General features: G+C 39.1%; 2 protein-coding genes across 2 annotated transcripts; one reads left to right on the forward strand and one right to left on the reverse strand.

Annotated features, from left to right (window-relative positions):
- Positions 1-1061: 1061 nt before the first annotated feature.
- LOC139727083 (MOB kinase activator 1A-like) lies at positions 1062-37810 on the reverse strand. The gene is made up of 3 exons (XM_071638064.1): positions 37555-37810; positions 11354-11520; positions 1062-1199 (listed from the first exon to the last, which is right to left on the reverse strand). The coding sequence occupies exons 1-3, from the start codon at positions 37563-37565 to the stop codon at positions 1102-1104; spliced, it is 276 nt and encodes a 91-aa protein (XP_071494165.1). The 5' UTR covers positions 37566-37810; the 3' UTR covers positions 1062-1101.
- A 3764-nt stretch (positions 37811-41574) lies between these two features.
- Positions 41575-50079, forward strand: LOC139727084 (uncharacterized). The gene is made up of 4 exons (XM_071638065.1): positions 41575-41903; positions 45460-45644; positions 46657-46722; positions 49371-50079. The coding sequence occupies exons 2-4, from the start codon at positions 45521-45523 to the stop codon at positions 49475-49477; spliced, it is 297 nt and encodes a 98-aa protein (XP_071494166.1). The 5' UTR covers positions 41575-41903; positions 45460-45520; the 3' UTR covers positions 49478-50079.
- Positions 50080-72089: the final 22010 nt, after the last annotated feature.

The following is a 72089-nucleotide window of genomic DNA, read 5'->3' on the forward strand; positions in this document are numbered from 1 at the left end:
CACACAATCCCTACCATGTAAACTAAATCCTTCCCCCCCCCCCCCCCCCTAAAGCCAAGCCAGGAAATGCATTAATCATAGTTTATGTTGCTCATCTCTCGGCACTGCCCATGCTATCCAGGGATGTGGATTCCAAGGGACTCTGGGGGTCACAACATATCACTGATACACACAGGTTGCATTACCTGTTCCTGCCTGTCACAAAATTAGAGATTTATGCATTTCATTTTCCCATTCTTCCAATGCAAAAGTCACGGCGTTATCAAATCTAACAATGTGATGTGTTTACAAAACAAACTGATAGCTTAGAGTTTACTTGAACCTAACTTTTGGTATATCATTACTGTAGGTCACTACATGATTTTCTGACCAATCATTATGCTAATTAATTCTATAAGACTTGATGAAGAAGACAGAAAGACAACACTAATTGTAATGGAGTAACACATGTGCACTGTGTGTCTAACGAACAGTAGACGGTGGAGGGAAGGAAGAGGTTTCAACGATAAACATGTATCTTTAGCATCGAATATATTGAATACTGCAAGAGAAGATCTATCAAAGCGATCGATATGTTTTTATTAAAGAAAAGTCGAACAGAATTATCATGCGCTCAAAGGAGATAACAGAAGATGAGAACACCATTTTCTTAATATATCTCCGCAGCAAAAACGAGACACTTTTTCTTAACTTTCACATGTTACCTTGGTGCCAGGTGTCAATCACAAAATAAATTTCACATAATCTCAAAGGGGCTGCAAAATATGGAACCATCTAAAGCATTGCTAAGATTGAATGAGCACTACATGGGTGTGCAAAAAACAAAAACAAATGAAGAAAAAAGCAAAAATTTTCAGAAGAAATGTTTCAAAAGTTTCAAAAGGGGTACCAATAGATCACAGAAAGAGTAGATCTGGAGACTGAAGTTCAGTGAAAGGCATCTGGGGGGCATTTCATGAAGCGTTTTGGTCAAATATTTTTATACAAACTGTTACAAGCTACTGAAATCCTTTCATTTGATTGGCTGAGAGCAAATTTGTCGGACAACTTTGTCGGACAAAATGTTTCATGAAATGCCCCCCAGGTTGCACTGATTAAAACTCACTTGGGCCCTGCTGACATGACGTGACACTTTTCCGTTGTGCAGAACTCTGTGATGGTACCGTACAGCATGTTGATCTGGTTGAAGAAATCCACAGCTGCAAGGTGAGATAGAGAGAAAGCAGACAGATGAATATTATGTACACATTTAAAGGACAAGAGATTAAAGCAGGTGCATTCTGCCCCTCTGCTTTTTTTTTTTAAATGACTAGGTGTTCTTTTTTTCTACATGCAAGTCTAATCTTAGAAGAATGTCACAATGGTTTACCATCGGAGGCAGAGAATATCTGAGGGACTTACTGTAAAGCAAGAAATATTCACAGTCATTGAATTTTCGCGAATGGGGAGCCAATGGACTTTTCCGTGGCATGACATTTTCGCCAATTGTCACTGGCATCCAACACATTATTGTGCAGGATAAGAGCTTTTGCATGCATTTTACTTACATGAATCTTGGCTCTCACAAAATTTGCAAAACTAAAATGCATGTGAAAATTTCTGATTTTACAGTATTTCTGAATTTATTCATGTGATGTCCTATTGTTGAGGACTGTACATCAACTGATGTATCACTGCTCGCTTTTTGCATTCATGCACAAATGATGATGCAGGTAAATGGTGATTCGGGCATCTAAACCCCAAGTGCAGCATTGGTAACAGCAAGATCTTGCAGCTCTTGCAGCGAGCTTTAACGCCTTGCTTTGGGGGGGGGGGGCAACAAGAGCAAAGTGATGAATCGTAAGTTCTCATTCTCTTGTAATATCTAAAAAAAGACATCGAGACAGACATACCGGTGCTAGGGGAACTTTACATCAAAGTTTATGGGGGACCTTTGACTTCAGATTATTTTTTCCCTGAGCTTGGTGGTAGCTGTTACCAGCGACAACTGTGCACATACTGAGCCTTGGGAGGATTCTTCCTCCGGGGGCAAGATTGCAGGCAGCCACTGGGAGCAGCTGCTGATGACCCAGTGAATGATTTATGAGGGCAGACACATGGCCCATCAATGAGGACACAGCTAAACCCACAACACCATCACTGCCATCCAAAGGTTGGTGCTGCATACACACCGGTCTAATATTCGGAGCATACTTTCACATCTCAGGAAGATATTGCAACAACCACCACCCAAGTAGTCTGTGAAGATGGATGGTAAAGAATGTGAATCTATTTTTAAGGAGAATGTACTCAATATGGTTTTAAGAGATAGTCTGTAGGATTTGGCCATTATGCGTGTGTATCTTAATGCTTCATCCCTATACTACACAACAACAATAAATAGTAGACTCCACTGCAGTAGTTCACCTAAACGAAAATATATATATATATTATATAATAAAAATTACATGTACCTGCTGAAGCTCAACTATACATGATCCCAACATTTCACCCTGAGATTCCAACTTCTGGGGCATGTTTGAGTTAAATATATTCACTTTCTCATTACTTGTTCTTGTAACTCTCCTACACATGGAGAATTATTGGAGGAAAAAAATGACATCATTTATTGTGACCTGTCGATATTGACTCGTAAATGAGTGAGATTTGGGCTCTCTAACACCTGCAACAAAAGACATTATAAGGTTAGTGTCCTGTATGTAATAATACGTCTACTCTCGGCTTCTATCAGTGCCTCTGTGATACTATTATGCTGTCTCAAAGGTCAATGCAAATTAACCCATGGCTCTAAGACATGTATACATATTTGGCATCAGATTTCTATAAAGTGGCAGAAACCTGAATGCTCAATCTCTCTCTCACACACACACAAACATACAAGAAATGCTATAGACACCTCTTTAATTGTCAACTCTCATCTGAACTTCTAACAATGCCATACAACTGGGGACTTGACAAGGATGGAGTGATTTACTGACCGACTTTGAATTCAACCCAACAGGATCTGAACAGTTTGAGCCATAGCTCACTTCAGAATGTAAACATCATGTCTGGACTGAATAGGGGCCAACAGAGGGGAAGGACCCTGCATCATTATCAAGTTTTTTCACCTTCATAAGTCCCAAGCAGGGAATTACACACAGAATGCCTCTGGCACCAACCACGTTAAAAGCATGAAATGTCAATCCATCATTCTCTTCCTCTCTTTCAATATCTTGCTCTCTCTCTTCAAAATATATCTCACTAATGGCACTGACACAGTGATTTAGGAGTACACATGCTAGCAAACTGCCTTGAATACTGATCATGGATATACATACAAATATTCAATCCGCAATGATTTGTAATCGATTGATTTCGAAAGTGTATGTCACATTTTTGAGCCATACTCTTTTCCCTTTCATGTTAATATGGATCATACACGAATATCAATAAAGTCACTCAATTTTGCTAGTAAAGAGTAAAAACACCTCATAAACCTTCACCATGCAAGATGAAAATTGCCTTACCACTTGATACAAAATTCAACAAAGCCTTTACATTCAGTGTTTTCAAGAAGAAGTCTAATTCTTGCAAGGACAGAGTAATTAAAGACAATAGACCAACAAAAAACACACAAAATAATCAAGTCCTTCACAATCAGCTGGCTGTCAATCACACTATATATAAACTATCTCTCCTCTTACAGCAGTCACTGCTCAGTCCCCCTCAATAGCTCCTTTCTCCCTCAAACCTCGTCAAGACGGATGGATATTGAATGGACGGGTCAAGGCAATAACAACAACAGACGCAATCTTTCATGTGATTTTCGAGCCAAGTCATCTCGGCCATAATTCCTGCAGCTTGGACACAAGACTACAAGTACCACTTGATGGTAAGCGAGATGAGAGCAGCAAGTGCCAGCAATCCTATGCAATCTACACAGGCGTCCTCATGCGTCACATGCCGAGCATTCTTCTGCTGGATTGAGACAAACATGAGCTAGACATGGAGATGAAAGTGGTAAAGGCATGGATGTCACAAGGGCGAGATCTTTTGGAAAAGTAGAACGGATTATTTTTATTTACACTTTTCCCTTCTTTCTTTCTTTTTTTGCAACAATGTTTTTTCTTTACTAATGAAGAGTGATGTCTTAAATGAAAATGTGATTCTCAGTCTTTATATTGTAAAAATTTCTTTCAAAATGATTTGGGGTCAACAGATATGATGTCATGCCATCATCTCTGTTAACACAGAATGTTTACAAAAGCCTGTGGCTGAAACAAACCGAGTAATTCCATAAGATTAATGCGCCACAGTAGAAGTTAGCAAACTGACCGTAGACAGTATGTAGGTCCTAGCTGTTGTATACTATGTACATGGTACAGGGATGCCAAGTTCAAAAAAAAAAATTACGAGTGAGATTTTCATGACTCGGCATCTCGGCATGCAAATGTGTGAGGGTGTGGGAGGGTTTTTACCCCCCTGTGGCCTCCCATGGTAGGGAGCTTTTTCAATCTTTAGCTCTTTAATGGTGCAATCAGGTGCATATTGTACTTAAGTGACTATTTTTTACTTATTTTGTAAGACAAAAGGGAAATATACCTTCATTTGCAACTATCACTTTAATTTTTTGAGCTATGCACATTATTATACGCCCAAGTTGCACACTTCGCCCGATGCATGAGAAAAATGGGTGCCATGCGTGAGATCGTGAGATGGCCCCTAAATGCTTGAGTCTCACGCAGAATGCGTGAGACTTGGTAGCTCTGCATGGTAAAGATTGATATAAGAGTTAATACTGACAGAGCCAATGCCACAAAATGATCGTTTGGATGATACATGGTGAGCATATGAGAATTGAAGAAAGTGAGCACGACGGAGTCGGAGTGGCCGAAAGAGGAAGAGGAAGAGAAGGTAAACCAACAGTACAGGAGGAGCAGCATTAGAAGGGGTGGTGGTAGAAGAAAAGGACATGACAGAAAGTGAGATGCAACTTTAAGATCATTAGCGCTCTGGAGTGGATATACCACGAGCACTACATTGCCACCAAAGATACATTTTCTTACAGACAAAATGATAAACAACAAACAGAGAATGTGATTGTTACAAGCACATTCCATCACTATCTAACTCCTCCTGATGGTTCTGCATTCCATCGTCCCTCCTTAAATGGCAAAATGTATTAATTTGACAACCAGGGGAACATAGAAAGTGTGCTCAGTAAAATAAGTTCATCCTGCACCATATGCTACCTTGGGCACACATCCCATAATGCTATTTGTAAAATGTCAGTCTGATCGCATGTCTCCCCCAAGAGAGGAAAGTCCAGTCCATAAATTCATTTCGTCCCCGAGAAGTATCTTCTCGCTCTGATCAGGCAAAAGAAGGAAATACTAGAGGCAGGTATTGAAAGGGGAGAGAGAATCGTAGATGGCCGCCTATTAGCTCCACCCTTGGGAATTCGCCACTATATATTGACATCATCACATCCTCAGCATTTCTTTCTTTTTATGTGTGATCTGGATATTCACGGAGAGCCTTTCACTCCGCACGGACGAGCTGTGTTTGTCGATCAAATCGGGCTGCGGCTTCCATCCAGCGAGTGCAAACACGGCTCCCTTCGGTGCAGACAAGCGAGACATTGGATCAATACCCAAGCTGGGATTGTCTTACCAATAATGCAGGATTCTGCTGCCCAGTCCATCTTACCAGCACATGCTCACACATAAAACGTGGAAAGCCACGTTAGAGATGTCTGTGAAATTTGCAGTGATAGATTCACAAGTAGAATTTTGTCCTACAATTGTATGTACATGAATATTTTACAGCAACCCTGTCAACTGTATAAAATCTGAGCCTGTATCACAACTATAGAATGTCTGCAGCTCCATTAATTTGTTGACATGTAGGTTGATAATTCAATGTATTCCTTTCCTCTGAAATTGAATACATTATCTTTTTTCATTACAAAAACAAAAGTTCATAACAAATGACAGGATGCATGGTTCATGAATCATGGTACACATTTTATACAAAGTTCTAGTACATCAATGTTTTCTCTCCTCTCTGCTATGGTATGGGGATAGTGGGGTACATGTAGGTGTAAAATTTGTTTTGTTCATCAGTGGCAATCCTGATACACTTCAGCAGAGCAAGTCACCCACTTTTTATCTCATTACAGCTAAGTTATGAGTACAAAAGGACAGTGCTGGAGTAAAAATGATAACTTGATGCTTGGCCAAGCATGAAATAAATAGGAAAGACTACCAAAGGCAAATAACAATCCAAACAAAACAAAATGTATTGCATTCTCAACAATAACATTTTCCTTCAGACACTGACAAGATTTTTTGAGACCCACAACGCTACTGAAGGTAGAGGGGGAACCAGTCGAACTCTGGTAAGAGTGGAATACGTTGTAGGTAACCATTTCATGAGACAGGTGTCGTCATGTGACTTCCCGTTCGTCACTCCTCGCTCAAATCACGGCCTGATCTGACGCCATCTGCCCCTCACTGCAAATGAATTGGTGTTGGTGATGTCCCCCAACTTTTTCAAGCAGTAATTCTGCTGGAGCAAGAACATGAATCCTGCAGAACATGAATTCCACAAAGGGGCATTCGGTGCAGAGAGACGAAAATGTCGTCAAAATTATAATCGTGTCCTGTCTTCCTCCCTTCCCTTCACACTGCTTTCTATTTGTAAAGATTACAGGAGCAACTAGAGAAGAGTTGTGTATATATACAAATGTACATGGTACGCATAACAATGTTCAAGAAACAAGATGTTATAACTTCTTTTGTAACAGTTATCCAAACAGACTGAAAACTTGAATGTTGTCTTCAAACTGGATTCCTGTAACTGTGACTGCTGCTTAGGCACTACTTGATTGCAGTTACTATTTCATTACAATGACTTCCCATTTATTCAATTTTTTTCTTTCATCATTTTAATTCTGAATGGCTTATTGTCTATTGTCATTCAGAGTAATGTGTCAACGTAGCACAGGACTATTCAAACAAGCATACTTTGAATGGTGCACTTTTAGTGTCCTATACACCAAGTTCATATTGTTGACCTTTATATCAAATTGATTCAATTCTCAGATCATCATCACACTATCTCTCCTCTTTATTACATCTGATGTAACATCAGCCGAGAGCTGTTATATAGTGGGTTTCTGTCGCCTCCTTAAAATGATTTAGCATTCTTATGATGAGCCAAGTGCATAAAGAAGTTTACACTCAGAAATAGAAGAAAAATGGCAGCCTCCGGTTCGTTTGCCCCACGCTGGCAAAATAAAAGAGCAACGGCTCCATCAATATAAAAGCCTCTTTATTTCTAGCGGTTATCAACAAACTTGTTAAGGGGAAACAATAAGAGAGACAGAGAGCTAGAGAGAGAGAGAGAGAGAGAGAGCAAATCAAATACCAATCAACACAATTGTGAAGAAATTCTTGGTGTTTACGTCACACATTCCAAGCGCGATTGTTTTAGACTAGAGGTAGTATTTTGCCACCATTAAAATGAACGAATGAGTCATCGTGGGTGTGCTTTACGTTGGCTTGACTCACGCCCTTGTTCAGTCTATTTTGTCTGTGTGTGTTTTTTTGTCTTCTGCCATTCCTAACTGTGAATTGTCTCCCCAATTCTTTTTACTTCAAAATCATTTTCAGTATGATACACTTTACTCTTTGGCACTTACAAGTGTACATGTACTGCACATACAATGTATGTCAGAGATCACACATTATCTTTAAGTATAAACTATTCTTGTTTTATTTTGGACAAGTTACACAATGGATAAGGGTATTTCCATCTAGTTCTCACCTCTACTATCAATTTGAATGCTACAATGGCCACTGATTGTTGTTTTCCAATCATTCGGCATCCTCAGCTGACTTAAGTTAACTTCTAAAGGTCTGTTGAAACCACAGAAAAGGCAACTAAAAGATGTTTGATGGGGTAGCAAGTCAACAATAGAGTTGAGAAAAGAGCTAAAATTTTGTTTGACCACAGGTACAGTGGTCTCAATCGGGGGTAAGTCGGTGGGTCGGATTATAGTACACTGTGCGTGCATTTGTGACCACTATGGAGCTCAACCTAGTGGTTAATCAGGTCTTACTGTATTTGAAAGCGAGAAAGTAAAAGACCAGCTTTGCTGAGAGCTATTAAGATGATTTTAAGAAGAAAAAAAAAAACTTTTCCAAGAATCTTGTAAAATCTCACCTGAAAATACAGTCTACTTCTGGTGACAACACAAAGGTACATTTTTAAAAGTAGACAGATGACTCATAGAACCCATGCAACAAAGATCTGTTTGTATACTTTGATCTCTGATTATACCTGTAAGTCATACACACCATCAACAAAGAACAGTGCGATACAGATCAGATTTCAGGCTTAATTGGGTTGGCTCAGGATCTTTATATCCATGTACAGGTTTTAGGGGTGAAGGGGGTGTTTGAAAAGTGCAACTAGCTGATTACATCCTGTATAGATGACTTATATATGTGATCATAGGCATTTCTGTGCATTCAGTGTGGTAATGTGATACATACGTGATGAACTTGACTTGTCAAACACTTGTAACTACAACTTGGAGACTCTACACATTGTATGTAACTGAAAGAGAGACGCCAACTGATTTATTGATGTAAGGGTCACACAGCTGAACATGAGGTAGTTGTATCTCAGTGGGTGTATTGTTTCTTTTAACCCATTGACGACGAGTCTCGAGTATACCAGGCAAGAGTCTATGGGAAATGTGTGTTGTAGCAAAATCAGTCTGTCCTCAACTGGTTAATTCGGTCTCCTTTTCTAAATGTCTTGTATTTAGTTTGACAGGATTATTCTGATGCCAACTGCAGTTGTTAAGATTGGAATCCATGTAAACGGGTGGGGGGATGGACCTGTAAAACAGACCACTGCTTGGTTTGAGCAAGCCTAATCACATCATATCTTATGACTGAGATGGCATATCTTGGTGTGCAGTTGTGCCCAATAGTGCCCAATAATGCATCATGTAATAAATCCTCAAATTTATCAGGACCTTGATATAAATCAGCATGCTGATCGAGCTATTCTGAATAAAGATATTTCAATAAAAGAAAATAAATAAAGGTTTAAAAGTTACCTCTGTCAAGCAGGTATATGTTTTTTTTTTTTTACAGCATTGGTCTACTTATCAGTCTGTACACTGTATGTCTGTTTATTTATCTGTTTGCAAAATATCTGAAAAAGTAAAAAATGGCTTCGGATGACACTTTTGGGAAAACTTGAAAATAGAACAAGGACCAGATGAATAAATTTTGGCAGTGATCCCAATCACCCTTTGGATCCAGGAAAGTTTTTGAAAATCTTTTTTTTTTTTGGAAGGATTCTTTATATTCTTCAAATAGAGCCATTTTTAGCATTATATGTGCACGTGTATGGATGGAAATGTGCTGCTTGGCAGAGGTCTGCACTCTCCGAGAGCTTTTCCAATTTTCAATGTAGTGTCAAGAGCTAAAATGGAGTTTTCACAGCCAAGCACAGACAAGCATCGGTGTTTCCACAGCATAAACTTGTATCTCTTTACTCAATGTGTGTGACATTCAGATCTTTCCTAAGTTTATCCTTGCACACAAATATATCTTTTGTGTATGTCTCCTACCGGTGATTCTTTTGCTACACAAGTCTTACTATCCCCACAGTGTGCTCAAGACAATCGAGGCTTGTTAGCCCTAGCAAGGCCTCAGGCAATACCACATGTTCAATAATAATGGAATTTCAGAACGGATGATCCTGTGGGGGTAAATGCGAGAGCTATGCAATCATTCGAGGGACAGTTCAATAAAACATGAGTGATGAATGAATGATAATATCATGACTGAAATAAATCATGCATGTTCCTTCTGATATGAGGCGGAGTCACTGGGGTGTCCATTTATTTATCCTCATCACCTGCGCAACCAATCACATTGTGTTTACAGAAAAACATTTGAGTCCCGTTCCCATAACACACACATGACGTCAATCTTCTCCAAGCAAAGAGGCAATATTTTTTTCCTCCTCATTTCTGTCGTGTGGCCGCCAGCTTCCTCAGGTTAATGATACATCCTTTACCTGCCCACCGGAAACTGAGGTGTGCATCATTTGTCCACGCTTAGACCATGAACAGAGCTTGAAAGAAGCTTCACATAAATCAGATACGCTGCTTATGACATTAAAAAAACAAAACAAAACAAAACCTCATTGTGCAATTTCATCTCTCTCTGATTATCCCGATTCACTCGTCTATGCAGTATCTGCAGCAAAGGTGAGCAAACAGAGTGTGGGAAAGCTGTAGAATTCAACAAGCAGGCACATTAATGATTCACGCAAAATAAGCTGACCACAAACATATTATGTATGGCTGAACACAACCAGGAAGTCTATTAGCCATCTAGAAATTTGAGTATGAAATTAAGACATGCCATGATTGCTACAATTTCCACCTCCTACATATCTTGTCCCGCCTACCACACTACACAGTGAACCTTCCAATCTTACTTTTACTTTCCCACTAAGGCTCGCTGTCCATATTTTGTTGAATCTTTCCTTCTTTCTATTTTTTTAGATCTTTTTTTAAAAGCTGAAATTAGTTCAGTTTTTTTTTTCTTTCAATTATGAAAGCTTAGGTGTTAAAATGGAATTCTACAGACTCAAAGTCAAGTGTGGAAAAAAACCCTGACATGAACTACATGCGTATAAATGCTTGAAATTCAAAGTAAAACAAATTTTGTGTTGCCTTCCTACTGATGTAATAATTCTGAAGTCCTACCTATTAACTTAGCCCCCTCCCTCATTCAGACACTCGCACATGTAGAATTCATCTGTATAAAGTTGCATATGTTTTAACTAAATTTAAATTCATTCACATAAATGTTACATTTACTGACAACTTTGAGCTGTTGTGTGCTTAAAATAATTATTGTAGGTACACATGCATATATATACATACATATATATATATATATATATTGTAATTTATATTATGGTTTTTATTGGTATATTTAGTATCATGCTATAAATAATCTTCTTTTTTTTTTAATGTGAGTAAATTTCTTTTCCAAGTCTGAAATGCACTTGATAAAAACTTAAGCTATTATTATGCAGACATTCAAACCGGTTTCTTCAAGTTTGATAAGTTGATTTCTGTTCAAACTGGTAGTGCTTGCAAATGGCAGTTCCCATCAACTACATGTCAAAGAGTTTATAACATCATACATGCATGATGAAGCAGTTGCATCAGGTGGATCTTGTCAGAAGCTACTTCTTGCTTTCTGACGTTTTTTGAAACAATTAGTGATGGCATCTGGATTTTGCATTTCCACCTGCTGATACTCACTATTGACTGCCACCCATTCGTTGGGGTCCTCGCCGTCGGGTAAAACCACGGCCTGCCGTAGGTTACCGCTCCCCAACGTGGCTTCTGCATGTTTCATCAGCTCGTACTGGTGTATGCCATCTGGAATGTGCTTCTTGGGTCGGAACGTCTTGGCGCCCCTCGAACTACTGCAGTGTCATGGGGGGAAAATCATGAAAGATAAAGATTTAACAAATAAGAGAGACCTATTCTGTTGACATTGGCTATAATATTAACATCCATTTACAAACTCAGAATAGGTTGGAATAGAATCAAAGGCAAAGTCCACATCAATGTTTTGGATTAATGCGGCACAATTTTCAAACAAGTTCAAGTAATTCTTTACAATAGGCATATTGCAAATCTTTCTGTAATTAAAAGGCTACAACAAAATGACGGCACTGTGTAATATCTGGCAAGGCAAAATATCACATAAAAATATAATAAAATATACAGAAAAGCATGTGTACTGCTCTCAGTTTAACAGGGACTAACATTATGCAGAAATAACAGAGTTTCATAAAAACAGGCCATTACTGGAAAATTGCAGACTCATGTAGATCTAATACAGTGGGATCGGAGGAAAACTACAATTGTATGAGAATAGCGGAAAGACATCACAGTGGAAATTTTACTGCTCACTCTTCCAAACTATACCTAGTGTGTATGACTACCTCCTCTGCATCAATAATCTTCAAGTTACTAAAATGCTAAATGAACTGGTGAACTTTACAGCTGACAGATTCTTTCATTGAAACGAATTGTGTATCAGTGTGCCTGCTACTGCATTTTACTGGAATCCCAATGCACATAGAGTGCAAATTGCACCATGTTGTGCACACACTCATTGAATCAAAAGAGAGACAAAAAAAAAATCGATATTAGGTGAACAAATAGCAACCATTGTGTCTATGACAGCATTTGCCTGGAATTAGCCAAATGTTCCTTTCATCTTTGATAAATGGAGATTATCACTGTACACAAAGCCTTGTAATCTACTATCCATACAGGCATGAAAGGATATGTAATAACAGAATAACAATGTAGTGAGTCTTTTTTTTTTTTTAAGCTACATTGTACATTGTAGGGGGTTGGTTGCATGAAACTTGCAATGCATGAGCATATATATCTGGAGGTACAATTGTAGATTAGACATGGTATATTATTCAAAAGCCATCATATGAACTGTTTCACTTTACTTTGACTGTTCAGATGAGGCAAATAATTGGTCAACGGACTGCTCACACAGACCACCACCCGCTGAACCCAAGTTAGCTGCAGCTCCATATAATTGGCAAATACTCGCTAGGGGCTGGTGGCAGATTGTTACCAGGTGAGGCAGTCCTGGCTTATTAATGGGGCTTGAAAGTAAAACTGCTGTGTCCCAATATGTTGTGCTAGGGTGAAAAGGAGCCTGGACAGTGTGGTGCTGTGCTGCTGCTGGTTGGGATATTAAAAAAAAAAAAGAAATGACTCTCCCCCCCCCCCCAAAAAAAAAAAAAAGAAGAAGAAGAAGAAGAAGAAGAAGAAGAAGAAGAAGAAGAAAAAAAAAATATATATATATATTGCTAGTATATGGTCCACTTTACTGGGGAAGGGAGGCGGGGGTAAAAAAGCAGAAAGGAAAATGGGGAAGGAAAACAATATGAAGGAAATACAACACTTCTTGGTGTGGCTGAAAGAAATTATTAACACTCCTGAGTAAAGTTTAATTCAGTAGCTCTGCTTGAAGTACATTCACATACATGTGTAAGTAATATGATGTCCAGCATAACAACACCTACAATAGATCGCCATATACCGGTAGCATGTTTTCCTGGTATACATGTAAACTGGGTATGTCAATATTTCTGTGATTGAATTTGAGCAAATGAAATCTCCATTTATATCGATCTTTTGGAAATGTGCATCCCATGCACTTTCTGTAAGCTATAACAAATACATGTACCAGGGTAAACATATAAAATTGCAATCACAGTCTTAATACAGTCAATTAATCACCCCAACAGCTACGACAAAGCTCGCATGTCTCCTATCATAAAATGAGTACCGGTATTGAATTAAAGTTAGGTCCATTTCCAACCCTTTCATTAAAACTTAATCAAAAAATGAAAGAATATTTAAAGTTAGTGTGCAAAAGCAAAGACATCAATCCGAGTATATGGGCCCATACACTTGTGTACATTCTGTGGTGTCCTTACACTGCACAGCAAGGGCCCAGCGGCAGAAAGAAAGGCACACTAATAACATCAGGCTGGCTAAATCCATTCCAGCGGTTCAGGAACCTCTCTGGAATGAACTCAGCGGGAAGTCGGTGAAAACGAAGCTCACCTCAGTTCACCCTACCTCACAAGTTACAGCCGGGAGGAGGAACGCTACTTCAAACAACAAACACACACAGATGAGGCTGTCCTTACAATAATATGCCCTCTCCCAAAAATATCCTTGTTCCCCCACATGCAACACAGACACACACAAACACACGCATACACACACAACTGTACGCTTCTCTTTTTTTCTCTTTCAGTCACATACTGCTAATGTATCACAATCAAAACAAAAGGAAACCCCTTTCTTCCAATCTTGCAATGTAATCCCCTTTAACTTTTTGTAAGACAAGACTTCTTTTTTTTTTAATACTTTTGGTGTCATAACAGATTCTAACAGATTTAAATGGGTCCTATGGGACCCCCTTAACACTCCCAGCCCCCCCCCCCCCCACCACATTACCTGCAGAAATGTACTACTGTGACTGACCGTAATAGCGAGGTGTGGCCTTCAAGGTAATTCAAGGCAATTCAATGTTTTCTCATTCTGCTTGTGTTTTGCTTTTTACCTGTCATTTATAACCTCCAACCATTTCTTCAAAAAACATCACTAAATATCAGGTTGAAACAACTACCCGTATGCATGAATTATCAATTTCGTGCACGAAATCAGACAATTCAATCTTTGTACAACTTTAGCATCTCGAAGTGGCACATAAGATTAACACATCACTGACAAAACATGGTAGTTTTTTTCAGGATCTGTCCCCTACAAGAGAAACATAATTCAACATCTAATTACTTAGAAAAAAAAGAAGACATTAATTCACTATATCATTATGAAAAACAAAGTGCACATACACATGCAGATACAAGCTACAAAGACGCATGCCTTCATTAGTGGAAAAGAGATTCCAGTGCCACTGCTAGCTCAAGATCAATACTTTGTTTGGCAGAGCATGTGCACTTAGTGCAATGATCCACAGGGCTATAAAATAACATCCAAGGCAGACAAAATGCCGAGATTTACTGGTACTCCATGATTGGTGGGATTTAAATACAAAAGCCCTGTGGAACAGAATACCATCACAATCACATGGTACGATACCTCCCAGCAGTATTATTGAACCTGCTACAATTAGATGGGTCTTTTTGGGGGGAGCAATTTGGCAAGAGATACTCATGCTCACCAGAGGGGAGGGGAAGGATGAGCTGTCTCTATCTCCTTTCTCTCCAGATAAATCCCAACTGAGACTACCAGTATGCCACGTACTTGAGATGGTGTGCAGTTGTTTCAAGGTTTTTTTTATCAAAACTCACCAAACAGAGTAAATGAGTCAAGAAAGCGTGATGTGATTATGAATTTTAACACTAGTACAGCTCAGAGAATTAAAATCATACAGATTTACTATATTACTAGATGTCAATGATGCAACCCAAACATCAATAGAAAGAAGCACTGAGCACATTTTTCATAGACATATGTGCCTACAAGTCTTTTTTTTTTAATATTCCAAATGCATGAGTGTGCACCAAATGACCATTACAACACAACTTGTAAAATGACCAAAGTTGTATTAGGTACTATGCTCTCCTTTTAAATGTCAAGACTGAGGATTTCACTACGTAAAAGTTTGCTTTATGCACAGTTATGCGGCACATTATTAGCGTCATTTTGCATTCCTCTCAAATCATGATCTTGACATTCTCTCCATACTATGTGACTCGGCACCCTGACAGTGCATCCTCCTAAGGTTGAAGATTCTAGAGGATGCATCTATCTCCCCTCTATCTCTTTCTCTCAATCTCTTTTTTCTATCTCTCTCTCAAATAGGCCAGGAGAATTAAGTGACACAGTACCCGTTCTCTGTATTGCTGCCAGCAATACAACGGGAGCATCCTGCAAATTGTTTGAAGCAAACAAGAGGCCGCCCAGGCAGGAGGATGAGCTAAGGGCCAAGGATATGAGACTACAAGATGGTTACATGTGAGATTACTGAAGGGATGGGAATTAAATCCCATCAGTGACAAATAAATGATCTAATATTTAAAAAAAAATCAAGTACATACAATATTCTTATTCCTCTTCCCCTGTTTGATTATTTATGCTTAATGAGTCACCTTGATGGATAAACCAGAAACTCACTTCTCTCATTGCTCAAACCTAACATGGAATGATGGGGACGCACGCATTACAAGAGAAAGTGGCATTTGGTTTAGTCCAATTATGTGGTCAAAAAGAAATAAATCGATTTCTTGCCCTATATAATCTTTAGGTAATGAATCATCAAGAATCTATGAATCAATCAAGTAACAGGATTTCATTTTGGAGCAATTAGCTCTTAAAATCCAAGATTTTTATCAACCTGCCCATTAGACTTCCGAAGTGTTCAACTTTGATCTAAGTTAGTTGCCCATGCTAGAACAAGGGGGAGGGGGAAGAACTTCTGCTGGGTTTTTTCATGTCCTATAAAGCTCTAACACATCAGCTTCATGACTTTGCTCTCTTTTTTTACCTTTCACATTTGACAGAACATTTAAAATTACCAAACAGATGAATAAATCCATTACAAACAGAGCCTGTATAACTTCTGCACTAAATCTCAACAATATCAAAATATACACTGTACATGGAGGAGCGAAAGATTACTTTAAGCTTTGTATAAGTTCAGAAACTCAGTCGCTGCAACACTCAACTTGATCAGACAAAATTGCATTCAAATCTGAAAGAGTACAAACTTCATTTATTCATAAAGGAAATATGACCAACTTGGATAGACAACGCATGCTAGTAATTTTTTTTAAATTTGGCTACCTGCAGCTTACATTGTAGCTATTGTACCAAGAAGGTGATACTGGCTTACACTCAAAACATGCTACAGGCAGAACTGGATACACACTATTTCATGTCTCCCCATCCCATAAAAATAGTGGAACAATCTGGCATATCATCTTGAATTTCAACAGTTTGGGCAGTGTAAAACACGGAATGATTTAAAATCATTTGACACGGCGGTGTACTATGATTTTTAATCTTTTTCATACAGTAGTAACTGTACAATTCCGGACAGACACAAAGGTGGGGGGGGGGGGGGGGGAACAGTATACTTAAGTGTCACATAATACATAAATCCTGAGTCTTCTGAGGTCAAGTGCACTACTGCCTGCAGAAGATGGCAATGTATATCTCAACTTGGGAGGATTAAGGCATATTAATGCCCCACCAACCACACTGACAGCTAGGTTTCGGCTTGCTTACTTTAGTCCCCCTAATTGCACACAACACACACCCCACACTCTAATGGCCAGATCTGAGTAGGAGGACCTTTAATCAACACGAAAGCGATCCATGAAGTTCGACATTCCAAGCATGACTCAGAGATCATTTGAACTATCAGAGTGACCAATTAGTCGGGTAGCATTACCTTTGTCCTAACACACCACCTTGTAGTGATGTACAATGTAGTCACCAGCAAGGCAATATTGAGGTGCATAGATCTACATGTATAACAAAGAAAACGCATGAGTCACAGACAAACTGAATAAACACATGTATGCTAGTATTTTCTACACTGGTTAGTAATTCAATTTACTTCCACTTTTCTTTCCTGTAAAGAGTTCTAAATGCAATCATCTGATCAAGAGCCAGGAAATCTTGAATTACGAAATGTACCAGCCCTGTCATGCGATATGAACAAAATGGCTCCTAAGCGATACCCTAGATTTACGTTGGCTGTTACTGTACCTCTTGAACGCACCTACATGTAGACACTGCTCCTGTATTTTAGCTCCATGGTCTACAAAAGCATACACCGACTTTATTTCACTGTAACACTCATATTTGACACTGCTCCTGTATATATGTGTGTAGCTCCATGGTCTAAAAAAGCATACACCGACATTACTTCACTGTAACACTCATATTTCTGTGCATTCTCTACAAATTTTCCTCTTCCCTTACTTTCATTTTGTTAACATACAATGTTGTACCTCAATCTGCTCAGACATTTTGACAGACTCTGGTTAGATTGGTCAAAGTGTCTACTTTTCCCCTACTGATTACTGGTGCAGTGTGTTAAATGGACATCACCTCAAGCCTGTGACATCTCTTGAGCAAATCTTGTACAAAGGGTAAACTAATATGCACATTGGAGTAATGCAAACACATATCATGGCTTCCTATGACTATATATAACCAAGTTTGCTTTCGTACTTTGAATTGATGTGACATCAGAGGAACCAGGCGGCACACAGGATACTTTATGCCTCATTCAAATTTATGACTTCCCCCATAAAAAAGTGGCTTATACCTTGGTACCTATTTACTGAGCACAAAAGTCACCATTAGGGAGTTTTCGATTGGGTGAACGAGAAGGACGTGCCGCCGAGTGCAACCGTACGTCAAGGCATCATGTCTGTACATTGAGACGCTGCTAAAACACATTTCGATTTCGGGCGTCACGTCTCGTAGCGTGGCGCGTGCAGGAAGCAACCTGTGCCTTGGGTGCATATATGCGGAATTTGTGACTTGTTTCTGTACTTGTAATATTCATTTTGTCTTTGACTAGATGCCAAATGAGTATTCTGGGATGGATTTTGTGGATTTTAAAACATGATGCATGGTAAGACTATAAGGTAAATGCACTGCACCAGCCTAAGCACCGAGATGTAATTGCGTACAGCATTACATGTAAATGCATGTGTGGGACTACAGTATGCAGTTGCAAAGTGCGAAACAGTGAAAGCGGGCAAATAAATTGGGTAACAGAGGCTGTAGTTTGTATGTCAGCGCTGCTGATGTGACGTGACGTATCAAGATCATAAGCTTTCATGTTATTAGAATATCAATATTCTCTCAAAAGAAAAAGGAAAACAGGTGAACTGAGCACGGATTTCCCGAGAGTCATCGTGCTCTTTCGCATGATTTTCATCTATCGCGAGAGGAGTGTGACGTCCCTGTAGATAAGGTGGGTTGAGCGCGGCGCAACCCATTTGGGTGGACGGTGATAACTGGGGTTAACGCGTTCGAAATTTGTGCGATGAGCCGAGGGTAGACACTCGCGCATGCGCAGTACGTAAAAACTACGTCATAACAGGGTGACGCCTGGCTCAACGTGCAAATCGAAAAGTCCCTATTATGTCAGTGTCAATAGTTTACCTTGGCTGGTGCTCAGGCGCTGATGGCTACCAAAACCAAAGAAAAACACAAAAAGAACAACAAAATTTGATGTCCTCAACCTTTCATTCAGCACGGCCAAGCACAAGGTCCCTAATATTTTTTGACAAATGCACGAGTTCATGAATATGCACCCCCACATCTAGGCTCTGAAAACCTCAATCCCGGAGACAGGTCTAGATGGCTCTCCCCCGCGTGAGCTTTTATCGAGTCTATTTTGACTTGCCCAAGGGTCTCTGGCCGATGAATACCCCACGTCCTTTGTTGCTTGTGCGCCACGGTTCCATTTACCCAGCTCAAGGAATTAATGTGCACAAGCTGTAACCATGGCAACAGCTCGGACCTAAAACAACCCACGTCCATATGAGCGGAGTGTTATTCTGCACAAAGATCTCCAACTCCTAATAACTCATGACACTCGTTTTGACTGCTCACATAATGAACGTTGCTTTAAAAAGATCGCTGACTTATAACTGCCAAGAGCAGTGGTTCGATGCAGTATTGGAAAATATCAGGAAAAGCAAAATGAGTCTGCAATGCTCACATATTCACTCACTATTTTTATCAAATTACCAACTACTCTAGGAACACTGTGGCTGCAATATTGTGGGTGTGACGGTGACATAACAAAAGAGAATTAGTTCTCACTAAATAGCTATTCAGATAATTCTCAGTCATTCTCGCAAGGATATTAACCTGTTTTCTTTCCCCTGGTATCTAGCACACACAAACACCACTTGTGTGAACACAACTTACAGTTGCTATTTCATGCACCAGAACATTATACAATCATGGCAAATAATCAACAAAAGATTTCTTCAAGTGAGAGAAGGCAAACACTGTAATGATCTGCTACATTATAGATGCCCAGTAGCCACAACTGTAGCAACTTTCATGTACCACTGAGCGCATGCACACATAAATGTGCATAAATTTGGATAAACTGCACAAAGATGACTAGAACAAAGAGACTTGATGACAACTCAATACAGGCAGGCATACATGTACATGTACAATGTATGTATACAGCTGCAACAACAAAAGCTCCTTGCACTCAAATATTTGCTGTAGACTGTTGCACGGAAACTGCTTCCCTCTAATATCAGACTTGGTCACTTGTAACATGCTTTCCTCAACACTAATAACTAATGGCAAATATAAGATCAAAATGTACATGCTGTTGTAGAATAATCAACTTATATACTCAATATATTCCTGCATTCCCCCCCCCCCTAACAAAACCACAAATTTGAGCAGGAATTTTTGAGCATTTGGACTCCTAAATATGAGAACCCAAAATATGGATCTAAAAAGCTAATTTTAAAAACATTCTTGAGATGATCAGATTCACTCCACCATACACTACAATACTTTTTTTACATGTTGAACTACCCTGAAACAAGACTAGCGATACTAACACATCAATCACACAAACACACACATCACCAGCATATGTCAGTCTGCAAACATAAAAAGATGTGTCAACGACAATCAAGTCCTTAGGATCCAGTGTGCTTGTCAATAGCATTTGGTTTAATTATAACCTGCTTCCACTTTTTGTACGGACCAGAAAATGTTTAGAAAGTCAGGTCTTTCCAGAAATGCATAGTTTCTGTTGGTATCTAAAGAACAATATTTCTGCGTTTTTACCGTTTACTACAGTACATCACCTGTTTACCTAACCATGTCAGTCAAGCATTGCCAGGGAAAGATATGCCTGACCAAGTGAACTTCTGCTCCTGGTTATATCTCAGAGATCAACATGTACAGCACAGGACAGTGCACAAGAGAGACAACACTGAAATGCCAACCTTGCACATAAAGCATTGCAATATATTCTGAGTCCTGAAAAGGCATATTTTGGGATAAAAACAGTACTTTTTACCTTTCCTAATAGACATGAGTATTAATCAATTTGAGAAAAATAGTATTTTCCATGAAACTTGCAGGATTTTTGGCCAAAAAAGAAGCACAAAATGAAATTTGGTTTTGAAATGGCTGAGATACCAAAAAAAAAGGGAGTAAAACAAAGTGGTCCTACAGTAATAAGAGGTGGGACCCATCTTTTATTAGGACCACATTGTTTTTGGATATCTCAGCCATTTTGAAACCAAATTTTATCAAATAAATGTTGAATTCCTCCTAGAATTGTATGCTCTTCCATATTTCATGTAAGGGGTTTCTAATTACATGTATCTCGCAAAATATTAAAACCCGTCTCCCCATCTAAACCAGAACTACATGTATGCCATCCCTTTCAAGCGTAACACCTTGTTGTTGTTGGTTTTTTTTTCATTACCATTTTTTCCTTGATCATTCTTTCCTCTTTATGACAGGGCAACCTCTACAAGTCTGTAAATGTGGAGGACTCACTCCCCACTCAACAGCAAACACAATTAAAGATGATGCATAGCTTTCCCAATGCTGGCAGTAATTAGATAAACTGTTGGGTGTGGTTCTCACAGCCAGCATATTCTGTTGCCTCTTGCACGTATTCTTGCATTTCCTACGATGTAAACTTCTCTTCCGAAACGTGAGATTTTTCTTCTACTTTTTCAGTATCAAACTACGTACACGTATGGTACATTATTGTTTTTGGGGAGTGCTGAAATAAGAAAGACACTGGACAGTTTCATGCTAATTCAAAATCATAGTACTACAAATGCAATACTACAGTCAGATATCAAGACCAAAATACAAATTATGAAGGTTATGCCAAGCAACACACCTATTCAGGGATTTTCTGGCTTTATTTGATTGGATTCAATTGTAAAGTTTAAAAAAAAGGAAGTAAAATATCTATGCACTAATATTCATGTACTGCCATATTCATTAATAATGATATGAGTTGAAGTACTGTGGATGCTAGTAATTCAACATAATATTCAGTGAGGAAATCTTCTTGGGGAAGCAAATCATTATTCTACCTGTCATATGATTTTCATAGTGTGGTCTGTACTAGAAGACTAGGAACTCTTTGAGACACACAAACCCCCTTCGTGAAAACAAAGAGGCACTGGAAGGTAAACAGTGCTCAATATTGTCACTATCAGAAGGACATTGTTCACTTGACATAAGGGCGTGGCAGCTTTGATAGAGCCTACATTGTACATTAAAAAAAAAAAAAAAATGGCGAGAAAATGAAAAATAGAGAACCCCTTTGAATTGTGCTAGCTATTCAGACCAATTTATCATTCACAGCATAGCATGAGATGAACTACAGTAACAGGGCCATACAGAACTCTGCCAGAGTCTCTTTCACAAAAATGTGTCACATGAGAAATGACCTACAGAAGCGCAAACAATGTGCATCGTTATACATATCAATTATGCCTTGACTGGTTCATAAAATACATATGTGGTATACACTGCATTAACTTTTTTTCCTCTCTCTCTCTCTCTCTCTTTCTATTTTTTTTTCCACTTCAATTTTGTTTGGTTCCTGGTGTTTGTGCATCTGTGCGGACATCGTACATGCATTTATACTTCAACAGAGTTTTACTATTGATGAAAGAAGCAATAGAGGGATTTTTTGATCTGATAGACTATAAGATTTGCCACCTGATCGATGCATGTTTAAAATCAGAAAATACAATGTATACACACATATGCCATTGTATATTATAGATTCTCAATGAAATCTTGGTGTATAGATACAGTAAACGTGACCCACTAGTGGATACTTGAGAAATGATGCAATATTATATATATAGTGCATGACGCTGAATGCACTATAACAATATAAGCACCGACAAATTCTGAATTTGCCCCGAAGGCCAGTTATATTCAATGAGGCCGCAGGCCGAATTGAATATAATTGCCTGAGGGCAAATTCAGAATTTGGAGGTGCTTGGTACTTGTTATAGTGCAATAAGATGTCATGCACTATGTGATATATAAAATAGCATACATACCCAGGCAAGATAAGCCTAGATCATTTCTAACAGTTACACGTGTCTCCACAAGCAATAATACCAGTTTCTTTGAACCTGTGTAGACAAAATCCTGAAGATCCTAATTCAACTATAGAGTCTATGGTCTACGTGGTTACATCTAACGTTTTCTAGGCCCTACGATAGGTTAGGTCTAGGGCCCTAGGGGCCCTGGCCTAACGTTTTTATACTAGATCTACGTACACTGTACTGTACGTCACTTACGAGTGACAGAGCTAGTTACACTTGATCCTAGGTTTACCATGGATCTAACAGTAAACACTAACAGTAACACGTTAGACGCCCTACTTACTGCACTGTGGGTCCAGGACCAGGACTAGATGATGTTTTGTAGGATTAGGGATCTACTGGATTTAAACACAAGGCTCGTGCCAGGCCGCATTGCTGCACATGCGGATTCCGAGAGTGTGTTGTGAATGTCGTAGTAAAGTTCATAGCGTAGCGTGATCAAAGAGCGCTTAGCGTATACTGTACACACCACACGCTGCCCATTTCCACGGCGCACTTCCGCGTAGAATGTACGGAGAAAGCGGCACAAATCTTGGGTTGACTTGCTCAGTAATATCCGTCGGATTGATTCCTTTTTCAGAACAGTAGGAGTCCAAAATTCGTAGGGCGTATTTGATGGCATCCTTTGTGTCCTTATTGTCTAAGATACTGTTTATATAGATCAGTCTCTCTAAAAGTAGCGAACCTGTTCATTTCAGCTTCCATGTTTAAATCTACCGCTGAAAGTCTAGTCCCACACAGATAAGTTGCTGGCATAGCCAGCCTGCGAGAATTGAGAATAACGATAATATCGAGCAAAGCATATCGCGGTTGTGGCGCAATCGCGTTGATAAGGTGCGGGATTCAAGTACTCGATGATTAAAATGAGGGAGCAAAAACCGATATCAAATCAATAGTGGGTTATCGTTTGCAATCGTTATATTTTGCATGCACTATAACTTTTGTCATGCACTGCCGGCCTGTATCATAAGTATGTATGCTATTTTATATATCGATATACTGAATGAATGTGTATGTGAGGGTGTTTTTTATGTGTAATAGTGTGTGTGTGTGTGTGTGTGTGTGTGTGTGTGTGTGTGCCATTACACAGGCTTTCCAGTGGGGTACTGGGAACAATGTACTTGCCTAATAAGCAACACATGTGTACCTCACATATTAATGTACAACTGTATGTTGAATGTGTGTTTGCATGTGTGCATGTCTGTGTGTGTGTGTGTTTTATGAACTAAGCAGAACTACATGTATATCACTGGCACTCTAGAATATATCTTTTCTTGCCTATAAGTATATTATTATGATGTAAAAATGTACAAAAATCCTCACAGGCAGCATCATTTACTGCTGGCGGCTCTTTCTAAAGTATAAAACAATCCATAAACTGACTGTCATTACACAGAGAACACCAAATAGTAGACCAGATCAACTGACCTCCAGTCTTTTATACATCAAAGCACTCATATAAAAGGTCTTTGTCGCTTAGCTGCTGTCCCCTGCTTCAACTGATGGAAAAAGAAAAACAAGAAAAAGTTGAGTAATCTATATTTACTCACTAGAGCAAGATAACCTGGATTTGTTACACTGCACAAGTACAGTAGTTAGGAACAGCAATCAATGGCTCCATAACAAAATCCCTAAAAGGTAGATAAGCCACACAGTAGGAACCTATGCATTATACATTGTAACTGGATTGTAAACAGCTGGCATCATTCAAAGAAATTCTTTCAGCTGAAAGTACAACTTGTTAGTATGCATATGAAATGAAGGACCAGAGAGGTGCTACAGAAGGAGTGGAATACATTGTATCTCTGCAATTTGTGCAAATTTATGCATAAGTTCTACAGCATGACAATTGTACGCTTAATGTTCCACTAGCTTTGATGCTCCACATAGCAACCACTCCTCGTTTGGATATGGCAGCCAAAGATGTGGTTTTAATTCTAAGCCCCATATCAGAGGAAATGTTGGAAAGCTATATAAACCTTGGTTGTAATACAGTGTATTGTACAGAACAAATCCTTCAAGTTTTTCTTCAAATCTCCTCATTATCGGTGACCCACGTCTGGAAATAAAAATTATGAAGTATGGTAAAATTAACATTTAACCATCTTAGCACATTTGAGCATATATTTTCTTTTCATGCACAGGTTTTAAGCACCATGAATGTTTAAATATTTGGATCATAATTCGCTAATGCATATTAGTGCATATATAACCACAGCTGAAGTACAGTTCTTTGAACATATTTTTGTCTCCGTGTCCTGTTCTTTGCACACCAAATTGCTGCCAAAAACATTGAAAGGGCAATGAACTGCTGCCAGCTGCTATCTTATCTGGGTGTGTTGTGATTTAGTAATGATGCATACTTAAATAGAAGCACTATCTTTTGTCAAGCAATTGATTAACACCTGCAACAGAACACATTAGATACTTCTCCGCAGCATGGAAGCATGGGTACAAAGGAGAGATTCTGGTTTCTTCTCCTTCTGTAATACCTCCCTGGAATGTGGAAGGACATAACTCTTCATTCTGAGCTGGACTTCATACACACAGCACTCTGAATTCATCTTGAACGAAAATCAAAGTGTAGCATCCAGGATTCTCCCAAATACTCCATTAAAAGTGAGTTTAAATGGGAATGTGTGATGAAAGGAAGACACATCACTTTCATGAGAACAATCACTGTGAAATATTTACTCCCGAAATGCAAGTCCACTTGCTGATGGGATGAAAATTTAATTTCCTAAAAGGTCTGAACACATGTCTAAGGAATCTCAACAGCAGCAGAATCCACAGACAGGGCAGATATACTGTATATACAAGGTAGTATCTGTGTCTGTCTGTCAGTTTGTGCCTCAACTCTTTGAAAAAACATAATTCTGCTCCACCTGTGATACACAAAGTGCATAAGGCTGCGTTCACATAGAAGTACACTATTCGGGCATTCGGGGCTCGTTTTTGAGGGAACGCGAATAGCTTGAATCGAACGAAAGGATTTCCTCACACCGGTTCACATAAGAGGGCACTATTCGAAAGTACCGAATAGTTGCGAAAAGTATAGCAAAGTGGGAATCGAGCTTGTTCGATTTTCTTGCAGCGTATACCGTTCCTCATTTATGAAATAATGACAATTTTGGTCTGGATTTGCCCTTTAGCAAAAATAAGCATGTAGACTGACATTCTGATGCAGTTTAGAAATTGTTAATAAGATTTGCTGGGATGTAGGAGGAAGAAATCCTCACGGCATGGGATGGTGAGTTAATGGTGCGGGTGATGGTGTACTCGGCGCCCGAATCGCGAATAGCTAATAGCGAATAGCGAATAGCGAATAGCGAATAGCGAATACTTCCATGTGAACGCAGCCTAATGGGCACCACTGCCCCAGCACCCACATGTATTCAAACATTGGTTGTAAAGTAATTTGAAAGGAAACACAATATATTGTATTATATATCAAAGGATTAAATGTGAAAGCAGTAATTAATCAAATCCACAAATCACTAATCCCAATTTACAGTGACAACGTCTGAGCACCATTTTGTGGGGACCCTAACACTACAGGCAGGGTTAAAAAGGATTACCCGGACGCTACCCGGACGTTGTTGAAGTATTACACTCTAGTTTGAAAGGCCCTGTTAATACGGGTACTAATACAATCGTACAAATGTAAGGCACGAGTGCAGTGTGAGATTCACATCTTGACATTTGCTGAAAGGATTGCAAAAAAATGATCATTGTACACTCTCAACATGATCAAAGTTCAATTCAGATATTGTGGTGTCGGGTGCATTGTCCACACTGGACCAGAGGCTTAACATTTGGATGTCACGCCCTCTCCCTCTCAATTATTCATTCACAGAGCGCGGGAAAATGAATGCACGATGCGGCATGCAGATTCATTTCAGAAAAGAAGATCAGTGGGCTATTTGACATCCTTGGCATGTGAATGTTGCCAGATGCATACAAATAAAAGGTCTTGCAAGCACATGCAAGCAGATGTTGCATTACATCCTAAAGCACACATTGCTGGCAATATTTAATCCCTATTTTAATATAGTCACATACCCGGTACATACATTCCATGTGCAGTGTATGCGCAAATTTCCTACTGGGGAAATGTATACAATGTATGTACATGTACACTGTATATGTAAACACTGACTGCATAAAACAAAAGTTACAAACTGCATTATTTTCCCAACTACACTGTATGCATGCAACATTTTCTCGTTCAAGAGTGTTTTGAATCAAGTTTATTAGCTTGACGATTTATAAAGTAAAACTTTATTAATGTAAAGACTGTTTACAATGATTTATCCTTTTAAGTTAAAAAAAAAAAGTTGAAAAGTATTTTCAATGCAGAAATATGGATTTGTGGAATGTAGATACATGTACTTGTACACATGTATATGACCAAAATGACACATTATGATGTGCTACTATAGAAAGGTTCTTTTGCATTATTTAAATGTTAATAAACAGCACAATTTACAACAAACTCATGTGTTTTCAGAATCCATTATGTGTCAAGCATTTACTAACCTACTGTGTGTACAGTGTAGTTGAACACAGTTGATTTTAAGTGATAATCTGTGCTGTCTATGGGTGCGTTTATCAACTCTTTTTCTCGACAGAAAAACAGAGTTTCCAAACGGCTTTCAGGGAATTTTTACGAGATGATAAACGCAAAGTTGTTGTGATTATGGGGTTCGGAAAGCCTTTTTGAAAACCGCAAATTTGTGCTTTCCGAAACAGGTTTCTGAAACATGTTTCCAGAAACCTATTTCTAGAAGCCCTTTGAAGTGAGATAAACGCAACGCTGTTTTGAATCGGCTTTATACTGCGGTAACGAACCATGCCTTCTCCTCGGGTCAAAATGCGCAATGCAGTTGTGCAGTCACAAGGCCAGTTTTCGTGTTCGCGATGAGTTGATAAACGCAACTATTTTGGAAGCTGTTTCTAAAGGGCTTTGGAAACGGCTTTTGAAAGCCGTTTCAAACAGGGGAAAGATGATAAACGCAGCCTATGATCAAGGGTCAAGACCTGTGCTGTGCCATTACATCTGAACACGAGTTATATAGTTGACAAACTAGGTGATAAAAACATGCCCTCTGCAACCCTAGGCTGCACTCTCACTCTGTGTTAAAGAAAGAGGCCCTTGGCTTTCAAAAAGAAACACAAAAATGTAAAGGTCAAGAAGTTGGAGGATATGATACAGTACCTTTGCCACTTTCATAACAATGCATAGTGATATCTACTTGTGCAAAGAATTTAAACTTTTGTTTAGATCACTGAACAATGTATGACAACCACAATTTACTTGTTGTTTTCTACAGGACACAAACAACACATGACTATGTACATCTGCTTGATGTCCTCCTCCTACTCTGTTTGTTTGTAGTCTTTCCCAGAAACTCCTCTTTGTGCATAACAGGATTTCAAAAACTCACTTGAAATTGAATGGTTTGAATAGAGCTGTGTGCAAAAAATAATTTGATGATCCCTCCAATAGAACCAATTCTTCTTTCTCACCCCTATATGACAACACCTGTTTACTGTATCTGCTGTACAGTTGTACACCATCAAGGCAAAACTATCTCAATGTCTTCTCAATGGAGTATTCTCCAAGAAAGGGGCATTCTGAGGCAATGTGCCTTCACAAAAACAAACGAACGGTTAACAGTTGCCATTTCGTTATCGGTGTGCCATAGTCATCACTGCGTCCAAGCCATTGGTATAGTTGATTTAGAACTGGACATTCTTTCCTGCCGTTACGGACCCCAAACAGTCCCTCCTTCATTCCTCCCCATCTCGCCAGCTCTTTAGTAAACAACAATCAGGCCATATCCACTTCAAACTAAGCAAACATCATTGATTAGGCGCGTGCTCCCTTCTTGCAGCAAAAAAACAAGCAAGGACTGAACGTTGGTCGTCATCTAAACCTGTGCTTTGCCTATATTTTATGGTGAAGGTGTTTGTTAATGACCTCATGTTTGCATGAATGTGCACTTCTGAGAAACTTACATCTTGTTTACAACCTTACAATGTACAGTTGTACATTAAGTGATATCACAGAGCCAAAAACATACAATGTATAGTACTTTGCAATTCTTAATCACTTTGTGTTTAGATTTCAAAGTACAAAATGTAATCTCACCCTGGATGAGAGTAAATAATAACCAATTTTATGATACTTAATTATTCAATTAACCTATTGCTAATAATGAAATCATTATTCTACACTTATTCCAACAATAGAAAATCCCACTTCAGTTTGATGATACTGCTATCATTTGGTTGATAGTACCACTGTCAAACCCTGCATAAATATTATGAATTATTTGTTAATCTTAAGGTATTATCGGATAAAAAGTGACAACTATAGCTGCCAGTAGAATTTATATCATATTTGGGCTGACGATTACTTCTTCATTCAATGACATGCAAACAATATCAAAATAAGCAAAGAAATCAGGAAAAATTGCAATTTAAAAATATTGAAACTCTACGAATTAATAAGAATCAAATGCCTGGAAATAATCCTAAATATAAGTTCCACTGCCCACCAAGATTATAATACTTCGTCAAATTGGCAATCAGAACTTCTGGATTATTCTTGCTTATGCATACAGTTGTATATATCATGAGGTTAAGAACCTCTCATACTTATTTTTGGTTCCCTGAATCAATGCCGCAAGTCTTCTGACAAGTTTCCAGTAATACACCAAATATATATTCACAGTCCAACCTCATTTATCAGGCCATCAGTTTTCTGGATCTCTCTATAATCCAGACATCAGCTGGCAAAAGATTGTCTCTGTGTTTTCACAGGTTTTCAGTGCAAAATTTGACTGAAACCAAAGACACACACACATGCACACACAGACACATTACAATACCACCAGTGTACATGTACAATTGTACAGTACCTCGTAAATACATGTACTAACAGAGTCAGTATAGATACACACTTTGTATGCTGATCACTATGATACTATTAAAGTACAGACTGTATGTATACATATTTATACCGCCCACAACACTGTCACTAAAAGGAAAAGTGCAAATTGTACATGTATGCCGCTCATCCTGTTGTCTGATCAAGGAGATTCGAAAGAGAGAGACTTTCCCAGTTTATCTTTGCATGTTTGTCATCAAACTCAAAGAAAGCAAAACACACAGGAGAAGGGGTATTCTTTTTTTTCTTTTTCCTTTTTATAATCCACTTTATAATCTCACAATCATGTTTTGTGAAACATGCAAATGTCACATACATTGTATTGGTAGGCCCATTTACACTTGCTTGGAAAAATCATGATTTTTCTAAAATCGCGACATTTGGGTGCAAGTTGCTAAGCAACTACACCCAAACGCCTTCGAAACATCGCTAGAAAAATCGCCAGCCGGAGTGCGATTTTTTGAAACATCGTGATGTTTGAGGCGAAGTTAGCGAGTGTAAACCCAAGCTGCAGAAATATCGCGATTTTTCATCACGTGACTTTCGGTATCGGATCGCACTGGGAGTTTACGCGCGCTCCCGATCCCTCTTTGGAACGTGTAGAGAGTACGTTGGTCACTGGCCAGAGTACTACACGGTACAGTGTACACTAAACGGCCGATCCTCGATCGGCTCGTGGTCTCTCACCTCCCTCTCTAATGAAACTAGTATGTGAAAACTAGTAGCAAACCTGAAGTTTTCTAACCATGTATCATCATCCCATGACGACTTAACAAAATAATGTTCTCCCAGAAATGCGTTGATTGTGGGAGTGCCCATACTGCTCTCGGTATACGTTGTTTGTGAATACAGGAGTAAGTAACAAGTGTCGGTTAAACAATGGCGAGTTCTTGCTGTCGCCTGATGAAATACCAGTCTTAACTTCCAAGTCCTACTTCCCACTTTCGTCATATCGGCGAAATTTCATGATCCTCCTGAATGCTGCTTTTATCAACTTTTCCATACTTAGATGAAGTTTTACACACCTTCTACGTACAGTATGTGATACGTATGTGTTTTACCGTAAGTAAACACTCGAGAAACACAAATTCATGTAGGTGCATTGTATTGATAAAGAGCCCAGGCTCAACGTTCCAACCAGCTAGCTGTGAACAAAATATACTGCACTGCAGTGAAAACAAACAGAATAGCGCGCGCTTCCACTCAGCTATGCTACCGTGTTGAAAAGAGGTCAATTACACATGCGCACTACCGACCAAAAAATCGCGATGTTTCTAGAAGCTCAAACTTCGCATGCTTTTGCGCAAGTGTAAACGGTGGAACCAAAATATCGCGATTTTAAAAATCGCAATGTTAGTAAGTGCAAATGCGGCTCGTGATGGTATCTTGGTAATGGTAATCTGGTAACAACTTTTACCTCAATGCAACCTGCTAGAAAATGTCATGCTTGAGCATACACTGTGTTGTTCATTCAGCCATATCAAATTTTCCGATGGCTGCTGATCCCACCACAGCAAGATAACTGAAATTGGACTATCAACACTCTAGCTCATCCATGACAAAAATGTTTCAGCACCTCACCGATATTCTATTCTCTGTCACCATGACATGAACTAAAATACACACTGATGCAGCAAAACAAAAACCTAAATACACATGATGATCATTCACACAGTTTATAGGGGAAAATAACGTCAAATCTCTATTACACATGAATATCTAAAATTGAAACCCAACCTCACAATACTATTGTGCAATGCACCAACATGAGACACACCCATCACACACTCAAATACAATTGTACCACTGAGGCAGATGAGCAGCAATTGCATCATTGATAAGAATACTGAACATACAATGTATGGTTGAGAAACCCAAGAGTGAGAATATGTACATGTAGTGGTTTATAATGCAATGTGAGCTATTAAAAGACAATAGCATGCATTTCCCGGAATGGACAAGCTTAAAGATTACGTAGGTCTTATAACTTCAAAATTCCCTTGTTTGAAGAAAAAAATAAATGTTCTGCACCTTCACCAAGCATCTTAATATAGCAAGGTGAGTGTCAGCAAATTTGAGTGAAATTCAATAAATATTGAGGGAATGACGTGGGTGTTTGAATGACAAAAAAAGTATGTCACATCATATTCTATGGGTATCTGTAATAACCCCTTTGATTGAGCACAATATTATGTCTCTCATCTGTAACATTGTCCCTTGCGTAAAGACTCTGATTCACTGTTCACACGGAAAGACCAAATGTCAATTTTTTCCCCTTTCTTTCTTCTGTCTTGTAGATGTATTTACAGGCATATCATTACAAGGAGGTCCATGAGATATTTTGAGCAAAGTCATCAGAAATATTCCTTACACAATATCATTTTCCTACATTGTACATGCATTACACAAAACAAATGAGGAGTGTTCAACAGCATGGCTGCACAATAAAGCTGGCCCTTACCGGGAAGGGGGGGGGGGGGGGGGGGGGGGGGTGGAGGTTGAGATGGGGACAGGTTAAAAGGAGTCCAAGAATGAGTATTTGTCATGTACAATGTACATTGATGTATAAGCATGGTCACCCTGGAAATGTCTTGATGTCTGACAGATTTCTTTATTTTTGCTGACTTGATTTAGTTTGTATAAGACTTACAGGTAGGTATGTACACATACATGTACTGTAACTTACAATTGTAACCCCAGTCATAGGACACCATGTTCTTTATCATTTACAGTACTTTTTTTTCTATTAAGAATCTTAGACATGCATATTCTAGATGACAAAAAGCTTCAGGTGCAGCCTCCTCATTGTACAGTTTGCAGAGTACAGACAGTGAACTTGATTAATGGAGGGACACTGTATTCCAGCACTATCTAAACTCACATAAGTCTGAATCTCTCTCTGAGTTATTCCCTCACTTCTTTTTTTTTTTCTTTGAAGTGTACTACTTTCAAAAAGTAACAATACTCAGAGAAAGTCAGGCACATACACTAGATGTATTATGGCACAAAGCCCTGTATGACTGGGAAGGCCTGTTATCACGTTTCAAATCCAAGATTCTAATCATAAGGACTGCTGGCATTGACTAGTAGTGAGTTAAAAACTACCTTTGTGTGACCTTTGGATTCTGACAAGCCAGATATCACATTTTAAATATTCATGCATATTTGAACCCATACTTTTTAAATAATCTCTGGGATTTTTTTTGTCTCTCCTCTAGGTGTTGATGAGCTGTATCAAGATGTCTCTATGTTGAGATAATTTACAATGGTCATAAACCAACTCAGACATACATGTACATTGTACAGACACACACACTTGTCAAGCACTTCTGTATAATGGTAGGAAAATACACCTGTACGTAACTTGCCATGTAACACTCGTTATTAACATCTCTCTAACTCTGTTATCTGTTCATTGTTTAAGAACACTTAACCTTGAGCACCGGATAAAGTACAGAAAGACAGATTCGTGCTAACGCATGAGTCAGGGTTGTAAAAGATGTTCAAAGGTACAAAAAGAATTTGGGAATCCCACAGCTCATGAGTTTTATTTGTTCACTGGTGATCTAAAGCATACTTTCAGTATTATCCAAGTGGCCATGGCAAAGACTACCGGTATACACATTTTAAGTGATGGAACGATCAGATCTTTGTAGAAGTGGAAATTTTTGTGGTATTGAAATTTTCGCAGAAACAGAAACTAGCGTGAAAATAAGAGCATGTGAATATTTTTGCTTGCCATACAGTATGTTCCAGTAGTTATATCTTGATTTCACAGAATTAAAAACATGTGAAACTCTTCTTGCCCGGTGGAGCGCAAAAAAAAAATTTAGTAATGTAAAAATATCCATTTTTACAGTAGCATGGACTGTTGAGATACTACATTGTACACGTGTGTCAATGTACAGAGGGAGTACAACTGTATCTGGTGGGAACACACGTTTATGTTGTGCTTACATGTACAATGTACCAACCACCACAGGCTGGCTAACTAACATACGTAGGCAAATTTCTTAACCCGTTGAGGACGAGTCCCGAGTATACTCAGGCAAGGGTCTATGGGAAATGCGTGTTGTAGCAAATCAGCCTGTCCTCAACGGGTTAATGCAGTGATGTACTGTATTCACAAGTCTTGACATACCCTACACTGACTCTCTTCTATCCCACATACACATTGTAAATTACTTCTCACCCCTATACACATGTCCATTTACAATATTAACAAAAGTTTCACAGTGTGATCATTAATTATTACTTTAATATCATTACTCTAATATTACAATTATTATTCCTGATTTGATCATCCGAGTCCTCCATTTGTAGCAGGTATACAATACTTGTGAAATGTACTTTAAATTTTTGTCTGTAGTATAAAAACTACCTCCTTCCAAATCATAACAGAGAACTGAGGCCACATGTTCTGTTTCTCATGCTGCATTTTTGCAGTCGAGAGAATTACTGAATGGATCAGACCATTTTTGTTATGTTTTTTTTTTTTTTTTTTGACAGAGATAGAGAGATATGGATTCTTTCTCCTCATTTTTTCTTTTTTAGATAGGCAAGAAAAAGAGCAAGAAGACAGTGCCCCTCACCGCCATCCAGGAATCTTAAATAGACAATGACTCATGGGAGGTACTGGATAACCCAGCCAAGGATGTATTCTATCTGACAGCTTCCACGGACGGAGGTGCACGCAAAGGTCAATGTCAGATGCTCAAAACTTGTCGATCCATGTACATGTTCAACTGGTGCCAACAAGCAGGCACAACAATGTCCCCACTTGTTATGTATTGTATCATTTTATGCGCTGCTTCTTTAACAATTTTTTTCTCTCGACACTTGGCAAGACAGAACTAAGACTGCTCATGAAATAGTTACTGAAAATTGCTCTCAGTCTATCACTTTTGGGAATAAAAATGTTTGCGCTGTTCTAAAAGCCTTCATGCAGACTAACCATGCACTAAAAGTGAAACATACGTAGGACAGTGCTGTCTTTTCTTTTTTTTTTTCTGAAGAATGTCTGTTCTTTTCCTTTTTTTTTCTTCTGAAGAACGTCTGTTCATTTCTATTCTTGTTACTCAGGCCTGCCGATCACCTTCTCATCACCTGAACACTGTAAAGGTCATATTAGTCAGGGACATACCGGTACTATTTATTGACAGGGCCATCTCGAAAGTACACACATGAACACACACACACCAATTTCAAACACATCTTGCTTAGCGACAGCAAAATTTTCTTCAAAAAGACCAGATTATGACATTGCAGGAATGGTACATTTATATCAAACAATTACATATATACGTCAAGGAAGTACGTACAGTACATACATGTACAGTACATGTATGTGTGAAAGAACAAAATGCCCTGTCATGGTGCTGACTCCTCAGGGTACTGAGTGACAATTATACTTTAGAGGCTATACAGAAAATGATGATATGCAATTCTGATCATTTTGTTTCATGAAAGAATCATCTTTGTTTTGTGTATAATTTTTGTTAAATGGAGTAGAATTCTACAACCCTGCACAGAAACAGTGGAACCTTTCAGTGAGTGAAACATGTGGGACTACAAATTGATATTGACCAACACTTTTTTAATTCTTTTTTTTTCCTTCTTCTTCTTCTTTCTTTCTTCCCCTTTCTCTTGGATATGAAGTATTTTCGATGATGGAATCTTGTATGGAGATGTACATATATTGTAATGAACTTGTTCATCAGCATTTGTGACAAGATGTAACGTTATCCCCATTACAGGGCAGAGTGATCACCTATCATATGCATACCCACAACTTGAAGTTTACAAATTGCACAACATTTTGGTTGCAAAGTCAAATAGTGTTTTAGTACAGAAACTGATGCAAGGGTACATACACAGATCCACATCATGAAGATTGTTTAATGCTATACATTGTATGTATCATTTATAAAGTCTCTCTTTTTTGTGCACATCATAATTTCCATTTTAACTCTTTATGCACCACAGTGTAAACCCCTTTGAGCCACATTATTCTGAGACTGCAACACAGGCATGCTGTGAGAAAACATTGTCTTTTGTCTCCATTTCATTTTTTATAGATTTTTGTTTTGCTGGACAATGGACATGCAATAAGCAAATGTGTAGAGAAAATTCCGAGCATTGCTTTGATGCAAATTTCATTACAAATCTATGATTATTTTCCTTTCAAAAGACCACTAGCTAATACCTTATTTTCAAGGCATGAATTTGCACACAAAGCGGTGATAAAAACTTTCTCGAAAATCTAGCAGGGAACCCCACATGATATTCAATCACTACACGTAATGCAAGATACATGTGACAGGATTGGGATCGCGAGTGAAGCTTTCATTGTACTGTGGCATTTGGCAATTTATTGATTGGTCTGGTTGAGTTTATGCGTTTGAGCAAAATATATGAACTTGGCCCATCGTCAACTGAGTTGGGCGTGCAAACGTGGCATAAGATCTACAAAAACTGTATATGTACGTATGTAAAATGCATACATTAAGATGATGCACATAGTCTACATTATGCAAATGCACTACTTCCCCTGCTGAGCAGCAGTAGTTTGTCACAAAGCTACTTTGAAGTTGCAGCTTTAAAGTATTGGGATACATGGAGTGCACATGGGTCTCACACAGCAATGCTATAAACACCAGCACCGAACTTGAAATGACAAAATTCTACAAAGATAGCACTATTAGTAATCCTTATGCACTGCTAGGGGGTGGTGATAGTAAAGCAATGGGAAAAAAGCACATAAATTACCAACACATTTACAGCAGAACTCGGTTGTTTAGCAGACGACATTTAATACTAAGCCCAACAGCACCTCCACTACAGCTACAGGTCAACCTCACAACATCGACTGATGTATCAAGTTTACAGTTTTATCGCCAGTGGCCCAGTGCTAGTGCTGAGATAGCACAAGCACTAAACAGAAAAATCTGAGTGTGTGGAGGAGTTTCTTTTAAATTATTATTATTTCACTTTTACGGCTCTCCTTGGCATAACTGCTTGGACAGAGAGGATTCCATGAAGCCAGATGCAGTGCCGGCGGAACATATCCTAAAGTAAAAAGGATTCCTGGACAAGATACAACAGACCGATCTTTCGGTCAACACGAGCACTAGCACTGACTAGTAGTACACGTAGTAGAAAAGTATGCAGGTGTGTAGCACCAAACTTGAAATCACCCAATATTGGCCATGAATTGCTAATAAAGTAATGTTAATTTACCTGCACAGCATGGATTACAATAAAATGACAGTAAACTACTCCTATGTAAAATGTATGTTTGATATTCACCATGTACATTTTGTAGGGCCTACCACAATTGTTGTAACACAAAACTCTAGACTTCTAGAGAGTTCTAAGTACAGTGTAGGGACTAGGGTCTAAAAGGAGTAAAACTCATACAAAAGGTTTAAAACAGCCAGCCGGAACCGCGGAATGGAATTTGAATGGAGAAACCTCCCTCTACCCTGCAGGCTGCAGTCAATAATAAGCTATGCTAGAAGTATACTTTCTACACAAAAGTCTAAATTTACAGGTATACTCACTTCGATTTCGAACTCCCTTATCATAATTCTTATCAATACAAATGGTGGCTTTCCCAAATGGTCATAGACAACATGGTCTGGACAGTTATCATGGTTATCAATGGTTATCTACACACATGTTCACAGATTACCCATTTCACATCCTGCGAGTCGATACCCAGTATGACTATAATGTAGTCCCGAGCATTGACGTCTTGACGTCGTTGAAATACAACTGAACCGAAATCAAAAGAGCCACATCGAGGACGCTCTGATACTTACAAAAAATTCATTTTCCCAGCCACGATGACAGATGTTGATAGATCGACAGGCGAAAGATGCTACTGGGTATTAGCCAGTTAATGTAATTGAAAATCCCATACGAAATCTCGTTCGTAAGCCGCAAGTTGAGAGGTAATCTTCGCCGAATGTCCGTACTTCTTTCAATTCATTCAACAGCGTTCGTTCGCAACACAACAGAGTGGTTTCTGGTTGGTCCGGTTGACGGTCGAACCATGTACCCCACCACGGCCACTAGCACTACTACGTACGATGATCCTGCGGCTGGCTAGGCTGTGCTGTACTACTGTAGAATGCTGGCGTATTAGCACATTCCGATTGAAACAGTCACTAGCATGATCGCATAGATTCGCATCAGGCAGTGGGATGACATCGCGCAATAAACTTGTTGGAGGTCTATTCTAAATACGTCATTCTGGCGTGTACGCAGGAGGTATGCGCGCAAGGGTTGGTACGTTAACGATGTGTCTTTCTGTTTTCCTGTCATTTTGGAAACTGACATTGGAGATAAATTCAATAACTCTATGGTAGCCTCGAGTATCACAGTACTTACCATAATTATGACAAGACAGGGCAATGCTTGAGACCACTGAGATCAGTGCCACAGACACGATCAGAGCAAAATCCTGACAATGAAAATTGACCTTTCCTTGTTATTGTACAGAACTCGACATCATTTCTTTTTTTTCCATGGTCAGCTCACAACAATTTGTAATGAGTAGGCCGACAGGCCCTATAGGGTAATTTAGCGGAACTGCCATGATCAAGTTGTTTTGCGATACAAGAAGTGATGATATAGCGTCTATATAAAGTCATCATAAAACAGTTTAGTCAATTAGGGCCTATTATGCATGAGCAAAAATCAACAGATTACCAGTATTGTAATTTGTTTGAAAGAATATCCAAAACTATTCATTTCTGAAGTGAATTCCAGCATGAAAGTTAGCGTGAAAAAAAAGAAAGGCTTGAAAAGCGCAACTTCGGCCGCGTGAAAATTTGATAAAAATCAGATAAACATTAGGGAAGTATATAAAATTGTGAAGTTTTGACATCTTTTTTTATTTTTTTTTTGGGGGGGGGGCAAAACAGTTCTTGAACAGTTTACATGAATAAGAATAGATCATAGTCTGGTTTCCTAGCACATGCAGACCCGTTGTTCTTGAAATTAAAATGTTTAAAAGTATGTAGATGATATACATTTCCTACAGACTGCCCTCTTCATGTTTCGTTCTAAGCAAGACCTATTACCTGTCTCTTTTTCGACAATGTTTCAACTTAACAGTGCAGTTCACTCGTATCCCACGAGACAAGCATCAGATACACATTTAGTGAACCCCGGTACTGCACTAGCCTATAAATCAGTCAGACATAGCTAGCGGTCCTGATGTCTGGAATGCGCTACCCCAGCATGTTCGTAAAATACAAAAAATAGTTACTTTCAAAAGGTCGATCAAACATATTCTATTATCAGCTTCACGCTGAACTCCTGGATACTATTAAGTATTAAACTTGCTGTGATCATATATTTCCCCTGAAATCAACATTTGAATGGGATTTATGAGAAATTTAATCAATTTAATCAGTATAATTTGCTTATAATGACTTGACACTTTAAACTTTTTCTTGCTCTCTCTTGTCAATGTCCGACAGGACAAATAGGCAAACCACACATGCATTTCTTCTTTCCCCCTCATGTTCCCATGCTCTCTTTGTAAATACCCCCCCCCCCAACTCCTATCAAGTATCATTTAAACTATCTGCAAGCTATAGATTGTGTGCACGGGGGTTGCAACGATTTTCAAGCTTTAAGCTTATGTTGCAATTCCTTTGCGTGTTCGTTACCTTGAATAATGTAGCTCTCTTAGTGGAGTATACTATCCTGTAACTGCTTCTTATCAATGTATACTTATTGTATATATTCTGTCTTGGCTATATGAGATGTATACTTGCATACATTTGTATGCATTCCTATTTTGTGAACACGCATGAAATCTTGAATAAATAAATAAATAAATAAATAGTGAGTGAGCTGACCAGTCTCACCGCAATTTTCCACGTGACTGCAAAAAAAAAATGACAAAAGATGATTTTTTTTTTCCCTGCTAGACAGTGTAAACAATAAATAGTATACATTTCCTGCGTGGCTGAATAATACCTTCAGAATCGTAAGTGTTATTACAGAGCTACCAAGTCTCACACATTCTGAGTGAGACTCAAGCATTTAGGGGTCGTCTCACGATCTCACGCATGGGACCCATTTTTCTCACGCATCGGGCAAAGTCTGCAATTTGGGCCCATAATAAGGAGAATAGATCAAAGGATTAAAGTGATAGTTACAATTGAAGGTATATTTTCCTTTTGTCTCTTAAAATAAGTAAGAAATAGTCACTTAAGTATGCACCTGATCGCACCATTAAGAGCTAAAATTGAAAAAGCTCCCTACAGTGGGAGGCCACGGCGGGGGATGGGGGGGGGGGGGGGGGGGGGGCTTGCGCGCACATTCGCTCGCCGAGATGCCGAGTCGTGAAAATCTCACTCATAAACAATTTTTGAACTTGGCATCCCTGGTGTTACTAAAAAGAGAATTTGAGACTTTTGATGGGTCCTGAGTACATGTACATCAGAAGAAAAAAACCGACAGAAAAATTCCCATTTAACTCCTTTAAGGAATGCCTCTTGGGACATCGGAAGAGAAGATCAGAGCGGCAGAGGCTTCATTGATAAAAGACGAAGATTATGAAAGTATTTCTAAAGTGCACTTGTTTTCAGGATCTGGCGTCTGTGACTGGTCTATTGGACGATATACATATAGGCCTATAAGGACCCTAATACGAAAAAAGAAGGAGGGTGATCCTATTCAGGGACGACGGAATTGGCGGGGGTGGGGGGCTTTTTTGCACCCGTAAATAGGAATACATAGGGTGTCACCACTTAGGCTCCCCCCTTTTTTTGGCACTATAGAAAAAATAGAATGAAACTTTTGAACTCACGGTAAGGTCTTTTCTTGCGCTGAAGATCTTTTTTTTTTTTTTTTTTTTTTTTTTTTTTTGCTTGTCAGCTGAAGAAACCCGCAAGTGGAATCGGAGAAAGATGCACTGAAGACCTTTTTTTTCTTTTTTTTTCTTTTTTTTTTCTCATGCTCATGAAGGGCCCATGAAGTGCCCTCCAGCACTTTTGAAAACGCGGCGCCGGCCATGCTATTTTCCTTACAACATTAGCCCCCGGGATCATTGTACACATACATTTTCACGCCTATACGCCCGATTACACACGAGCACACTCACAAAATTATCAACGATTACTTATTTCATAACTTGAAGCCCTGTTATGATGGGTATACATGGGTATACTTGTCGACTTCAGGATACTCAAGAAGTCTCCTTTAGTGGATATATGCAAATCTTGTAATGACTGAGATGCAATGGTTTGTGACTAATTTTAGCCCAATATGAAAACATTCGAAATTTAACGTTTCATTGAACTGTCTTTTATTTCATCTGACTGTAAAAGAAACTTCTATCATTGCTTGTTTTTAGTCATTCTGTTACGGTCGATTTAAGGAAGAAATGACATTGCGCTTATCGCAGTTTAATGTTTTAGACCCATCGCACTGAGATGCTTCGAGACTTGAGTGCTGGCAAAAATATAACAAATAGAAGATAAAAGATTACATAAACATGTGAGAAACTATATTATAGCCTTGAGTCATTAGTCGCTCTCTCGTCGACTTTCGTATAAGGCTTTTAAAATTTAGCTTGGTTTACATCCGACTTTGTGAATGTTCTTTTGTGATATCGTCCAACCGTGTCACTCGCCTCTTTGGGCTTTACGTCTACCATGGCTTGCTGTCGACAACAAAAGCGATATCTTCATTCTGACCAACAGCAGTCGCGCGCGGAAGTCAAAATACGACTGCGTTACATGTACATGTACGTACTGCTGCTAGCGCTAGCGTACCGCGTTCGATCTTATGTTATCTTAGGTAGCTAGCCAGCGATATCGCGATCCGAGCACTCATTTAGGGAAAATTCAAGATCAAGCCCAGGATTGGGAAAGCATTTCATGTACATTTCAGTTGTAAATATCAACTAATTCTAGAGTGGCAGTGTCGGCCATACATATCGTATTTTATACGAAGTATGAAGTGATTTTATAGACGGTTTCAGTTCAGATCGTGTAGGCAGCGCACAGCGCAACGTACGCCGATGATCCAGGCCATCGAGAGCCACAGCTCACAGACAGTCACAGATGCAGAACAAGTCAACTGTAATAGTCACACAGCCTCAGCACAGCTCTCGCTCTGCCTCTAACTTGTTTACACAACAAGAGTGGTGAGTTTTGCTTTTGCTCGTTGTTGAGCGACGACATCCAAGTTGATATCTGATTTGAATGAATTAATGTGGGCATTATCGTGAAATTTGTCACCAGTGACAAATTTCCACAGCCGGACAACTTCTCCTTTGACAGCTCGCGTATTGCGCTCTGCAAGAAAGTGACTCGCACAATCGCAGTTGATCGGTACGGTGGGGGTCCCGTCGCGTGCGATCCACGATTGGCAACCTTTCAAATCGCTCGTTCGTTGCGCGATCTCAAGCACGCGATTACGTGTGTATTCAAGTTGTCGACCGTTGCGCGATCTCATTTCAAGTCAACTGTTACGTGATGTCTGTCTCCACCACTTTTCGTAGTGAATAAATCGTACCAGTTACTGAGTCCATCAAACCCCACTTTCCCCTTCTCTTCAAGATCACTGGGCCACTTTTAGAATATTGCTATCCCATGTGCACATAATAGGCGAATCACAATTAATATACAACACGATTTGATATAGATCACCAGCCCATGCTCCTTGCATCAAAATATCCCATTCACGGTGACAAATTCCACTACAAATTGTATCAGTACTATAGAAAAATTCCTTGACCTTCTAAGACTAAATAAGTCGTGGATTGTTTCGCGATTTATCCATGGTGGATAGGAAGCATCTTAATATAGGGACTTTATCACCACCACTTTCCTACTGAACCTATTGTAATTAACACGTTTATTCCTATCAACCCCACTTTTCCCTCCTCTTCAAGACCACTCTGCCACTTTCAGAATGTCTCCTATCCAACATAAACGAATCAGAGAAGGAAACTCCCTATATACTGATCGTGGAATTTGTCACCACCACTTTCCTACCAAACCTATCGTAATTAACCTGTTTATTCCATCAACCCCACTTTTCCCTTCTCTTCAAGACCACTCTGCCACTTTCAGAATGTTATCCTATCCAACATATATACGAATCACAGTAGGAAACTCTCTATATACTGATCGTGGAATTTGTCACCAGCCCGTGTTAACTGGCGTCCAAATCCCATAGGCGGTGACAAATTCCACGATTAGTATAACTAATCGTGGAATTTGTCACCAGCCCGTGCTCACTGTGTTGCGTTCCTATAGGCGGTGACAGATTCCGCGATAGGCCCTTAACTCTCGACCAAACTCTAGTGTCGTTGAGTTTGTCACCATGTTCGGCCACTCCTGAACTAAATAAATCGTAATTAACCTGTTTATTCCATCAACCCCACTTTTCCCTTCTCTTCAAGACCACTCTGCCACTTTCAGAATGTCTCCTATCCAACATAAATGAATCAGAGAAGGAAACTCTCTATATACTGATCGTGGAATTTGTCACCACCACTTTCCTACTAAATAAAGCGTAATTAACCTGTTTCTTCCATCAACCCCACTTTTCCCTTCTCTTCAAGACCACTCTGCCACTTTCAGAATGTTATCCTATCCAACATATATACGAATCACAATAGGAAACTCTCTATATACTGATCGTGGAATTTGTCACCAGCCCGTGTTAACTGGCGTCCAAATCCCATAGGCGGTGACAAATTCCACGATTAGTATAACTAATCGTGGAATTTGTCACCAGCCCGTGCTCACTGTGTTGCGTTCCTATAGGCGGTGACAGATTCCGCGATAGGCCTTAACTCTCGACCAAACTCTAGTGTCGTTGAGCTTGTCACCATATTCGGCCACTCCTGAACTAAATAAATCGTAATTAACCTGTTTATTCCATCAACCCATTTTTCCCTTCTCTTCAAGACCACTCTGCCACTTTCAGAATGTCTCCTATCCAACATAAATGAATCAGAGAAGGAAACTCTCTATATACTGATCGTGGAATTTGTCACCACCACTTTCCTACTAAATAAAGCGTAATTAACCTGTTTCTTCCATCAACCCCACTTTTCCCTTCTCTTCAAGACCACTCTGCCACTTTCAGAATGTTATCCTATCCAACATATACGAATCACAGTAGGAAACTCTCTCTATATACTGATCGTGGAATTTGTCACCAGCCCGTGTTAACTGGTCCCCAAATCCCATAGGCGGTGATAAATTCCACGATTAGTATAACTAATCGTGGAATTTGTCACCAGCCCGTGCTCACTGTGTTGCGTTCCTATAGGCGGTGACAGATTCCGCGATAGGCCCTTCAAAACATAAATGAATCAGAGTAGGAAACTCTCTATATACTGATCGTGGAATTTGTCACCAGCCCGTGTTAACAGCAGCTAAAATCCCATAGATGGTGACAAATTCCACGATCAATATATAGAGAGTTTGCCGAGAGTTTCCTATATAGGCCTACTGATCGTGGAATTTGTCACCACCACTTTCCTACCAAACCTATCGTAATTAACCTGTTTCTTCCATCAACCCCACTTTTCCCTTCTCTTCAAGACCACTCTGCCACTTTCAGAATGTTATCCTATCCAACATATATACGAATCACAGTAGAAAACTCTCTATATACTGATCGTGGAATTTTTCACCAGCCCGTGTTAACTGGCACCCAAATCCCGTAGGCGGTGACAAATTCCACGATTAGTATAACTAATCGTGGAATTTGTCACTAGCCCGTGTTTACTGTATGGCGTTCCTATAGGCGGTGTCAGATTCCGCGATTCTCGGTAAACTTGCTGCTCGTGGAATTTGTCATCAAACCATTACCGAACTAAATAAATCGTAACTAACCTGTGTATTTTCCATCAACCCCACTTTTCCTTTCAAGACCACTCTGCCACTTTCAGAATGTTATCTTATCCAACATGAATAAATATAGGTCACAATTCACGATTTATTTAGTGTAAGGAGACTTGGTAAACTCTCTATATACTGTTCGTGGAATTTGTCACCAGCCCGTGTTAACAGCAGCTAAAATCCCATAGGTGGTGACAAATTCCACGATCAGTATATAGAGAGTTTGCAGAGGGTTTCCTATATACTGATCGTGGAATTTGTCACCACCTATGGGATTTTGGCTACAATTAACACGGGCTGGTGACAAACTCCACGATCAGTATATAGAGAGTTTCTTATGAAAATTATCATTTATGTTACAAGTTAAAGTGTCTGAGCATTCATCGTCCCGCCAGGAGATAGTGTATCAGTAGGGAGATGCGTGGTGGAAATCTGTCACCGCTTGCCTCTCGTGTGAGGAGAGCAAGCTGCATGCTTCGCACGCACCGAACAATAGCTTTCATTCAAAATCACGGAAGCGTGCAAGCGGTCTGATATTCGGGTACGTGTTAGAAGATGTCACCAGTGACAGAAAACACGATATGGCCAAGATGAGTGATTGGAAGTATTAGTCATTGAGTAGTTTCTGTGATTTTTGTTGGTGCAATATACCGGTATGGTAGGCAATGTGGTAAAGTGAAATTTGAGATAGACTCGACTAATTTGAACATTAACATTGAGTCATTGTTACATGATTGTATTCTAAGATTCTATAATTTCTAACGAGTGATCTCTAACGTTACATGGATTCGAAGCCACTGAAAGTATATTAACCCCAGAAACTGTACACTGTACTTGCAGCTCCCCGGTTTGATTATTCATTGTCTGACGTCAGAAGACACGTCCTGCAAACCTTGATCGTATGGCTTCATTCAATAGACCATCAACATCTGCTGGTGTTTCAGGGAGGTCATGGATGACATCATCGTGTCCAAGAAAAACACTGTTCCGCTCACCAGCTGCAATCGAAGAGAGTCAGTCAGCAGGTAACTAGGGAAGAGCAGTGTTCTCGTTGGATTCTACCTTGCTGGAAAACATAGTCTGTGACGCTACATCTGGTGTTCAGAAGAAGAAATTAGATCAAAGCACTGCAACTACACTTTGTATTGTAAATCTACATCCCAAGATCGATCCCACTTCTGCTGTTCAGTTATTCTACTGAGCTGTTGCGGTACTTACAGTGCACTCCCGTTATGACGAACACGGTTATAACAAAATTCCGGTTACAACAAAGTAAAAATTCAGGCCGCAAAATTATCCACTCTATGTTTTGTATTTTTTATTTGTTCGGGTATAACAAAATTTCGATATAGGGAAAGAAAACTTCCGGTCCAGAGGACTTCGTTATAACGGGAGTCCACTGTATTTGACTCACTGAGGCTAGACTGACCATCTTGAATCTAGATCTACTTGTACATGTTTGTAAATTTGTGTGAAAACTTGACTTTGTCTTTACCTGCCTATGTGCTCAGTGGCAGTTCTATGATGAAGGTGTTCTTAAATTTGTTAACAATGTTGTACTGTAAGGAAGTTAGCTGGCTATAGAGCAAAGTAAGAATGTATTGAACTGTTGATATTGGTGCCATACCTTTATAATCAGTTGATGTCTATTTCATGCATTTGATATGCATAAACTTGAGAATCTGGAGAATGTGGTGACATACACGTGTTGTATATTGTAGTATGTGGTTATACATGTACAAGTATGTATTATCCATAACATGACTTCAGCAAAGCCAAGAAGTTGGTGAAGTAAGAAATGTACAGTTGTTACATGTATACCTGTATCTTGCATTAGTTACACTGCAGGTAAAAGACATCTAGGCGACAGTATACCGGTATCCATTCTTTTCATCCTTTACTTCATATGCTTTCAATGTTAGCAATGGATGAGGATGATAAAAATGATTGGAGAAGTCATTAAAAAGAAGCAGTAATAAGAATCTTAAACCTCTGAATTTACTAAATATATCCCCCCCCCCAATTTCTTTTCAACAGAACCACAGCTGGATAAAATGGAGGTTGAGCAGCTGACTGAAAATTGTGTCAGAAACTTGCAGAAAGGTAATATCCTTGAGGGTAAAAATTATTTTCTCCTTGTATGATAGCATCTCTTGGTGTCATCACATGATCTCTCTTCCATTTTGTTAAAAAAAAAAAAAAAAATGTTTTCATTGCTTCTTTTAAGCTACAAAGTCTACCCGTACTCAGTTGATGATGTGTAAAGGCGGCAGTTTCTGCTGATAAGTTTTTTCCCCAACTCAGTTTATTAGATGCTGTTGAGGTTATGAGTTTTTCATGGATGACCTTTTTCTACATTCCCTAATATGTTCACTTATATCTAACACAGTGTTTTGAGTTTTGAATTGCTTTGAAAGTTAAACTAACCCATTTTTACTGTTGTAAGAACTCTTTTCTTACTTTATTCATTCATTATGCCTCCGCCACGAAGTGGTGCCGGAGGCATTATGTTTTCGGGTTGTCCGTCCGTCCGTCCGTCTTTCCGTCCGTCCGTCCGTCCGTCCTTCCGTCCATCCTTCCGTCCGTCCGTAATGAATTTTGTGGACAGGGTAACTACCAAAACCTTTTGAGGTATCCTAATGAAACTTGGCATGTATGTGTATTAGGGGGTGAAGTTGTGCCTATCAACTTTTGGGTGCACATGCTCAAGGTCAAAGGTCAAAAGGTCAAGGTCAAATGCTTAAAATTTTACTATTTCCCCCATATCTATGCAATGCCTGAAGATATTTTCTGGAAACTTAGTGTATACATGTACTACCCAATTAAGATTCTCTGGTGAAAGTTTGGGGTCATGAGGTCAAAAGGTCAAAGGTCAAAAGGTCAAATAAAATGTTAAATTTTCACTTTTTTCTCTGTATCTTGGAAATTGTTCAAGGTATCTTCATGGAACATATATATATGCATCTACTGACTGGCAGTGGTTATCTAGGGAATTTAGGGTTCATGGGGTCAAAGGTCAGGGGTCAAAGGTCAAGGGCAATACTTCAAAATTTTACTATTTTCCTTATGTTTATGCAATGCCAGCAGGACTTTTTTTTTTAACTTGATGTATGCATGTATAACCCAATAGAGATTCTCTGGGATTTTTTTTTGCCAAGAACGTCAAAGGTCAAAAGGTCAAAGATCAAGTGAAAGTGCTGAACTTAATTCTTTTTCCATATCTCGGAAGTGGCTCAAGTTATCTTGAAACTTAGAACATGCTGAATTTATGTATGTTCTGCCTGACAGTGATTCTCTTATAAATCAAAGGCCAGATGAAAATGATAACAATTTACTGTTCAATACAGAAATTGCGCTTTTTCTCCATACCTTGAAAATTACTCAGTGCATAAACTTATGAAATGGTCAAAGTCAAGTTAAAGTTCTTAAATCCCCAAATACATGCTCTCCTATTCATCCAATAAACATAGGTCAAGGAAGGTAAACATTCAATACATTTGTGACAAACATGTCATTTTAATATTTTGCCAATTTTGTGAAAATGTAATCACACATTGTCCACATGTACTATAGACCTATTAGGAGAATCATGCATTATGGCGGAGGCATACCAGTCGCCATAGCGACATTTCTAGTTAATTAATATTTATTTATTTTTGAACCAAGTACCCAATTCCTGCAGTTGTATGCAGGTTCAAACTGTAACGTTCAGCTCATTTAAATCAGATTCACTGATTTGCCAACTTAAACATTTCTTGACATAGTGTCCATAGAGAAGGAAGAGTTGTTTGATATGAATTAACCAATTATGGTACAAATAAAATGCAAGCATAATACATTGTAGTTGATCTGAAACATTACCTTGTACACTGTATGTGCACCAGCCTATTGTATGAAGATCAAGACATTTAATTGATTACACTGATTCAAAATCAAATATGGCAGATCATTTAGCATGAATTCTCATGTTTGTTGAAAACTTTCTGATGGTCAAATTCATCAAAGAATACAATTGCAAATTCAGCACATTTTCTTTTTTTAATGGAAAACATAATTATGACACAACAAAAATACTAAAAAGTACTACATTTGGCAAGTAATCTGTGTTGCCACAGTGCCCTGAAACACTAAAGTACGTTGTAGGTGATATTGTACGCTCATTGCTAGTATGCCTACCTGCTTCTATTTTGTTTTAGTTTATTTATTGATTTTGGTTTTTGTTTCTTGGTGGTAATGTGTAGTACAACTTTTCATCTTTGAGGGTTACATCCAAACTGTAGGATTTGTGTTCATACTTCAAGGACCTATGAAAATACAGTGTATAGCTCTAATTTGTGTATATGTTTGTCCATGGAGTCACAAGTAGATATGTATTGAAGATATAAATTGTTAAATAAATAAATTCAATAAATATACTTGTTATGTTTGGTACTCCTTTGAAAAATCTAAGTACGGTGTATTCATCACACCAGAAATAAGAATCATGGGAAATTATAAGGGAGCTTTTGACAAGAGAGGGCAGCAGAGCCATTGTTGGAAGTATCACATTGATTTTTTTTTTTTAAATCAAAACTTCCATCAAATTAAAACATGAGTTATTTCAATCGCTAATAGAATGGCTGCTCTTGTTCTAAACTCTGATTTCATATGTAAATGTATACACAGTAAATATTGGCTCAATTAATTAGAATGCATTACAACTGTATGTAACTACATTTTCCCCTCTGCCATTTTGTATTTCCTGTCTGCAGAAGTCAATGAGCAGAGACTAAATGAGCTTCGGAAGAAGCTGCAAGGACTGGCCGAGACGGACTGGAAGTACAAGCGGCCTGAAGAGTTGATTGGCCTGGAGAGATGACGTAGACTCACACCAGTGGAAGAGGGTTTTAGAAGACTGGACAGTGCTAGCGCAGGGTTATTCATTTGCCAGAGGAATGATGTAGGCAGATGTTGAAAGAGCCCGCAGTTAATTGTTCCCTTGATCCCAGCAGAACTTGGGTGTGGGAAATGGTATTGTGGAGAAAACTCTTTGACTAATGGCAGACATTATTCATCTTCTGCTTGTGACAAGGTCAAAAATATTGCGCACAGTGTGTGGTCACTTTAGGACCAGCTACTTTGTACTGAAGTCGGCAGGATTGGTGCCCGTTGCTTCTCAGTTGAGGACACAAATATTCTGTAGACTGTTGTCACCTTAGTCCAACTATTTGGCAGGCCAAAGAAAAGAATGCCCTGTGGTCTAATATAATGTCAGGTGCCGACTTCGCCCCCTTGACCAAGGCAACTGAATCCACTATCAGGGAAGTAATGTACATTTCATGTATTTCGTGGGGTTGTTATTTTCGAGAATTTTGTGAGTTGTGAGTTTGGTACTTACAGCAAATTTGACAACTTGCAAAATATTTACTCTGATCCGGATGTGAATGCGACGTGCTCGTGTACATTTCTCTATTCATTAGTGTACTCCACATACGCGAATTTAACCAGTTGCATAATTGTAACGAAATGCAGATTCCTGAAAAATTTGACTCATAGTTACATATGGCGTATACAGTATATTGTACTATGAATCAGCACTTGCTGTTAAAGGTATGGAGCCTCTATCTAAATTATCTTTTATGGCAGCCGGGAGAAATATCAATTGTTATGTCTCGTTTGAAAATTTGTGTACTGCTTTCAAGTGCATTCATGAAGTGTCATGACTGTCATTATCCATGCAACTCAAATGCTCTCAAGTTAAGAACTCTACGACTTGATCATGAGTAGCCATTATTTAGGTTTGGAGCTTAGTGTAAAGCAGTTCTCCTCATTTGATGGAAGCAAGATAGGTATTGTATGTTGAATGTCTTCTGCCAACATGCTGCATCCACTTTTGATACAGACCTATCAGGGATTTTAAATTGTATACCCAAGAACAGATACACGTGTATTTACCTTTAAATAAATTTTTTTTTTTAATATTAAAGAGAACAGAGAGTTACCCTTCAAATAGACGTTGGTTTTGGAATTAATTTAGTGAAACAAGTTGAGATGTCACTACCAGGGGCAGATCCAGGGATTCAGTAAAAGGAGGGGGGGGGGGGGGGGTTGTGTGCCGGTGTGCCCCCGCCTGGATCTGCCACTTCATACAAAAGATGTGGTACAACTGATAAGAGACAAGTGTTCACAGTTCTAAATTGTTTGATGTCAGTTGTAAAGGTTTGAGTGAAAATATATGTGTTATGTATCAACTCACAGCACAGCACATGAGGGAGTGATAAATGTTTTACATCGGACATTCAAACAAGGGGAAAGAAATGTCACACCTGTGTAATAGGGGCCATTGATGGGGTATTAAAAGCAAGAAGACTTAACTGGACATGCTGTGTGTCAACACTTCATTATTATTGGTGTGAGTGGACATTGCTACAGGTGACTGACTTCCCACACACCCACGTACAATAGATCTCTATAGCATCTTCACTGTCAGATGGTAAGACAGCGCACTCCCATTACAACCAACACGTTTATAATGAAATTTCAGTTACAACAAAGTAAAGATTCAGGCCGCGACATTATCCGCTCTATGTTTTTTATTGTTTATTTGTTGGGTTATAACAACATTTCGATATAACCAAAGAAAACTACCGGTCCTGAGGACTTTATTATAACGGGAGTCCACTGTATAACAGGAGTCCACTTTACACTTTGTATCAGTATCATACAATGCCTTTCTCTCTAAATAGGGAAGGGCTTTGTACAGTGCATTCCCGTTACATGTATAACAAGTACAGCTGTAACAAATTTTTGTCAAAACAAACTAAACATTCAGGTCCCAACATTATTATCTTATATTAGCTATGCAATATCTTTAAGTGTACTTTATTTGTTCGGCTTTAACAAAATTTCCATACAACCTAAGAAAACTGCAGGTCTCAAGAACATTGTTATAAGAGGAGTTGCCTGTATGACTGAAGACTACATCAACTCTCAACATCATTGAATGCATGGTTTAGGGTAGGCTTTGAAATGTTGACTACATACTCTGCTGGCAAATATGCAAGGGAGGGGGAGGGGGAATCATCCAATCCTGATGGAAAGACTGATTGCAGAACAGCAACATGTGTACATTAAAGATGGCCCTTCCCTTTTGCATTCCTTCCCAAATAGCACAGAACATGATATATTCCACCAGAATGACAAGACTATTGTAAATCTATAACATTTCTGTGATATTTGAAGGTTGTTAGCCGTTAAAATTCAAATAATGCACCAAACGCTCACCATAACATATTCTGTGTACTAGGCACAGCTGCATACATTAATCCTCCTGTGTTTGTGATATGATACTTATACTACGAACAACAGATATGCATGTTAAAGCTGTCAGAAAGGAATAATTCACTAGCTTCTTTTGCTTTGTTATCTATGGCAAATAACAACACACCACTTACATGAACTACATGTACAACTAAGTGCATCACACAGGTGTGTAAAACTAGACTAGTATTTAGATTTGTAATTTTTGCGAAGTTCGCAAAAATTATTCAAATCTTAACGGTCAATTTTACTAAACAAATAAAAACCCCCTTGACTTCAAAATTTACAGGAGGTTTCCAAATACAATGTAGTGTGTTCTTCAATACCTAAGTGTTCTCACCAATTTTTCAAAAATTTGCATGCAAAAGGGATTGGCTGTCTTTAAGTCATTGTGCAAAAACACATAAAAGCATGTGAAATAACAATGCAGATTTTTCTCCTTTTAATATACATGTACCATCAAAAGTGGATTTAGCACCTAAGTAGGAACTTTTTGTATGTACATACATATGTGTATATATATATATTCACAACAGTAGTTCAATATAAAAACTGTGAGAGACGTAGTTTTGACGAATTTTCGCCCATAGGGCTTTGTCAAGTCAATACATTTGACATTTTAATATATATATTGTATATACAAACATGATATATATAATATTATATATATATGTATATAATATACATATATTATATATATATATATATATATAGAGAGAGAGAGAGAGAGAGAGAGAGAGAGTGAGTGAGACGTGTATCTTCAGCTGCTAAATCCCTGGGCCGTCGCATCTTATAGTAGTGTTGTATAACGAGAGTAAAGAAGAGGCGGTAGACCTTGCTTTTGAATCCTCACAATTTGATTTTAATTCAAGCTTTCGGGCTCTGCCCTTTATCAAGACTGAGGACAAATCGGACAGAATACAAAACATGGATATCATATACAAAAATTAATGATGATCAAGGCAATAGTGAAAATAATAACAACAATGGTTGAGGCAGAGACGACAGGAAATAAATACACTCAGGGGAGTGTATATATGCTTCAATCTTACATAATATAACATACATACATACAATCACAAACAAGCATACATAATAATAAGCACTTACAAATGCGTATGACTAAACATCTGCACACACACATGTACATAATAGATACAAATAAATTTAAGTAGGCACAAACTTACTTGTAAATCTCCTCACATTATGTCAAGACAGGCAACCAATAGACAATAACGGCGATTAATAAAATCATAATAGTAATTAAATCAAATAGTGTATGTGTATAAAGCGGAACATAGGCACACACAAAAAAGAAGAAAAGAGCACATAAGTAGCGTTCTTAACCAGAAATAAGTGTTCAGGAAGGGAAGAACAAAATCTATGAATACGTACGATGTGAGATGCACAGTTCACAACTGGCCTAGTTACATGCCGGCTGCCAATTGACTGCCGGCATGTAACCAGGCCAAAATACTGTGAACTGTCAGGCGTCAGTTTTCTATGAACGTGCAAAAGAATAATTCCATAGGTGCCATTGTGCCTTTGGTAATCGGGGTCTGATGCTGCCGAAGCCGAAGATTCATTTTGAGCTCTTGCTTTGTTTATTATTAAATGAAATTAGATTTCATGTAAAGATATAAAAACTATTGAAAGCGAAAGTTAATGCCGTCCAGAAATATGTGCAAAAATCTAAATCAGAGCTATAATTATGTTGTGAAGGTAATTAACTTTTGCGCGATTTCTGTTCGCGCATTCCCGTGGCACATCGCTCATGTTTTATAAGCAGGGATGGCGGAAAGTAATTACATGAATCATTATAAAGACATACATATGTGTCTTTCTTAGGTATGAATTTGTCTGTATTTATCTCCTTTCTCGCTTAAATTTACAAAACTGACTTTATTGATACTGATTGATACACGCATGGTGCGTCTCCAACGTGTTAGGGCACCGCTGCGATCAAAGAATTCGTGATACTAGAAGCTGTCCTTACAAGTGGACGAGCGCCAGCTTGAGTCGGCGTTTCATGTCGCGTAATACTGTATTCATGTCTTTTCTCACGTGACAGCACAATACACTTATAAGAGAGGAATTAATGGCATTATATTCTTCATGGATAGAGCCTGTGGGAGAGGCCCTGCTGAGTGCCCCACCCCCGGCCACTTTATGTGCACATAATGCCAAGTTATAGCTAATTGGACACAGAAACCTATAAAGCAAATTGTAGAAAAGTTGCAAGTCTAGTAACATGTCTTGGGACATCAGTATTTCTTGTACGCGAAATAAACTGAAAATTGACTGGCGAGATTGGTTGCCTTGCCGATGACACTGTATTCACTTACTACGTAATATTATTCACAAAATGAAATGTAAAAGTAATTCAAATACTAATAGGTCTTGTTTCCCTTGGAAGTAGTGTAGTCAAAGGTAGATCAATTAGTAGTAAATAAGAAAGAAAATGTTCCTGCCATATCCAGATGCAGACGAGCGCCATCTTGCGTTGATCACATGAAAATAGTGTTTGATGCTTCATCGAGATGGATTGTGTAGATGTATAGGCCTACGTGAATCTGAACCAGATGGTATGTATATCTTACCCCGTTGTTATGTTAGTCCTTTCACTTATTATATTTCATTTGTTTGTCATATCAATATTCTATCTGAGGAGGAAAACTCGAATTTGGACGATTTTTTGTAGGTGTAGGCCTATCATCTTGCCAATGCACATGACCTCGAAAATTGAAATTCTAGTGAAACATTTTGCTAAATTTGTTTCCAGTACATTTTACACAAGTTTTGTCGGAAATAGTTATCTACGTTTGATGATGTGCCACTGTAATTATTTGTAACACTTAAACCGTGCCGATAACTTGTATTAATTTTTCTTTTTGTTCGTCATTGCAAGCCCTTCGTGGAAGAATTACCACATACCACTACTAGGTGTGTCATTGTTCAAAGAGGTTGCATCGCCATCTACTAGTATGTAACCTCTGTAATCGTATCACACTCATTCCAAACTCTGTACATGTATTCCGTATAATGCTTATTTGCAGGTGGTTTTTGCTCACTGCGTGCGTGTAGATGTGCCTGAATGATGCGGACTTGGCGAGCAAGCTTGTAATGCCGAGCGCTCCATTCGTAGTTAGGATACCAGAGTCGTGATGCTGTGGTAAATTATGCGTGACGTGTTAGCTATGACAATGTGCTCTTGGGTAAGGCGTATGTAATGTAGTGAAACATAACCTGTTCTCAAGGACGATCTGTATAAGATTTATTGTCGCCTACTATGGATATACCGTACTTTATGAAACACCATGATGTGACATTAAGAGAAAAAGACGGACAAAACTGATACAAGCATATCAGTTGTAGTAGGAATGATAAAGGGCATTTTATAATGCTCAGTTACTATTATACAAAATGTTATATATACGAACCATATCAAAGTAGACAACGAGCATATTGACAATCATCGTTATTTTCATCGGTACTATTATTGATATCGGTTTTTAAGTCATTGCTGTAGTCAGCTAGAAATACGTGCAGTCAATTTCATGACGCTGCCATGATGACAAGCTTACGTCTACTGCCTCACCAGGAGAAAGCAGAGCCAGAAGGCTCTGGGAGAAAGCAGTGCCGTATATAGTAATACCGCCCACTACGTCCAAAAGCACATAAATCCGTGACCCCCGTGGCGTTTCAACGGGCGCGCTGAACAGCTCGCTCTGTGTGGATGTGCCGAACATTCACACCAAAGATGAACGACTGTTGGAACGGAAATGTGAAACAGAATTCTCAAATAGCGTCTTTCGGACTTGAAGATAACAAAGATCAGCCAAATAAAACCCAACTGAAGCAATTTTATATGTCTGTGTCCTGCTCTTAAAAAAAGAAGACGAATAGATATAGGACGAACCCCAATGTCGCTAAACAATGTCATACCATAAGGCGAACAAGAACATAAGGCAAATAACATCCACTTTCAACAAATAATACGTTCTGGCATTAGCATGAATTATACTTATTAAAAGTGACGGGATTAACTCTCAAATGTGGGAAGGTCGACAAATGTCAAACATGTGCAGGAAACCATGTTTTCGCATATATATTGTGCATGGTCAGGATACAACAGCATGTTATTTAATGTCATTTGTTTCCAAATGTCTGTAAGAATGGTATCAAAAGCTGAGGGTAGTGCAACTACCTAGCGAACTGAGATTTGGTTTGACCATGGTTTGGCTAAAAGAAGCTGTCTTATTAACAAACGGTGAAAAGCTTTCTTGTCGCCTACACGCAAAACTCGTAGGCGATTTTGCGGAGTTTTGCGATACAATCGCTGCGAGAGCGCCCCGCCTTTAACTCGCCCCGACTCCGTCTTCTTTCAGCGCCTTCACAGCCAGCGAAATTTATGAGCCATCGGCGGCACTCGCTCCCCCCTTCTCACTCACTCTATCCCTCCCCGACCGCGGCGTTTCTCTACGCTCTTCTCAGATGTCTGTTATCGGGTGCGATAAATCAGCGAAGCCCTGGCGGCCCGCTAACGGGGCGGTGACGGCGAGGTGCGGTGCCATATGCCCGATAGTTCAGCGTGTTTTCACGAAGTGATAACCGACACCACAGCATGTTGTCAAGCTAGCCGGCAGGTCTGCTCTGGCGTTATATGTCACACATGTGTTTTTTCTTAAATTAGCCTGTGATATAGCCGTTCGGAATTAGACAACAATGTTATTTTTCTTTCAGTGACCTACAAAATAATATACTTTTTTTTTTTCTCCCGGCAGCCATCCCCTATACTCATCATGGGGTCTACTTTTTCTCAGGCATTCATTCATGTCTTGTCTGCACTCGTACGTCCATAGAAGAGTAATTCCATGTCACTTTATACCTTCTCCTCTATTTCAAAGAATTTCACAGAGTCTGAATTTCCTTGCTCTTGTTCAGATACTAGCTATTAACATTTCGCTATGTATCTCGTAACAAAAAAAAAGTATAATATCTCTTATGCAGTAAGAGCGTTCAACATGCATCAAAGCAAATTATAAGCATACCTCTTTATGTCAAAATGTGTACCTTATGCAACTGTCTACATATTTTCCGAATTTGCTTGTACACAGAAAGAGGGAATGGCTCAGATTGAACATGTAACGGAAAGATATTGTGACTGTTGTTCAATAGTGCATTTCATTGTGGTCTTCAGTTTTAGCAATGTTCACTTTTCTCAAGAAGGAAATAAAGTTTGTGTCGTAACCGCGAAGGAAATAACAAGATGCTACAGCATTATATACCAAACAAAACATATACTAACGCAATATTGCACTTGCAATAATAATTATCATATAACACAACATGCTTGTTAATATGCCATTTTTTATTCCACAATGTTGACGTTACAAAGTTAGTAGCATCAAGGAGGTACTCCAGGCTCGCATAGTACCTCCTTGGAAGAACATACTTGGTTATCATCATACACCATACATACACCGATTAACTCTCTGCATCTCTGTTTTGATGACTTTACCATCAATGCTGCTGATGATATAATTTCAATTAATACATCTTACATCTCATATCTACCATTCGTGACTTCATACCCTGATGGGTTGCTATGTTACTACCACTACTAGGGGAAAATGAAGCGGCGAAATCGCCTTTCTTTGATCACGTAACACCTTTCCCGCCGTTCCGCGCTCGAGCGGTTGTTGGAGCGATCGTCTGCGTCGGGGAACCCACCCACGGCTCGATTCGCCGTTATGCTTCGGTCGTCCGCTCTATTCACACGATTGTCGACCACGGGAGAACGAGCAAAATGAAACCATTCTGAAAGAACATAATCGTTTTTCTTCCCATTTTACAAACGTTCGGGAGCCAATATATAATACCATGGTAGGCCCGTGTAAGGTGATCGGAGTCGTTGCTTACCTCTATCACTAGTATCAGTGTCTTCTCCATACCTAGCGCTATCATAACATGTGATATAATGTACTGCGTTACGAGCATCACCTCGCCAATGAATAATGACGTCTCTGAAGTTTAAGACAAAATATATCTGAGTATTATAACAGAAATATTTAATGTAAGTAATCTTTACATTTCGTTAGCCTGTCACTAGTAAGAAACACTGATACGCCAAGAACCTAGGCGAAAACAACAACATCAACAGCATCAACAATTACGCGTTGTATGGATTGCGGTACTTTGCGGTACCATGATTGTAAACCATGCAATCCGAGCTAGAGTACACCGTTTCAGCTTGAATCTTGACTATTGTGGACAATCTGAATGTATTAGTCCACGAGAATCACCTGTATACATAGGAACTATATCAGGTGTGTGGTGCTTCTTCAAAATGGAAACCCCAAAGAGATTACTCTTTAGGAAACCCTTTCTGTGATCTTTTCTTTCCGATATAGGGCCCTATACCGTTTGCATTCCGAATCGCTTCGTCGCCACGCAGTCGCTCTCGTACGGCATTGTCGTCGCGCCTCACAAGATGCGCGGGAAAGGATGCGCATTGAGGCCCCGTTTTCCTTCTCACATTATACAGCGCCTTACTCTTTGGAGGGTCAAAATAAGCACTTCACATAGTCACACCCCAAGATCGAACATCTCCACTGCCTTGTTGATTGGCGATCACAGTGTATACTGCTTTTATCATCGTCATCAATTATATCACAGTCATCATGGTCATTATCTTCATCACTGCTATCATTATTAGTGGGAAAGCAATAACACTGTTCGTCTTCTTCTTCTTCTTCTTCTTATTATTATTATTATCATTATTATTATTATTATTATCATCATCATCATTATCATCATCATCATCATCATCACTACTAGTAGTACTAGTAGTTGTAGTAGTAGTAGTATGTAATATGTATGTATGTATGTATGTATGTATGTATAGCAGGAATAGAATATTAGTAATAGCGGTAGCAATGACAGCAACACCTGTCATGGCCATAGCAGTAGTGGTATGGAAGTAGTAGAAGTAGTATTAGTCAGAGTAGAAGCTCGATCAGTATAGCCGCAGCAGTAGAAGTAGAAGTTGTAGCAGTAACGTATCAGGTAGGGTGAGACAACGTGACGGAGAATGTAGCATTATGGTATAGAGAAGAGTTAGGTGAGTGTAGCAGTGTTACTATGCACCACTCATACTAAAGTATTTTTTAGTAATAGTAATTATAGTAGTATTAAGTAGACTTAGTGGTAGAGCCATTAGTGTATAGTAACAGTTGGATGCTACTATCGGATACTATTTGAGCACTAATTGTAGTTATTTGGTAAGAAAAATTACTGTAAGAAGTGCAGTCGTAGTAGCAATGCTAGAAGCAGTAGTTATAATAGCGACAGTTTGTTGTGACAATGTTAGTAATAGGAGCCCTAATCATTGATGTTGTGCTTGTATTGGGGTAGATGCAAATGAGGTACGTTTTGGTACATTATACTGAAACTCTCCCTCCGTCACATGACGGATAGTTCGCAAGTTCCTGAAGGTCAAGATCCCATCTTGCCATGGTATCTCACAGTATTCTTTTTTTTTTAAATCTCAGGTAACAAGACATCACCTGTTGGTATATTACATCTATGTTTTCACCGCATCGAAATATTTTTATCTCTTCTGTTATACTTCAAGTTATTGCCGTTCCTCCCAGTCTCACACACACATTTTGTCTCTATCTCCCTCCAAACTTGATACTCAAACGTGCCTGAACATATGTCCCTGTCGATTTATGTTCTCATATACATCTTTCTCTTTGCCTTATCTCTCTATTCCCATCATGTCTTTATATTCCCCTTTCCTCGGGCAATGACCCTCGGGGTAATCTCGGGGCAACCACTCCAAAGTTTCTGGCTCGAATGTCAGGCCCGCCTCTTTCGTGGCATTCTCAAGTTAACATCCGCTTTCTGCGTTAACTCCCCGAAACATTCCTCTTTCTGGGATTAGATTCCTCCCCTTTTTTTTCTCTCTCTCTCTCTCTGCCGTTTTTATTCCTTTCTGAAATTCCACTCGTCCAGGGAAGGTCAAAGACATTTCATGCAACAATTATTCCACAATGCAGGGAACACGGGGGCGGAGTTTAATGAGGTAAGAAGGTCGAGCCAACTTTATGCTCACTTGTCGACAGTTTGCGAACGAAAGAAGAAAAACGACAAGAACAAGAGGAAGGAGAAAGAAGAGAATTTGATGACACAAGATAGAGAAGAAGAAGGACGAGGAGGAGAAGAGGAGGGGAAGAAAAGGACGAAAAAGTTTAAAGAAGAAGTGTAAAAAGAAAAACAGGTAGGGAAGAGAAAAAGGGACAGGCAAATCTTGAATTGTATAGAGCAGTGCCGTTTGTTTATCATTGGCTTGCAACAGCTTTCTTAACCATGTTGGTTATGCAAGTAAATAAGATCATAGTCATAAATTTATAGGCTTATATTACGCTGAAAAATGCTGATAAATTCCATATGTTGTATTATAAGAAACCATTCATTTCTTTTCTTTTCAGATATACGTATCTTACATGTAAGTAATTATACAAGTCCATTCATCTCCGATGATTACTTTTTGCCAGTGTGCAATTCGTACTCCTACCCCTATATATTCCATGTGTACGTGCTCCTTTTTTCATGCGAGAAAAGAGGCGGGAATAAAGTATAGCTTATCAATGTGAAATAGATACACTAGCGCAAAATAACATCAGCAATTAACAACCACAGTAGCAGCATCAAGAAACTTCCCCCTTATTTCATCTTTATCTGGTGTGATAGACTTGCACGCCATCACAGATGACTCATAACTTACACCACCCCCCTTCATCACGGAGAGCGTGAATGGGATGGCGGGTGTCAAGATAATTTCACATCGGATATCGTGTTTGTCACAATATTCGCCGTGGTTATTTGCGGCCGATTTGAGGCAGAAATTGGATATCCAATGGTTTGGGAGGTATATGCCGCGTTCCCTTCCTTATAAAAAAAAGCTCATGTAGAGTCCATGTGGATATTATACCGTCACAAAACTGCATAAACAGCGGTAGTCTTTTTCGGGAAACGTCTTTGATGTTCAAAATCGCATGTCTCTGTATCGTTGACGGACAAGCCGCTCATCTTTTTAAGATCTAGCAACTTATAGCAAACTGCGTATAAGCAGATTTAAAAAAAAGGTAAACAAGAAAAAAGCATCATCTTTGCATTCTATACTTAGTGATTTTTTTTTTCATTTTGTAAAGCTCTCACTTTGACAAATGAACGTGGAATACAATGTACTTGCATATTATGACTAGTGTATGAATATGTGTATGTATATTATACGTAATTAACATGCATGCATATACGTGTATACACTTTCAGAATCATTGTTACCATGATTTATTTCACCAAGCGAGTAAAATACATCCAACTATATGAAATAAGCGTTCCTCCATACGATTAAAAAAAACCAAGAAGAGAATAACAGATAAAGGAGACAAAAACAGAATGAGGATCATAAATTATAGAGAGCTCACTAAAGTTAAATTAGTGCCATAGCGACTGAATGAGACACATACTCAAATATTGACACAAAGTTGCATGACAATCCATTGATGCCACATTCGTACTGGCACACAGATAAAGCGAGGGGCTTCGATAGCACTTCACAAATGAATGTAAAGTTATGTAAATGTATTTAAGTATAAAGTAATGTAAATTTGAATAAATGTAAAGCTTAATAACCCTTATAGTCTGACAGGCAACCGAGGAGAACGCTTGACATGGCATCTTGGGACATGAATTGGGAAATCCAACCAGCTTTCGTACGGTGTGTAAACAGGTAAAGGATCTCGTGCGATGGGGTCATCCCACGAGCTAGGCTCCCACTTATGGCCCACGAGCTAGATGTGGAAGAAAAAAACAGTCCATGAGTTGTATACACCCACATGTTGTTATACAGCCTACGAGCTAAACACCAAGTTAATCAGGCCCAATAACTCGATATTAAGTAAAACAGGTCCAGGAACACTAGGCAGTCACGAGCTCAACAATGAGAAAATAGATACCATGAGCTCGGCACTAGGGGAAAAAAAAGGTCCACGAGTTCGACACTGCGTAAATATTTAAACCCCGTGATGTGACAGACAGATAAACAGAAATACAGACACTATGTTGCATGGTATTACGTATTTCGCTTACGAAAAATATGATTGATAATCAGTGATCTGATGTGCCAAAGTTTGGTCTGAAAACTGTTTTCTCGTTTTAAACCCTCTTTGCTGCCGTGTTCAATAATGTCGTCTTCTTCCGTGTGACTACGGTTTCCCGCCTCTTTATCGGATGTTCAAGTGACAACTCCTCTTAATCTCACAGAGGAACATCTACGTTCTTGTGAAGATGTCACGAGGTACAAGTCCTAACCATAGATGTCTTGAAAGGAAACAGAATGGCAACAGAGGAGACAATATATACTATTCCACCTGAGCGCACCATCCTCAACTCCATGACGATGCACAGATAGATGAAATTGGTATGTGAGTTGAATCAAATTATGTCAGATCAGATTTGATTTGTATGATTTTGGTGTCGAACTGCATCGCTCTTTCTATCGCCCCTCCTTCAAGCGTATAAGTACCATATCAATCGTCTTAAACAGACTAAGCGCTTATATGGTTTCTATATACAGTGCATATTTGGCGACAATATTGCAGACGGGTTGCAATTTGATGATGAGCTGCGTTTCTTATTTCGTTCTGTTTCCCATTTTTTTCATAGATTATTACAGTCCACAGACACAATCACATACAAATCCGCCAATAATCTTTAAATCTTTCCTCTTCTAGTGCCTGATATCTAGACAAACATTAGAATTCTGTCACATAATTTCATACTGCATAGAAACTTCCTTCTTTTTTCTTTTTGCCATAATGTCTCAAAAATTTTCCGCATTGCTCAAGCTAATTCGGTGTCATTTGATTATGCGGTTGCTGCATAATGATGTATTAATTCATATTTATTCACATTATGAGAGATTCCAGCACTGTACTAGCTTAAATAATTATTATCTTATTCTCGCTGAATAGTAGTTTACTTGTGACTTTGTGACAGGAAAATTCAAATTATGTACTGTCTTATCGAGAACTCGCAATGGGCTTAAAATGTGGCCTACTATCCTCAAAGCAGCAGCAATGTTATTACAAGCCGTTATCATTCTTTTCTTTTATTCTCTGCAGGATCTACTAAGTATTCCAGAGACCATAAGCCGGTTCGGAGTTAGCTCATGTGCACATCAGTACAAATTCTTTTTTTCTCAGTTAGTTAGTCACTTCTCCTCGTTTCCAAAGCGACAGAATAGGTAAGTTTGCCCGACGTGACAATGTATGGAATTCACCTTAATCATATTCAAACAAAAGATTAAGTTACGTAGACCAAGTGACCAGAATGGTCGGCCACTAACACTACTTAAGAAAGCATCCATTTCATTATTTTGCGTTGAATGTATTCACAATCTTTGTCTGTTTATATTGCCAAATACATGTACCATCTTTGCTGTCAGATGCATGTGCTGGTAAGCACCATTTACAAGGATGATTCAAAAACCCAACAATCATTGCATCACAGATGATTACCTAAGTGAATTTAAAAGCCAACATTCGCTGCTGGGACAAGTGACATCTTTCTGCTCAAGTGCAAGGTGGAACCCCGAAGTGGCTTATTATACAAGCATGCGCACTGTAAGGTCTAAGGAGGGTACAAAATTCCAAGTTTATGCCAAAAATGACTTAGTTTTTTTTTTTCTGTTTTATAATCATTATAAGTCCTATACTTGACGTCAAAGCAATGGTTATATTCTTCGAGTTCAGTGTTGGGTTTCCTGGAATCCGGATCATTACGTAAATTATATGTCGTATTTGAACCCTATTCTTCGACGAAATTTCAGTTCATTGCGTATCATCTATAAATATACCAATGTGCAAACACGTAACTTTTATGGTCGTTCATTGAACTGTTCATTCGCGGATGCATACTTTTCTTCAGTTGTGTCACTTTATACTATAACGACTTGAAAGAATATAGCCGCCTCCTCCTGATACGTTTGTCGTCGTAATCTATGGTAGCTTTAAATCATCGCCCCCATCAACGCTGACTGCCACCGTGACTCGTGGACTCTCGGCGGCCATACCATAACGGTCGTTTGCCAGCAGTAAATGTCGCAATTTCTGCAGAAGTTATGGGGTCATATCTTTCCGCATTATCAACGTTCGACAGAATGCGATGCCTGAGTTTTCTATTTGCAAAATGGCATGGTTTGAATTGTAGGAAATCATAACGGAGTGGGAGGAGGGGAGAGGAGGGGAGGATCACCCAAGTTGAGGCACAGCTGAAGTAGCGCCATCCCAATGCGAAATAGACGTAAAGGGAAGAAGACAGACAAAATATTGAGTGGGAGGGAGAAGGGATAAAATGAGTGAGGAAGAAAGAAAATATTGAAAAACCAAAACGGAGTCAGTATCCAACTCTTCATGCCAACTGGAGAAATCAAAATATTGAAATTAAAGAAAATACAAACAATCGCAAAACGATCAAACATCAATACACAAGAATATGCACAAAAAGAAAAAAAAAATGACACAAGACAAAATGAAACAGGAACTACTCGCGTTAATGACCAATCCCAATCTGGAAATAATTTCTAGATGGACATTATCCCAAATGAGGGACATAAATTGTCGTGTAATCGGGCAGAGTAGCCATTTTGAAATGGAAAGTTTATCGCCCTGGGTGGGAGAGAGAGAGGGGGGGGGGGAGGGGGTGGGGAGAGAAAATGTCACGCAATTCATGGAAAGGAGGAAATAGAGATCTTGAGAGGGAGTGAATGTTCTGTAGATGTGACAAGTAATCGGATTTTGCCATGTATGGATAAAACAAAACAACAGAAGCAGAAACAACAACAAAATCAACAGGTATTATAGACAGAGAAAGATAAAGAGGAAAAAGGGATGGATGATTAAAGAGAGATATGGAGATGGAGAAACATGCAGATGCACACAAAGTGAGAAAACCAGTCCGGGGTCATCTACAGGATTGACGTGGGAGAGAATGATCTAGAGGGCGTTTAGTTGTGAATCAGACTCCACAGTGGCTCACTCGTCGTTGGTGTCGACCGAGTTCCCGTGAAGGTAGAACGGGTTCAAGCGGTGGATCAAGGCGGAGTGCTGTCGTACCGGTGTATTAATTATTGCTGAATTAACCCCTTCGGAACAGACCGGTGTTATCCTCCAGGGAGTAGGGCCTACTATCATCCACCCCCTCCTCTCTCTCTCTCTCCCCACCTCTCTCTCTCTCTCTATCTCTCTCTGTTTCCATCTATTTCTTTCTCATTCAGTGGCCTCCATCAACTCAATTCAATTCAATTCATTTTATTTTCATACTTCTCATTTATGAACATTACAACAGAAACCAGACAAGTTCTTTTACCTTGTGAACAATGTGCAGAAAACAAACAATATACATGGTGATAACACAGTAATTACATGTAATGATAACTGGTCAAAATCGAAATCGAAATGGGGTTGATCAAAGAGAAGTATGACGGGACCTACATGAAAGCTAGCTTGTTTGGCTGTAAGCCCCGAGTAATCAGTGTTTGTGAAAAAGAAACGGAGAACTGATAGAAGACCAGAATGATGATGTAAGGTTGCCAAATTTTATGTAATAAAAAAGAAGAAGAAAAAGAAGTAGAAGAAAAACAAACAAACTATACATTAATATGAACTTACTGTGACCGAGCCATCATTATTATACAGCCTACTTTGGTGTATATACTATAAACTATTGTTGCATTAAAACTTTCACCAGGATATGATCAGTAAGGCACAAAAAGTAACATGTACAACTATTAAGCCATTTGGTGCCTGCCGTCAAGCTCTGCATAGAAGGTTAGAGAGGGGCAGAGGGAAAGAGGAAGAGAGGGAAACGAAGTAGAGTGTGGAATTGCTAATGATGAATTCAGAGAGCCCCATGGCAAGACCCTAAATGGAATCTGTAACGTGTTGACAAAATGTTTGATTGGACAATAACATACCACAGTATTACATAAGACATTCAACTGATCGCTACAGGGGAGAGGATATATTTTGCACTAGACGGTCGTATAGGTTCACTGCATCGTCAGATGACGAATCCTTAGGTATAGCATCAAGGAAAAAAAAAAGAAACGACAGAGCAAGAAAAAAGAGAAACAAAACAGCGTGAAATTAGTACGATTACAGGATGAATGAAATCTTTTGATAGAGACATCCTGCTAGTAATTACAACGGAATGAAATGTGCCAAATGAAATCAAAAATTAAATACAAAAATAAAATGCTTGGTGGCGTTTTTTTGGCAGAAAAAAAAGTCACTGTAGACTGAAATCATGCAGTCATGTGATTAACGTGTCATTACTTCCAATTTGCCTTCATCATACAACGTAAAGATTCTGATGATACTATGTTATGCTGCTACACTATACCATATTGTTTCTATTATACTCATACAAGCAGTATTGCTGTTGACGATAACGATTACAATGGCAGGAATGGTATCATCAGTGGGTATATCTTAGTTACCCGGAGAGTGGTATGGGCTCTGTCATCATTTCTCCGAGCACTGTCAGGGCCCTTTCTACATAGCTGGGTATAACGGGAGGGAGGGACAGGGAATGGGGGGGGGGGGGGGGGGGGGCGCATAGTGGAATAAAGCACCTTCACCGAAGAAGTTTACTCGCCAGGTCCAGAGTAGAATCCAGAATTTCTTATAGCGACGCGAGAGAGAGAGCCTTGTCCAATCAAGGAGGTACTAGGGGAGCCTACTGGTCCAATGTACAAGTACAGCAATCCTCAAAATGCAATTACAGTCCAACGTCAGTTATCCGGCCATGTCAGCACCGGCGTCTGTCCGGATAAATGATATGGCCGGGTAAGTGCGATGTGCTCAAGCTCTACACTTTCAAGCGAATTGTGTTGGGATATACATGAGCCATTTTGATATACTATTTACTATGATGAATTAGATGATAATTGCAATATCCATAATTTAAAAAAAGTGGAAATTGAATGGAACATGAGTAGAAATAAACCATGCTCTTGGTCTTTGTTCCTTCTGATATAGCAACAATATTTCGCTTTGAAGATGCTAAGACAATCGTGTGCCGGTCCCATAACATGCAGTGGCGGATCCAGAGGGGAGGCACCGGGCGCGCGCCCCTTTTTATTTTTTTTGTTAAAACAAAAGAAATAAAAAGAAATATGGGGAGGGGGCGTGCGCCCCCCTTTAATTTTGTAAAGGCGCTTCCCCTTTATGGAATTCCTGGATCCACCCCTGAGTCTATGCATATCCGGATCATAGAGAGATCTGAAAAAAAGTGATGACCGGATAACCGAAGTCGAACTGTACAACGTGTGTTGGTGACAAGACCACAAGTCCGTATAGGTTGCACATTCAAGTCTCTCGCTACCATCGCCAACTGAATTACACTCGTTGTCAGTGTCATACGCTCGATGGTGGTTTTGACAGGATTAAGCGCATAAAGTACTGAAGAAGAAGTTTGAAGAGCTAGTCTAATATATTTTTTTTCTTTTTTTGCTCCTGTTCGGAGGTTGTTCAACCTTTGCTAAATTGACTTTTCAGACGCCGGAACGCCAGTTATAGATCTACACGTGTCTGCAATACAAATTTACCTTTCTACCGACTTAAGGTGTTCTAAATGAAGAACAAATAATTTGATGACTACGCAATCATATTTCGCTGCTAAACCGGTCCATAGATTAGCGACAAAGCATAATTTGACTCGCGCGTTTAGATTCAGTATGGCATATTTAAATGAGGATTATTGCAATTTCATTAGTTATTGCAAATCATCCTTTTATTGTCCCTCCACTTTTACAGCGATGTGGAAACATTGCCACGATAGTATTAGGAGCAATTATTCTTATGTGACATTTGCACAATATAATATGTTGCTTGTTAGATGTTTAATAAATAAAAATGACATCAGAGCACAGATTAATTCTGTCGGCTGCAAGTGGCACAAATGATAAAACCATACTTGATAATCTGATTAACTTTACTCATCTTTCATTCATGAACGCGTTTCTTTCGGTTGCAGTTAATAATCTGTTAAAACGTGGTTGTAAATCATTATGATCTTTTTTTTTTAAATGAATAACAATTTCTGCGTAAATATCGCAGGCTCGTTGACGTCCGGTCTCAGCACGTTGCAGAAGTTCGATCAAAGCTGACGAAATAAGTCGAAAATTTTGTTCCGCAAATACAGTATAGGCGCGTTTGGGGAACAAAAGTGCTTGGACGAGTATGATATTGTTGCAAAGAAAAAAAAAAGTTGCCAGTATATAAAGTCATATCAAAGATTATCTATCCATAGCACAAAATTACAAATGTGACTGGTGTTTCATTACAAGAACACTGTGTGTGCCTAGTCATACAGGCGGTACTCAGTCTGATGTTTTTGTTGTTGTTGTGTGTTTTTTCAACTTCTTATATACGCGCGAGACACTGTCCTTTATCCCGATGAATTTTTGAGTGAAGCAAATTGCACTTCTGCCTGACAAGCCGTTATTTCCGAAGTGATTTTCAGCCGAATCTGCCCCGTGCGTGTTCTGTGTTGGTTAACGGCTGTCGTCAATACATTTTAAAGAGCGGGAGATATATGTCAACAACAAATGCATCGTCTGACAATTTGAAGCCGAACAATACGGAAAAAAGACGGGAGGATGACAAGATTGCTATCTCGCCTAACGCGATGCTCTCCCCGTCCTTTGTCCGCTGAGATACGAGAATTCACCCGTCCAAATGATGTGGCAGAGTATGCAAAAAGATGAAAGACAGGGGAGAGAAAAAAAGTGGCGAAGATAAAATATTGTCATTCTTGACAAAGACGGACAGGGGTCCATTTTGAGTGTTTATATTTTCCCCTAGGGGGTGTAATATGTCTGCCATAAAGGCAAACCGAATTGGCCTAACGAGTCACTGCACTCTAGCAACGTATCATTATTCATGTCAAGATCCATATTTCATTTTATTTGTGCGACAGTCATCAACCAAGCAGCCCCTTTCCTTAACGCACACATGCGGAAAGGGAAAAAATGCACAGTAGCGAGAGAGACAAGAAGGAACAAAATCCTACTGAAATTGGAAAAACAAGGTATGGTTATAATTTTAGGATATTCCCAAACAATAAAAGCAATTTGGTGGATGTTTGCGACGGTCGGGTCGGGTAAAGGTTGACAAGACGACGCACAGACTTCCTTACTCTAGTATCTTTCCTTTCCCGCTCCTCGTGATAGAGGGGAGTGGTTGGAGAGGATTATGCTCGCTTTACAGACACCATACAAAGTACGTCATACAGCCCGCCTTCATCAGGGAACGAATATTTCACATTATGTCGGCCGGACGGTTTTCCAATCCAGTAATGGTTTATGGATTTGGACGCGATATCTAATTATCTAACCCATTTCCGAGCTCATAAAAGTCTTTCCTTAAAAGAAAAAAAAATATCAGAAGTAAAGTCGTTTATTTGCCGTTTGATATTACAAGGCTTTTTATTTTAAATCGCTCTCAAGGCAACGGAGAAACTACAAACCGCAAACCATGATATTCAAGATTTGCATGGTTGAGATTTGAATTGAGTAAATACCAAGCACGCTTTCCAACATGATCCCCTGTTTCGCATACCACGTATTGGAGGCTTACGATCCCTCTCCGAGAGAATACATGTATCTTGCGTGCGCGATGTTACTGTAGGCCTACCTAGCGATAGTCTTTGACATAACATGATTGCCTTTTGTTTTATGTCGATGCACAATAAAAAAAGTACACTATGACAACAATATTATTTCGTGTATCATTGTTTGTTTTCCACGTGAAGAAAAAAAAAACAAAGAAAGAAACTGAACACAAGAACAGCACAAACTTGTTTGCTGTTGTCTTCTATATTTTTTTACAAGGTATGATTACTGCGATGTTAATGATGATGGTATATAGTAATGATAACAGCAACTGCAATACGACTAAATAACCATAACGATGATGAAACAATAATGACCACCTGTCAGTATGCATTTATCTAATAGTAGAGATCATGACAATAACAGTAACAACAATATTAACACCACTTCTACAGTATTATCATTGATTGAAATGTTATTCCTATAATATCCCAGCATCAAACCTTCAAACTATTCTCTATAGGATTTGACTCTTCTGATAATTGCTTACAGAGTAGAGAACATTAATTAAGTACGAGATACAATTGTATAAGATTGCCACGAGTCATATTGGGAAAAAGTAGTAAAACAATATTTCATATCCGCATCCTATTTTAGAGTGTTCTAGAATCTTCAAGGTATGAAAATGACCACCCTTTGTATATCAAATGTTTGAGAGTAGTTATTAACATTTTGTGAATCTGTGTGCAGAAACTAATTATCATAGCTGCAAACAAGCGTTTTTTTCGAAGGTGAATTTTGACAATGTATGAACCATCTCTAAAGTCAAGACGTTTTCAGTACATTGCGTCTTTCTCCTTCAAAAATACCGATGAAAAGATAGACCTACTGCACTCGACTTTCCTTGTCAAAAGTGGTAATAGAGAACAACTTATATACATGACGTTATGAGCCATCGCAGTACGTGCATGCTTGTCGTCTGCGCTGACTAGATCGAAATCTTTCCCGAGAATGTGACATTAACAGGGCTGATTCGATGTTGTTGTTGTTGCAGTTTAGGCGGACGTGATCACGTGAGGGGTGAGCGACTCCGCGGGGATGGGTGCATGTGCACTTGTCAACCAGCATGGCAGTCAGGTAAGGTTGTAGCGGGAGAGACTAGAGCGACTTGATTGAAGACGCTCTGTCAAACAGATGATGATAATGACGCAGCACAATCATTAGCTTCCATACTGAGTGAAAGAGAGAAGCCAAGAAAGAAGAGAGAGGGAGAGAGGGGGAAAAAAGAGGGAGGGGAGAGAGGAAAGGCAAGAAAATTGGTCAAAAGTTCACCCCTTCCCACTGACGTTTGGCCCTTCCGTGTACTTTTCATAATTAATCGTGCGGCATTTTCGGTTTGCTGCTAATTCAATTGGTTGTATTATAGGCATGATCCCTTCCCAAAACCTAATCACAAAACCTTGTTCACCGAGCAACAAAAACCGAGTATACGTCTGTGCCGGTAACCCATTCAACTTATTCAAATGTGACATTTAGAAGTATAGCACGTTTCCGAATAACGTTGTTTTTTTGTTTGTGGGGGTTGTTGTAACGTTCAGATGTTTTTTAAGCGTAGTAATGATACCCCAAGGTCAAAAACGAGCCCATTCTTAGTACGTTAGTTTACCCGTGTACTTTCATTCTTTTCGGGATTATGAGATTTGGTTAATAGCATCATTTCCGTCAGACGAGCCACCGTCTGTTGCACCGACAGCCCCGGGGCTCCGGCGGGCTGGGAGAATGGATCCCTCGTTCGCGTAATTTCGCGCATATTATCATGATGAATGTCCCCATGTAATGCGAGTCGCTGTTTCCTTCCCCCTTTAATCTTTGCCGCTGTTTGAGGCTACCGTGATTGCAACACATGAGTGTTCGAAAAAACACGCGCCCGTCATCCTCAAGAGGTAGCCGTGTAGCTCATTAAGAAATCGGGTCTGAAAACCCGCTCCCATTTCAACTCGGGCTCGCAGACGACCCCTGAGTATCATCCACTCGCGAATGTATGGCTCGGAATGACGAGCACTTCTGAACTGGCTCTGGTGAGATATCACCCTTAACCTACATAATAAGGTCCTTGCCAGCCCGTGAATGGGCATGATTAGACCCCATGAAGGTCAAATAATGTTCAATTAACCATGCAAATCTTGAACTCAACAGTAATTAAGCACGCATCTCTGTCAAAATCCCCAAACTCATCTCTGACACTGTCGACTCAATGTTCCGAGCCATATCGGCATCATGCCGGTCACGTACGAAAGACACTCGTTTAGTGCTGGACGCATGAGCATCGCAAAACAATGGTTGCTTAATGAGTAACTCATATACAAAGTAAATCCATTGAGAATTCATCCAAATAGTGTAACATCATTCTGTGTAGATTGATTTTGTGTGACGCATTCGACGTTTGCCAATGCCGCTGCGAGAGATGAGAACAGCTCATTCAACC

This window comes from Diadema antillarum, unplaced genomic scaffold (genome assembly GCF_040938485.1).
Source record: "Diadema antillarum isolate AM-2024a unplaced genomic scaffold, OU_Dant_1.0 seq00000119_RagTag, whole genome shotgun sequence".
Lineage (NCBI taxonomy): Eukaryota > Metazoa > Echinodermata > Echinoidea > Diadematoida > Diadematidae > Diadema > Diadema antillarum.

Bases quoted from the DNA above. Each gene is read 5' to 3' on its own strand.
- LOC139727083 (XM_071638064.1), bottom strand. The intron at 1,200-11,353 runs GTGAGTATCAGC...CTCACCTTGCAG, and splicing joins CGAATGGGTGGCAGTCAATA to CTGTGGATTTCTTCAACCAG.
- LOC139727084 (XM_071638065.1), top strand. From the start codon at position 45,521: ATGGCTTCATTCAATAGACCATCAACATCTGCTGGTGTTTCAGGGAGG. The intron at 45,645-46,656 runs GTAACTAGGGAA...TCTTTTCAACAG, and splicing joins CGAAGAGAGTCAGTCAGCAG to AACCACAGCTGGATAAAATG. The intron at 46,723-49,370 runs GTAATATCCTTG...TCCTGTCTGCAG, and splicing joins TGTCAGAAACTTGCAGAAAG to AAGTCAATGAGCAGAGACTA.